This window comes from Hyla sarda, chromosome 10 (genome assembly GCF_029499605.1).
Source record: "Hyla sarda isolate aHylSar1 chromosome 10, aHylSar1.hap1, whole genome shotgun sequence".
Taxonomy (NCBI): domain Eukaryota; kingdom Metazoa; phylum Chordata; class Amphibia; order Anura; family Hylidae; genus Hyla; species Hyla sarda.
In genome coordinates this window covers 117,130,854-117,202,942 of record NC_079198.1, presented here as the reverse complement: position 1 = coordinate 117,202,942, position 72,089 = coordinate 117,130,854, and the positions used below count along the sequence as shown (strand labels likewise).

The 72,089-nt window shown below is 45.2% G+C and overlaps 1 protein-coding gene and 1 pseudogene across 6 annotated transcripts; both read left to right on the top strand.

Annotated features, from left to right (window-relative positions):
- The first annotated feature begins 23,009 nt into the window (after positions 1–23,009).
- Positions 23,010–58,111, top strand: LOC130293813 (claudin-16-like). 6 transcript variants are annotated; one of them, XM_056542944.1, is made up of 6 exons: positions 23,010–23,107; positions 27,232–27,351; positions 54,049–54,184; positions 54,260–54,424; positions 55,304–55,368; positions 57,231–58,111. In XM_056542944.1, the coding sequence occupies exons 2-6, from the start codon at positions 27,232–27,234 to the stop codon at positions 57,423–57,425; spliced, it is 681 nt and encodes a 226-aa protein (XP_056398919.1). In that variant the 5' UTR covers positions 23,010–23,107; the 3' UTR covers positions 57,426–58,111. The 6 variants fall into 6 exon arrangements, with proteins under 6 accessions (XP_056398919.1, XP_056398921.1, XP_056398918.1 ...); XM_056542946.1 differs by lacking the exon at positions 23,010–23,107 and adding an exon at positions 23,124–23,199; XM_056542943.1 differs by lacking the exon at positions 23,010–23,107 and adding an exon at positions 24,497–24,607.
- Positions 58,112–63,959: 5,848 nt separating this feature from the next.
- On the top strand, positions 63,960–64,105 carry LOC130294692 (U2 spliceosomal RNA; annotated as a pseudogene).
- The last annotated feature ends 7,984 nt before the right edge of the window (positions 64,106–72,089 follow it).

Sequence of the window (72,089 nt, the reverse complement as noted above, 5' to 3'; positions counted from 1 at the left end):
TTATACATATCTCTATCTTATATGAAGGATAGCCTTATACCTATCCCTATCTTATATGAAGGATAGCCTTATACATATCTCTATCTTATATGAAGGATAGCCTTATACCTATCCCTATCTTATATGAAGGATAGCCTTATACCTATCCCTATCTTATATGATGGATAGCCTTATACATATCTCTATCTTATATGAAGGATAGCCTTATACATATCTCTATCTTATATGAAGGATAGCCTTATACATATCTCTATCTTATATGAAGGATAACCTTATGCCTACCTCTATCTTTTATGAAGGATAGCCTTATACCTATCCCTAGCTTATATGAAGGATAGCCTTATACCTATCCCTATCTTATATGAAGGATAGCCTTATGCCTATCCCATGCTTATATGAAGGATAGCCTTATACCTAGCTCTATCTTACTGTATATGAAGGATAGCCTTATGCTTATCCCATGCCTGCTTTAACTCCTTTACTGTATTTGCAGTGACCACTTCTGCAGGAAGGCTATTCCATGCATCCACTACTCTCTCAGTAAAGTAATACTTCCTGATATTACTGCACAAACCTTTCCCCTCTTATATAAAACTATGTCCTCTTGTGGTGGTTTTTCTTATTTTAAATATGCTCTCCTCCTTTACCGTGTTGATTCCCTTTATGTATTTAAAAGTTTCTATTATATCCCCTCTGTCTTGTCTTTCTTCCAATCTATACATGTTTAGGTCCTTAAAAACCTTTCCTGGTAACTGCTGTACAGAAGCATGAGTACTTCCCTCTCCTGCTTATACTTCTCCCTTTACACTCATGAGCACTTCTCCCTCTATAGCTTATACCTTTCCCTATACACTCATGAACACTTCCCCTCTACTGCTAATACCTCTTCCTATACATCCATGAGTACTCCCCCCTCTACTTATAATACCTCTTCCTATACACTCATGAGCACTTCCCTCTCTACTGCTAATACCTCTCACTACACACCCATGAGCACTCCCCCTCTACTGCTAATACCTCTTCCTATACACCCATGAGTACTCCCCCCTCTACTGCTAATACCTCTTCCTATACACCCATGAGTACTCCCCCCTCTACTGCTAATACCTCTTCCTATACACTCATGAGCACTTCCCTCTCTACTGCTAATACCTCTCACTACACACCCATGAGCACTCCCCCTCTACTGCTAATACCTCTTCCTATACACCCATGAGCACTCCCACTCTACTACTAATACCTCTTCCTATACACTCATGAGCACTTCCCTCTCTACTGCTAATGCCTCTCACTACACACCCATGAGAACTTTGTATTACTGCTAATATATCTCCCTATACACCCATGAGCACTCCCCTCTCTACTTAGAGTTGAAGTTTTAAAACATCTGGAGGCAGACAGAATTCTGTGAAAATTCCGGATCCCAGACTCCGCAGAAAGAATTATCATGTTTATTCTTTTGACAGAATCTGCTCAAAAATGCATTGCTGTCTATGGAGACCGTGTATGTCCAAGTGGTCCTGGTTCTGACTTGTACTGCCAGCGCCTGCTACAGATGGAGTCCCTGCCCGGAATATCTCAGGGTGGAGATTCCGTAGTATGAAGGAGCCTTAGGCTGGGTTCACACCACGTTTTTCAAATACGGTAACCTTATACGGTTTTCCGCAAAAAAAACGTATCCGACCGTATCCGAAACCGTATGCATAGAGAATGCATTGTAAACCGTATTCCAAATGTTGTGTACGGTGGCATCCGTTTTGTCTCGGATACGGTTTTGCCGATTTTTCAACCGTAGGCAAAAACGCTGTCGACCACGTTTTTGCCTCCGGTTGGAAAACCATATGCCGTTCTTTTAACATTGTTGTCTATGAGAACCGTACACAGAATTTCAGAATACGGTTGCACACGGTTTTTCTAATCCGTTTTTAGAGTTGACACATGCGCAGATTAGAATTTCAATAGAACAATAGTAACTTTATTAAATTGCTGGAAAACTAATTCCAACAAAATACTAAAACCGTAGGCAAAAACTGATGCAAACGGATAGAACCGTACGGGGAAAAACCCTATACGTTTTAATTTGGAGTCATACGGTTGCATACGGTTTTTGCCATACGTTTTTTTTTTTGCGGAAAACCGTATACGGTAACCGTATTTGAAAAACGTGGTGTGAAACCAGCCTTACTCTACACGTGGATAGCTTTAATGTGACCCTGCGGATGGCTATAATTTCCCCCATACACAGTCATGATCACTTCTTGTAATTTCAGTGGTAGAGGGAAGACTACTTTAGAGGTGACTTATCTTCCTTGGAATCAAAAGGGTCTGGCACAATGAAATCCAAATGTCATCTCTTACTTCACCCCAGAGGGTTGCCATTGGCAAACTTCGGGGGCGTCCATACACATTATAAAAACAAAGCTACTTTGGGGGGTTTTGTTTTTACACAGTGCACTTCATGGTAAAGTGGGTATATCACCTTTATTCTGTTGGTCAATTAAGATAAAATAATACCCATGTTTTCATTTTTTGTGAGTCTAGGTTCACACTAGGGAATTTCCCAGCTGGAAAAGTTCTGGTTAGAGATTCCGAGTGTGGCCTGCGCCAACTGAATCAGTCGGCGCTAGGACCACACGTGCATTGCTGTCCCCATAGATGGAAATGTATTCCAGGCGGATTCATTCGAGAGAATAAGCAAGATAATTCTTTCAGCGCCGTAATGTCTGTCACTGGAATTCCGTAGTGTGCACTGTGTGGTGGAATCCCATTGCCAGCAGTGGGATTCTACTGCATTGGAATTACCAAGTGGAATTTTACGCTTTTTAAGTCCCTATAGGGGACTATTATAAACAATCTTTAGATTGCATGTACTGTTCTGTTCTATGTAAAAGCAGCCTGCATTGACCTTCATCATAAGCATAACAGCAATATAAAAATAGCCTAACTCCCTGTTACTGTATTATGGCAATTTGTGCTATGCTGTATCAGACCTTATCTCCTGACCACAGTTGGGTGTAATGGTCCATCCAGTTGGCCACAGAAACTACATACATTAGATGCAGCCTACATTTTGCTACAATGGCTAAAATCGGAGATGCAGTGGGGCAAAAAGTATTTCGTTAGCCACCAATTATGCAAGTTCTTCCACTTATAAAGATGAGAGGATTGTCATTTTGATCATAGGTACAACCTCAACTATGAGAGACATAATGAGAAAAAAAAATCCATAAAATCAAATTGTCTGATTTTTTAAAGAATTTATTTGTAAATTAATGGTGAAAAATAAGTATTTGGTCAATAACAAAAGTGCATCTCAATACTTTGTTATATACCCTTTGTTGGCAATGACACAGGTCAAAACTGTAAGTCTTCACAAGGTTTTCACACACTGTTGCTGGTATTTTGGCCCATTCCTCCATGCAGATCTCCTCTAGAGCAGTGATGTTTTGGGGCTGTCGCTGGGCAACATGGACTTTCAACTCCCTCAAAAGGTTTTCCATGGGGTTAAGATCTGTAGACTGGCTAGGCCACTCCAGGACCTTAAAATGTTTCTTACGAAGCCACTCCTTTGTTGCCCGGGCGGTGTGTTTGGGATCATTGTCATGCTAAAAGACCCAGCCACATTTCATCTTCAATGCCCTTGCTGATGGAAGGAGGTTTTCACTCAAAATCTCACCATACATGGCCCCATTCATTCTTTCCTTTATACGAATCAGTTGTCCTGGTCCCTTAGCAGAAAAACAGCCCCAAAGCATGATGTTTCCACTCAGCATTCTTTTTCCTCCAAACACGACAAGTTGAGTTTTTACCAAAAAGTTCTACCTTGGTTTCATATGACCATAAACACCAAAATATCAGAGACCAAAGTATAAATTTAGAAAAGCAGATATAACTTTATTGAAACAACATAATATATATGGAGAATAGGAAGAGGAGAGGAGCTCCGGAGCCCCGAGGACAGGTAAGAGACCATCACCGGAGCACACGGGGAACCGTAAACGGCTATCCGGTGGCAGCTGAAGCAGTCAGCACTGCCGGATAGCCGTTTATGCGATGGCCCCGACATACAAAAGCATCGTATGTTGATGCTGCCTTCAACATGCGATGGCCTCTGAGAGGCCATCGCATGTTGAAATTATCGTATGTCGGGGCCATCGTAGGTCGGGGGGGTCACTGTATCATGTTGTTTCAATAAAGTTTTATCTGCTTTTCTAAATTTATACTTTGGTGTTTATTATTGTAAGTGACCAGAGTACGAATATACTCGTAGCTTACTGTTGGTAACCCTTTCATCTGACCATATGACATTCTCCCAATACTCTTCTGGATCATCCAAATGCCCTCTAGCAAACCTCAGAGGGGCCTGGACATGTACTGGCTTAACCTCTTAAGGACCAAGGACATACCGGTACGTCCTGAGTCCTTTCCCTTTCTATAACGCGGGGCCACGACGTGGCCCCGCGTCATAGTGGGTCGGGCCTGGCCTCTTACAATGGCCGGGACCCGTGGCTAATAGCGCACGGCAATGATTGCGGTGCCGCGCGCTATTTACCCTTTAGACACGGCGTTCAAATTTGAACGCCGCGTCTAAAGTGAAAGTAAATAACTGCTGGTTAGCTCAGGGGGCTGTTCGGGATGTCCGCTGCAAAATTGCGGCATCCCGAACAGCTCTGGGACACGAGGAGAATCTCCTACCTTGCCTCCTGGTGTCCGATCGCCGAATGACTGCTCAGTGCCTGAGCTCCAGGCATGAGCAGTCAAGTGGCAGAATCATTGATCACTGGTTTCTTATGAGAAACCAGTGATCAATGTAAAAGATCAGTGTGCGCAGTGTTATAGCCCCCTATGGGAGCTATAACATTGCAAAACAAAAGTGAATAAAGATCATTTAACCCCCTCCCCTAATAAAAGTTTTTATTTTCCAATTTAAAAAAAAAAACTGTCAATAAAAATAAACATATATGGTATCGCAGTGTGCGGAAATGTCCAAATTATAAAAACATATCATTAATTAAAGCACACAGTCAATGGCGTACGTGCAAAAAAATTCCAAAGTCCAAAAAAGTGTATTTTTGGTCACTTTCTACATCCTGAAAAAATGAATAAAAAGCGATCAACAAGTCCGATCAATACAAAATACAAAATTTCCATAGGTAACAAGAAAACTGTCACGATGCCGGCTGGCAGGTAGTGGACCCTCTGTGCCAGAGAGGGATTGGCGTGGACCGTGCTAGTGGACCGGTTCTAAGCCACTACTGGTTTTCACCAGAGCCCGCCGCAAAGCGGGATGGTCTTGCTGCGGCGGTAGTGACCAGGTCGTATCCACTAGCAACGGCTCACCTCTCTGGCTGCTGAAGATAGGCGCGGTACAAGGGAGTAGGCAGAAGCAAGGTCGGACGTAGCAGAAGGTCGGGGCAGGCAGCAAGGATCGTAGTCAGGGGCAACGGCAGAAGGTCTGGAAACACAGGCAAGGAACACACAAGGAACGCTTTCACTGGCACTAAGGCAACAAGATCCGGCAAGGGAGTGCAAGGGAAGTGAGGTAATATAGGGAAGTGCACAGGTGAAAACCCTAATTGGAACCACTGCGCCAATCAGCGGCGCAGTGGCCCTTTAAATCGCAGAGACCCGGCGCGCGCGCGCCCTAGGGAGCGGGGCCGCGCGCGCCGGGACAGAACAGACGGGGAGCGAGTCAGGTAGGGGAGCCGGGGTGCGCATCGCGAGCGGGCGCTACCCGCATCGCGAATCGCATCCCGGCTGGCAGCAGGATCGCAGCGCCCCGGGTCAGAGGACGTGACCGGAGCGCTGCAGCGGAGGGAGTGAAGCGAGCGCTCCGGGGAGGAGCGGGGACCCGGAGCGCTCGGCGTAACAGTACCCCCCCCCTTGGGTCTCCCCCTCTTCTTGGAGCCTGAGAACCTGAGGAGCAGACTTTTGTCAAGGATGTTGTCCTCAGGTTCCCAGGATCTCTCTTCAGGACCACAACCCTCCCAGTCTACTAAAAAAAAATTTTTCCCTCTGACCTTTTTGGCAGCCAAAATTTCCTTGACCGAGAAGACGTCCGAGGAGCCGGAAACAGGAGTGGGAGGAACAGATTTGGGAGAAAAACGGTTGAGGATGAGTGGTTTGAGAAGAGAGACGTGAAAGGCATTAGGGATACGAAGAGAAGGAGGAAGAAGAAGTTTATAAGAGACAGGATTAATTTGACACAAAATTTTGAAAGGACCAAGATAGCGTGGTCCCAACTTGTAGCTAGGGACACGGAAGCGGACATATTTAGCGGAGAGCCATACCTTGTCTCCAGGGGAAAAAACGGGGGGAGCTCTTCTTTTCTTATCCGCGAACCTCTTCATGCGTGAAGAAGCCTGTAAGAGAGAATTTTGGGTCTCTCTCCATATAATGGAAAGGTCACGAGAAATTTCATCCACAGCGGGCAGACCAGAGGGCAAGGGGGTAGGGAGGGGGGGAAGAGGGTGACGGCCGTACACCACGAAAAATGGGGATTTGGAGGAAGATTCAGAGACCCTGAAGTTATACGAAAATTCGGCCCATGGAAGGAGATCTGCCCAGTCATCCTGGCGGGAGGAAACAAAATGTCGCAAATAATCACCCAGGATCTGGTTAATTCTTTCTACTTGTCCATTGGACTGGGGATGATATGCAGAGGAAAAATTTAATTTAATCTTGAGTTGTTTACAGAGAGCCCTCCAGAATTTAGACACGAATTGGACCCCTCTATCCGAGACAATCTGCGTAGGCAACCCGTGAAGACGAAAAATGTGTACAAAAAATTGTTTAGCCAACTGAGGCGCAGAAGGAAGACCAGGAAGAGGGATGAAATGTGCCATTTTGGAGAATCGATCAACGACCACCCAAATAACGGTGTTGCCACGGGAAGGGGGTAAATCAGTAATAAAATCCATACCAATCAGAGACCAAGGCTGTTCGGGGACAGGCAGAGGATGAAGAAAACCAGCGGGCTTCTGGCGAGGAGTCTTATCCCGGGCACAGATAGTGCAGGCTCGCACAAAGTCCCCAACATCCGTCTCCAGAGTCGGCCACCAATAGAAGCGGGAGATGAGTTGCACAGATTTCTTGATGCCCGCATGACCTGCGAGATGGGAGGAGTGACCCCATTTGAGGATTCCGAGGCGTTGGCGTGGAGAAACAAAGGTCTTTCCTGGAGGAGTCTGCCTGATGGAGGCAGGAGAAGTGGAGATCAGGCAGTCAGGTGGAATGATGTGTTGCGGAGGGAGATCAACTTCTGAGGCATCCGAGGAACGAGAGAGAGCATCGGCCCTAATGTTCTTATCGGCAGGACGAAAGTGAATCTCAAAATTAAATCGGGCAAAGAACAGAGACCACCGGGCCTGGCGAGGATTCAGCCGTTGGGCCGACTGGAGGTAGGAGAGGTTCTTGTGGTCGGTGTAGATAATAACAGGAAATCTTGATCCCTCCAGCAGATGCCTCCATTCCTCAAGTGCTAATTTAATGGCTAGAAGCTCTCGATCCCCGATGGAGTAGTTCCTCTCCGCTGGAGAGAAGGTCCTAGAGAAAAAACCACAAGTGACAGCATGCCCGGAAGGATTTTTTTGTAGAAGAACAGCTCCAGCTCCCACTGAGGAGGCATCAACCTCCAATAGGAAGGGTTTGGAAGGGTCAGGTCTGGAGAGCACGGGAGCCGAAGAAAAGGCAGACTTGAGTCGTTTAAAGGAGTCTTCTGCTTGAGGAGGCCAGGACTTGGGATCAGCATTTTTCTTGGTTAAAGCCACGATAGGAGCCACAATGGTAGAAAAATGTGGAATAAATTGCCTGTAATAATTGGCGAACCCCAAAAAGCGTTGGATAGCACGGAGTCCGGAGGGGCGTGGCCAATTTAAGACGGCAGAGAGTTTGTCTGGATCCATCTGTAGTCCCTGGCCAGAGACCAAATATCCTAGAAAAGGAAGAGATTGGCATTCAAACAGACATTTCTCAATTTTGGCATAGAGTTGGTTGTCACGAAGTCTCTGAAGAACCATACGGACATGCTGGCGGTGTTCTTCTAGATTGGCAGAAAAAATTAGGATATCGTCCAGATATACCACAACACAGGAGTATAACAGATCACGAAAAATTTCATTGACAAAGTCTTGGAAGACGGCAGGGGCATTGCACAGTCCAAAGGGCATGACCAGATACTCAAAGTGTCCATCTCTGGTGTTAAATGCCGTTTTCCACTCGTCCCCCTCTCTGATGCGGATGAGGTTATAGGCGCCTCTTAAGTCCAATTTAGTGAAGATGTGGGCACCTTGGAGGCGATCAAAGAGTTCAGAGATGAGGGGTAAGGGGTAGCGGTTCTTAACCGTGATTTTATTAAGACCGCGGTAGTCAATGCAAGGACGTAGGGAGCCATCTTTTTTGGACACAAAGAAAAATCCGGCTCCGGCAGGAGAGGAGGATTTACGGATAAAGCCCTTTTTTAGATTCTCCTGGACGTATTCGGACATGGCAAGAGTCTCTGGGGCAGAGAGAGGATAAATTCTGCCCCGGGGTGGAGTAGTACCCGGGAGGAGGTCGATAGGGCAATCATAAGGCCTGTGAGGAGGTAGAGTCTCAGCTTGTTTTTTGCAGAAAACATCCGCGAAGTCCATATAGGCCTTAGGGAGACCGGTTACTGGAGGAACCACAGAGTTACGGCAAGGGTTACTGGGAACCGGTTTTAGACAGTTCTTGGAACAAGAGGACCCCCAACTCTTGATCTCCCCAGTGGACCAATCCAGGGTTGGGGAATGAAGTTGAAGCCAGGGAAGTCCAAGGAGAATCTCCGAGGTGCAATTGGGGAGGACCAAAAGTTCAATCCTCTCATGATGAGATCCGATGCTCATAAGAAGGGGCTCCGTGCGGAAACGTATGGTACAGTCCAATCTTTCATTATTTACACAATTGATGTAGAGGGGTCTGGCGAGACTGGTCACTGGGATGTTGAACCTGTTGACGAGAGAGGCCAAAATAAAATTTCCTGCAGATCCAGAGTCCAAGAAGGCCACTGTAGAGAAGGAGAAGGCAGAGGCAGACATCCGCACAGGCACAGTAAGACGTGGAGAAGCAGAGTAGACATCAAGGACTGTCCCACCTTTGTGCGGAGTCAGCGTACGTCTTTCCAGGCGGGGAGGACGGATAGGACAATCCCTCAGGAAGTGTTCGGTACCGGCACAGTACAGGCAGAGATTCTCCATACGGCGTCGTGTCCTCTCTTGAGGTGTCAGGCGAGACCGGTCGACCTGCATAGCCTCCACGGCGGGAGGCACAGGAACAGATTGCAGGGGACCAGAGGAGAGAGGAGCCGAGGAGACGAAACGCCTCGTGCGAACAGAGTCCATATCTTGGCGGAGTTCCTGACGCCTTTCAGAAAAACGCATGTCAATGCGAGTGGCTAGGTGAATAAGTTCATGTAGATTAGCAGGAATTTCTCGTGCGGCCAGAACATCTTTAATGTTGCTGGATAGGCCTTTTTTGAAGGTCGCGCAGAGGGCCTCATTATTCCAGGACAATTCTGAAGCAAGTGTACGGAATTGTACGGCATACTCGCCAACGGAAGAATTACCCTGGACCAGGTTCAACAGGGCAGTCTCAGCAGAAGAGGCTCGGGCAGGTTCCTCAAAGACACTTCGGATTTCCGAGAAGAAGGAGTGTACAGAGGCAGTGACGGGGTCATTGCGGTCCCAGAGCGGTGTGGCCCATGACAGGGCTTTTCCGGACAGAAGACTGACTACGAAAGCCACCTTAGACCTTTCAGTGGGAAACAGGTCCGACATCATCTCCAGATGCAGGGAACATTGGGAAAGAAAGCCACGGCAAAACTTAGAGTCCCCATCAAATTTATCCGGCAAGGATAAGCGTATCCCAGGAGCGGCCACTCGCTGCGGAGGAGGTGCAGGAGCTGGCGGAGGAGATGACTGCTGAAGCTGTGGTAGCAACTGTTGTAGCATAACGGTCAGTTGAGACAGCTGTTGGCCTTGTTGCGCTATCTGTTGTGACTGCTGGGCGACCACCGTGGTGAGGTCAGCGACAACTGGCAGAGGAACTTCAGCGGGATCCATGGCCGGATCTACTGTCACGATGCCGGCTGGCAGGTAGTGGACCCTCTGTGCCAGAGAGGGATTGGCGTGGACCGTGCTAGTGGACCGGTTCTAAGCCACTACTGGTTTTCACCAGAGCCCGCCGCAAAGCGGGATGGTCTTGCTGCGGCGGTAGTGACCAGGTCGTATCCACTAGCAACGGCTCACCTCTCTGGCTGCTGAAGATAGGCGCGGTACAAGGGAGTAGGCAGAAGCAAGGTCGGACGTAGCAGAAGGTCGGGGCAGGCAGCAAGGATCGTAGTCAGGGGCAACGGCAGAAGGTCTGGAAACACAGGCAAGGAACACACAAGGAACGCTTTCACTGGCACTAAGGCAACAAGATCCGGCAAGGGAGTGCAAGGGAAGTGAGGTAATATAGGGAAGTGCACAGGTGAAAACCCTAATTGGAACCACTGCGCCAATCAGCGGCGCAGTGGCCCTTTAAATCGCAGAGACCCGGCGCGCGCGCGCCCTAGGGAGCGGGGCCGCGCGCGCCGGGACAGAACAGACGGGGAGCGAGTCAGGTAGGGGAGCCGGGGTGCGCATCGCGAGCGGGCGCTACCCGCATCGCGAATCGCATCCCGGCTGGCAGCAGGATCGCAGCGCCCCGGGTCAGAGGACGTGACCGGAGCGCTGCAGCGGAGGGAGTGAAGCGAGCGCTCCGGGGAGGAGCGGGGACCCGGAGCGCTCGGCGTAACAAAAACTTTTTAGGTACACAGGTGTATAGGTTACAGGTGTAGACAACCAAACATGCTGTATGTAACAGTGACCAATGAGTGTACAGGCTAGTTCATATAAGGTCCTGCATAACTGAAATATCCCTCTTTCTTTGTGTAATAATAATAAAGTTCTAAGAAGAGTCAATAAGTAAAATTCGGTGAATCCATCTGGAAACAGGATGAAGTCGGTCATAGTCTGAGGCTTTCAGGAATGAAGATATCCCATTAGTGTCGAGATACATGTTCATCTGTATAAGCGAAGAAAAACTTGACAGGAAGTTAAGATCAAACAGGGAAAGAACTGGAAGAGGATCCATATTCCAGGAAAATGAGTATGATGAAAAATAGAATATAAATAATTAGAGGGATTGGTAAAGGGAGGGATAATGCTCACCTCCTGTCTTTCATAAAATCCATATTTTCCATCACCAAGGGTAGGGAAATCTCCAATTTTATATCAAGACAGGAGGCATTCGCATTATGCAAGTTCAAAGCTGTGGATTATAATAATAGGTTAATGCCATAATAGTTATATAAACAAGCAATAATAAATTAATAATAAAATTCATATTAAAGAATAGACATAGAGTTCAGGTCTAAAGTAGAAGGATTTGAAAGTAGAATCAGAAGACCAATTGGCTGCTTTGAGTAGATCGGAAAGAGAACCTCCTGATAGGATGATTTTGGTAGAAACAGCACCTCTAGTGGAATGGGCGCCAAAGATAAAAATATCAATATTAAAGACATGGCAAACCTGATCCATCTGGCAAGAGTGGCAGAGGAGGCACGAAGGTGAGGTTTATAGTATGAAATGAGAAGTTGAGAGGAAGATGGGTGCCTTAAGGATTGGGTTTTTGATTCATAGGATTTTAAGCAACGGACAACACAGAGTTTATCGTAAAGAGGAAAAGGATAGAATACCTCCGTCTATGAATATAAAAAGAACTCCATGAGGTGAATATTGTCTACGAGAAATGTCTAAGGAATGAACATCAGAGACTCTCTTTATGGATATTAAACAGAGAAGAGTAGTTAGATTAATAGATAAAAGTTTCAAGGATAAAGAATCATTACCTTCCCATGATGAAAAAAGTTCTAGTAAGAGATTAACATCCCAAGTAGATGTATATTTAGGTAAAGGCAGTCTCTGAAAACAAATGCCTTTAAAGGGGTTCTCCGGTGCTTACACATCTTATCCCTATCCAAAGGATAGGGGATAAGATGCCTGATAGCGGGTGTCCCGCAGCTGGGGATGCCCGTGATCATGCATGCGGCACCCCGTTTGTAATCAGTCCCCGGAGCGTGTTCGCTCCGGGTCTGATTACGGGCGACCACCGGGCCGGCGGCGTGAGACGTCACGCTCCGCCCCTCAATGCAAGCCTACGGGAGGGGGCGTGATAGCTATCATGCCACCTCCCATAGGCTTGCATTGAGGGGTGGAGACGTGACGTCACACGCCGGTTGTGACAGTGGGTGAATGAGAACTGTCAAATAAGCATCTTTGAGATCTATTTTTATTAAAATAAAAGATCTCTTAGGAGATGAATATCTTCCATCTTGAAATGGCGATAGTGTAGTGAAATGGTCTGTGACCGCCATCTTTCTTTTTGACCAGGAAGAGATTGCTTATGAAACCTGGTGAATCCAATTGAACTTGAATAATGGGATTTTTGGAACATAGTTCCATGATTTCTGAATTTATCAAAGAATCCTCTTTGGATAATTGGATAGGATTTGAATTGGAGGACAAATAAAATCCATTTGGTAACCCCTGACTATATTTAGTATCCAGTGATCAGGTGATATCGTTACCCAGTTTGGGAAAAATGAAGGATCCTTCCACCCACTGGCAGATGGAAAGAAGGAAGAGGAGGATAACTTACCTATAGGTGGTCTTGAATGGGATGAAGTACGTTGTCCGCGTGTACTCCAAGGGCATCCTCGGTAGGGAAAGAAGGGTGGAGGTTGGGCGGTGGGACCTGGAAACGATACCCTCTCATATTGAGGAGGGGCTCTATAATGGGACTTGAAGTTGTTACGCCTAGCGCTCCGGGTCCCCGCTCCTCCCCGGAGCGCTCACGGCGTCTTTCTCCCTGCAGCTCCCCGGTCAGCGCTGACCGGGAGCGCTGCTCTGCCATGGCCGTTGGGGATGCGATTCGCACAGCGGGACGAGCCCGCTCGCGAATCGCATCCCAGGTCACTTACCCGTTCCCGTCTCCTGCGGTCATGTGCTGGCGCGCGCGGCTCCGCTCTCTAGGGCGCGCGCGCGCCAGCTCCCTGAGACTTAAAGGGCCAGTGCACCAATGATTGGTGCCTGGCCCAATTAGCTTAATTGGTTCCCACCTGTTCCCTGGTTATATCTAGTCTCCTCCCTTGCACTCCCTTGCCGGATCTTGTTGCCTTAGTGCCAGTGAAAGCGTTCTTTGTGTGTTTATACCCTGTGTACCAGAACTTCTGCTATCTCCCCTGACTACGAACCTTGCCGCCTGCCCCCGACCTTCTGCTACGTCCGACTTTGCTTCTGCCTACTCCCTTGTACCTCGCCTATCTTCAGCAGCCAGAGAGGTGTGCCGTTGCTAGTGGATACGACCTGGTCACTACCGCCGCAGCAAGACCATCCCGCTTTGCGGCGGGCTCTGGTGAAAACCTGTAGTGTCTTAGAACCGGTCCACTAGCACGGTCCTCGCTATCCCTCTCTGGCACAGAGGATCCACCTCCTGCCAGCCGGCATCGTGACAGTAGATCCGGCCATGGATCCCGCTGAGGTTCCCCTGCCAGTTGCCTCTGATATCACCACGGTGGTCGCCCAGCAAGCCCGACAGATCGCCCATCTAACCCACCAGATGTCGGAAATGTCCACCATTGTGCACCAACTTCAGTCGCAACTTCATCAGCAATCATCTCCTCCGCCAGCTCCTGCACCTCCTCCGCAGCGAGTGGCCACTCCTAGCCTCCGCCTGTCCTTGCCGGACAAATTTAATGGGGACTCTAAGTTTTGCCGTGGCTTTCTTTCGCAATGTTCCCTGCACTTGGAGATGATGTCGGACCAGTTTCCTACTGAAAGGTCTAAGGTGGCTTTCGTAGTCAGCCTTCTGTCTGGAAAAGCCCTGTCATGGGCCACACCGCTCTGGGACCGCAATGACCCCGTCACTGCCTCTGTACACTCCTTCTTCTCGGAAATTCGAAGTGTCTTTGAGGAACCTGCCCGAGCCTCTTCTGCTGAGACTGCCCTGCTGAACCTGGTCCAGGGTAATTCCTCCGTTGGCGAGTACGCCATACAATTCCGTACTCTTGCTTCTGAACTATCCTGGAATAATGAGGCTCTCTGCGCGACCTTTAAAAAAGGCCTATCCAGCAACATTAAAGATGTTCTGGCCGCACGAGAGACTCCTGCTAACCTGCATGAACTCATTCATCTAGCCACTCGCATTGACATGCGTTTTTCTGAGAGGCATCAAGAGCTCCGCCAGGAAAAAGACTTAGATCTCTGGACACCTCTCCCACAGTCTCCACTGCAATCTGCGCCTAGGCCTCCCGCCGAGGAGGCCATGCAAGTGGATCGGTCTCGCCTGACCCTGGAAGAGAGGAATCGCCGTAAGGAAGAGAATCTTTGTCTGTACTGTGCCAGTACTGAACATTTTTTGGTGGATTGCCCAATCCGTCCTCCACGTCTGGGAAACGCACGCTCGCACTCAGCTCTCGTGGGTGTGGCGTCTCTTGATGCCAAGTCTTCTTCTCCACGTCTCACGGTACCTGTTCGGATTTCCACTTCAGCCAGCTCTCCCCTCTCAGCCGTGGCCTGTCTGGACTCTGGAGCTTCTGGGAATTTTATTCGGGAGTCCTTTGTGAATAAATTCCATATTCCGGTGACCCGTCTTGTCAAGCCACTCCACATTTCCGCGGTCAACGGAGCCAGGTTGGACTGTACCATACGTTTCCGCACGGAGCCCCTTCTTATGAGCATCGGATCTCATCACGAGAGGATTGAACTTTTGGTCCTCCCCAATTGCACCTCGGAAATTCTCCTTGGACTTCCCTGGCTTCAACTTCATTCCCCAACCCTGGATTGGTCCACTGGGGAGATCAAGAGTTGGGGGTCCTCTTGTGCCAAGAACTGTCTAAAACCGGTTCCCAGTAACCCTTGCCGTAACTCTGTGGTTCCTCCTGTATCCGTTCCCCCTAAGGTCATTAAGGACTCTGCCTGCCACAGGAAATGCCCCTCCCCCCCTCCCAGTTCCATCAGGCAAGCTTCTGTGTCCCCTCATGGCCCTCGTCCTGGTGTCACACTGCCCCGTGCCAGGTCTCGCCCTCTGCCCTCTCTCCCCATTCCTACTCCTGCGGTTCTGCCTGCCGTTGAGGAATCCCTCCATCCTTTCCCGGTGTCCTCATCCCAGGGGAGGCAGTTACCCGATAAAGAGAAGGGGAGACCTAAGGGGGGGGGTACTGTTACGCCTAGCGCTCCGGGTCCCCGCTCCTCCCCGGAGCGCTCACGGCGTCTTTCTCCCTGCAGCTCCCCGGTCAGCGCTGACCGGGAGCGCTGCTCTGCCATGGCCGTTGGGGATGCGATTCGCACAGCGGGACGAGCCCGCTCGCGAATCGCATCCCAGGTCACTTACCCGTTCCCGTCTCCTGCGGTCATGTGCTGGCGCGCGCGGCTCCGCTCTCTAGGGCGCGCGCGCGCCAGCTCCCTGAGACTTAAAGGGCCAGTGCACCAATGATTGGTGCCTGGCCCAATTAGCTTAATTGGTTCCCACCTGTTCCCTGGTTATATCTAGTCTCCTCCCTTGCACTCCCTTGCCGGATCTTGTTGCCTTAGTGCCAGTGAAAGCGTTCTTTGTGTGTTTATACCCTGTGTACCAGAACTTCTGCTATCTCCCCTGACTACGAACCTTGCCGCCTGCCCCCGACCTTCTGCTACGTCCGACTTTGCTTCTGCCTACTCCCTTGTACCTCGCCTATCTTCAGCAGCCAGAGAGGTGTGCCGTTGCTAGTGGATACGACCTGGTCACTACCGCCGCAGCAAGACCATCCCGCTTTGCGGCGGGCTCTGGTGAAAACCTGTAGTGTCTTAGAACCGGTCCACTAGCACGGTCCTCGCTATCCCTCTCTGGCACAGAGGATCCACCTCCTGCCAGCCGGCATCGTGACAGAAGTGAGGGACTCGGCTGGGAAATGGTCCCCGGCTTTTCTCTGCTTTCCCAAAAATTTTGTTGGAGAAAACATTTTTGAGAGAAGTTTGCGCTTTGTCAAGCGTTGAAAATAAACCTACGTATTTAGATTTTTGCTTAATAATTAATTGGTCGCCAAAAAGGAGACCATTGGTGGAATCTGTAGGTTCATTTGGAGCCAGATGTGTCAGTTGTGGGTCCAGATTCATGAGGATTGACCTGCGTCGTTCAGTGCAAGTGGCTTAATTTGCATTACCAAAAATGCATAGTTGCCCTTTGGGACCAACCCCTAAGGGTGTGTATATTGATAGGATTGCCAGATTCAATGGCTTCCTCAGACAATTCTAAAATTTTTGTTAAGGGACCCAGGAGGTCCAGAACCTTGTCCTGGCACGCCCGAAAGGTACGATCGATTACTTTTTTAGGGATTTTCCCTGACTTTTGTAAATATTTAGTCAAGACAGGATCTAATTCCGGCATTTGGGCTGCATTTCCGGTTAAAGTAGCCATAGGGCATTCCACCCTTAATTTATTGTGGGCCTTTCTGTCTAGCCCTTTCTTAATCCAGTGGCAAATAAATTGATCAACTTGAGAGGATGGTAACCATTCCCCAGAGCGGGGGTGTCTAATGTGAGCAGGATCAAAAAATGGTAGGCCTGCAGAATCTAAAATAGAAGACTCCTCATTTGGTTCTTTATAAAAAGAGTCACTATCCTCTGAATTGTAAGGGTCAAAAGATGGGTCATTAGAGTCGGAGTTATCCAATTCCTCTACAGACGCCTCATCTGTTGTTCTTCAAAAGAATTAGGTTTGCATCTTTTAGAGGATTTATGATCCCGTTTTTTGTGTACTTCCTCCCGGGTAGAGGGTAATGCGTGCGAATTTGAGGCACGTCAAATATGGCTGCAAGAGGGGTGCGAGCCTAAATCTTTTTCCTGACCCACCTCCATATTATCAGTCTTTCTTTGTTTGGAGGGATTAGGGTCGTCAGAAATGTTAATCCTCTTTTTAGCATGACCCTGAAGGCGTTCTTGGGAATGTAATTTAGCGGAGGAGTGTGACATAGCCATGAAGACTGACTTAGTAATAGAGTCTTGCATTGTCGTCATGACATTAGAGGTGGCAGATTGTACCGATCTAGTTACAGAACGGTCAACTAAATCTTGAATCTTAAGTATAGATAAGTGTAGCTCACAGAATAAATACGCAAGGTTAACTGAGATATTCTCACACCCAAAAAGAGAATTACTGAAAAAAATGGATATACAAAAATTGATTCCTCATTCCTCAGCTGTATCACTCAAAAAAGAAATGTAGGATGGATAAATGGTTCAATTGGGAAAGAATAATGGACTTCCAGACCAAAGTATTGATAATATACAATTTAATATCAAGAAAAATAAATTCAAATAAGAAACAGTATAATAAAACAGTATAATATAAAGTATAGCAATGTGACTGTATGTCTACTAGCAACTTTGCCGTTTTTAAACCTGTATATAAAAAAGTAGCAAAAAGAAAGCAAAAAATCAAAAAATGTTTGTTGCCCTTAGTGATATCAGCGTCCGTCCTGAAAAGAGGTGCAAAGGAAAATAGTCAGAATGAGCAATGGAAGTCCTGTCACAGAGGCAAGATGGTAACAAGCGTATATCAAATAGTTCTGTGCGGGGGAATAGTGGACTCCTATTATGGGAATGAGAGCTGGGAGCCCGGCTGAAAAGGACCTGTGTGCCGATGTAATTCCTATAAGGAGAAGACACAGGGACTTGCGTCCCACTCACCCACTCCGCGCTGGACCCGTAACCGGAGGTTTTCTTGCTTTAGCTAAAAATCGGCAGGAGCACCGGCAAGTGCAACCGCCGCCGCCACGAGCTCCCGGCGTCTGACGTAGCGGGTGGATGGTCACATGTCTGGCAATCAGCTGGTCAGATGGATGCAGCCTGCTTCATGCTGGTACAATGATAGCAGAATACTTGAATGCTTATGTGAATAGCGGCAAATGGAATGTCCTCCGCCCAGACAGATCCCTGTGATACGGTACCGTCTAAGGCTAGGTTTCCACTTGTTTTTTTTTCTGGCAGTTTTTGGAAAACTGCCACTGCAGTTTTTGAGCCAAAGTCAGAAGTGGATCCATAAAGGAGGAGAAGTGTAAGTCCTTCCTTTATATGTCCTATTCCTTTTGAATACACTTCTGGCTTTGGCTCAAAAACTGCACTGACAGTATTCCAAAAACTGCCAGAAAAAAACCCAAGTGGAAACTCGGCCTCATAGAAGGGTAAATCCTATAATCCGGTATAGCCAATATGCAATATTCCTAAGGATTACATGTAGTTCCCAGATTGGTTTTAAATGAATAAAAGTCTCTCCACCTTAGATGGAGGTACTGACATGATACTTTCCCCGCGTGCAGGAGGCAGCCTGTGCCGCAGCAGGGCGGGACCTGTATTGCGATCACCACATGCGGGGGAAACCACTCCTACTTGTGGCGTTAAAGGGGTACTCCGGTGGAAAACTTTTTTTTTTAAACAACTGGTGCCAGAAAATAAAACAGATTTGTAAATTACTTTTATTTAAAAAATCTTAATCCTTCCAGTACTTATCAGCTGCTGTATACTACAGAGGAAGTTATTTTCTTTTTGAATTTCCTTTCTGCCTGACCACAAGTGCTCTCTGCCGACACCTCGGTCCATGTCAGGAACTGTCCAGAGCAGGAGAGGTTTTCTATGGGAATTTGCTCCTACTCTGGACAGTTCCTGATATGGACAGAGGTGTCAGCAGAGAGCACTTGTGGTCAGACGGAAAAGAAATTAAAAAAAGAAAAGAACTTCCTCTGGAACCTACAGCAGCTGATAAGTACTGGAAGGGTTAAGATTTTTTATATAGAGGTAATTTACAAATCTGTTTAACTTTCTGGCACCAGTTAATAAAAAAATAATAATAATAGTTTCCCACCAGAGTACCCCTTTAACCCCTTAAGGACGCAGGACGTACTCAAACGGCCCCTTTTTCGAGTCCTTAAGGACTCAGGACGTTTGAGTATGTCCTGTCAAATCCCGGCCCCCCGCCGCTAGCTGGAGGGGAGCCGGTGCCCGATGCCTGCTGAAATCGTTCAGCAGGCATCAGGGCATATCGCCCAGGGGGGTCATTATGCCCCCCCATGTCGGCGATAGCCGCAGATCGCTGGACAATTCAGTCCAGCGATCTGCGGCAGATTCCGGGTCAATCGGGTCTCCAGTGACCCGGTGACCCGGAATTACAGGCTGTTCGGGGCCGTCTCCGACGGCCCCGAACAGCCAGAGCCTGCAGGGGTGAGGTGGCACTGGTGCCACCTCACGATCGCCCTGATTCGTCGGCCGGATTACCGGCTGACCAATCAGGGCGCCTGCTGCGGGTGTCACTCCCGCAACGCGCTCCGCCCCTCTTCCGGAGGACGTGAGCGGGTGCGGGACGTGCACCCCGGGTGCTGGGGACCCCGATCCCCGGCATCAATGTTGGGATCGGGGCCCCAGGAGCGACGGCCGGGGCAGCGACGACGAGGGACTGACCTGTGCGGCGAGGATCATTGGAGGTGAGTGACAGCCTCCTGCTGTTGCTTAGCAACAGCTCCCAGCATGCAAAAAGGGCATGCTGGGAGCTGTAGTTATGCAACAGCAGGAGGCAGACCACCACAACTCCCAGCATGCCCTTATGGGCATGCTGGGACTTGTAGTTTTGCAACAGCTGGAGGCACATTTTTTCTATGGAAAAGTGTACCTTCAGCTGTTGTGTAACTACAACTCCCAGCTTGCACCAACAGCTAAAATGCATGCTGGGAGTTGTAGTAGTGCATCTGCTGGTTGCATAACTACAACTCCCAGCATGCCCGTTGGCTGTCGGTGACTGCTGGGAGTTGTAGTTTTGCAACAGCTGAAGGCACACTGAGTTATGTAGCAAACCAGTGTGTCTCCAGCTGTTGCATAACTACAGTCCCCAGCATCCCCAGCCAAAGTAGTATGCCTCCAGCTGTTGCATAACTACAAGACCCAGCATGCCCTTCCGCTGTCCGTACATGCTGGGGGTTGTAGCTTTTGCAACAGCTGAAGGCACACTGGTTGCAAAACACTGAGTTTGTTACCAAACTCTGTGTTTCACAACCAGTGTGCCTCCAGCTGTTGCAAAACTACAACTCCCAGCATGCACTGATAGACCGTACATGCTGGGAGTTGTAGTTTTGCAACAGCTGGATGTCCCCCCCCCCCCCCCCACAATGTGAACGTACAGGGTACACTCACATGGGCGGAGGATTACAGCAAGTATCCGGCTGCAAGTTTGAGCTGCGGCAAATTTTCTGCCGCAGCTCAAACTGCCAGCGAGAAACTACTGTGAACCCCCCGCCCGTGCGACTGTACGCTAAAAACACTACACTACACTAACACACAATAAAAAGTAAAAAACACTACGTATACACATACCCCTATACAACCCCCCTCCCCTCCCCAATAAAAATGAAAAACGTCTGGTACGCCACTGTTTCCAAAACGGAGCCTCCAGCGATTGCAAAACTACAACTCCCAGCATGCACTGATAGACCATACATGCTGGGAGTTGTAGTTTTGCAACAGCTGGATGTTCCCCAATGTGAACGTACAGGGTACACTCACATGGGCGGAGGATTACAGTAATTATCCGGCTGCAAGTTTGAGCTGCGGCTCAAACTGCCAGCGTGAAACTACTGTGAACCCCCGCCCGTGTGACTGTACCCTAAAAACACTACACTACACTAACACACAATAAAATAAAAAGTAAAAAACACTACATATACACATACCCCTACACAGCCCCCCTCCCCAATAAAAATGAAAAACGTCTGGTACGCCACTGTTTCCAAAACGGAGCCTCCAGCTGTTGCAAAACAACTACTCCCAGTATTGCCAGATAGCCACTGACTGTCCAGGCATGCTGGGAGTTTTAAAACAGCTGGAGGCACCCTGTTTGGGAATCACTGGCGTAGAATACCCCTATATCCACCCCTATGCAAGTCCCTAATTTAGGCCTCAAATGCGCATGGCGCTCTCACTTTGGAGCCCTGTCGAATTTCAAGGCAACAGTTTAGGGTCACATATGGGGTATCGCCGTACTCGGGAGAAATAGTGTTACAAATTTTGGGGGGTATTTTCTGCTTTTACCCTTTTTAAAAATGTAAAATTTTTGGGAAAAGAGGCATTTTAGGTAAAAAATAAATTATTTTTTTTACATATGCAAAAGTCGTGAAACACCTGTGGGGTATTAAGGTTCACTTAACCCCTTGTTACGTTCCCCGAGTGTGTTTTTTTTTTTGCTGTCCTGGCACCATAGGGGCTTCCTAAATGCGGCATGCCCCCAGAGCAAAATTTGCTTTCAAAAAGCCAAATGTGACTCCTTCTCTTCTGAGACCTGTAGTGCACCAGCAGAGCACTTTTCACCCCCATATGGGGCGTTTTCTGAATCGGGAGAAATTGGGCTTCAAATTTTGGGGGGTATTTTCTGCTTTAACCCTTTGTAAAAATGTTAATTTATTGGGAAACCAAGCATTTTAGGTAAATTATTATTTTTTTTTTTTTTACATATGCAAAAGTTGTGAAACCCCTTTGGGGTATTAAGGTTCACTTTACCCCTTTTTACGTTCCCCAAGGGGTCTAGTTTCCAAAATGGTATGCCATGTGGTTTTTTTTGCTGTCCTGGCACCATAGGGGCTTCCTAAATGCGGCATGCCCCCAGAGCAAAATTTCCTTCAAAAAAGCCAAATGTGACTCCTTCTATTCTGAGACCTGTAGTGCGTCAGCAGAGCACTTTTCACCCCCATATGGGGTGTTTTCTGAATCGGGAGAAATTGGGCTTCAAATTTTGGGGGGTATTTTCTGCTATTACCCTTTTTAAAAATGTAAAACTTTTGGGAAACCAAGCATTTTAGGGATTTTTTTTTTTTTTTTACGTATGCAAAAGTCGTGAATCACCTGTGGGGTATTAAGGTTTACTTTACCCCTTGTTACGTTCCCTGAGGGGTTTAGTTTCCAAAATGCTATGCCATGTGTTTTTTTTTTGCTGTTCTGGCACCATAGGGGCTTCCTAAATGTGACATGCCCCCCAAAAACCATTTGTCGCTCCTTCCCTTCTGAGCCCTCTACTGCTCCCGCCGAACAATTAACATAGACATATGAGGTATGTGCTTACTGAGAGAAATTGGGTTTCAAATACAAGTAAAAATTTTCTCCTTTTTACCCCTTACAAAAATTCTAAAATTGGGTCTACAAAAACATGCGAGTGTAAAAAATGAAGATTGTGAATTTTCCCCTTCACTTTGCTGCTATTCCTGTGAAACACCTAAAGGGTTAAAACTCTGACTGAATGTCATTTTGAATACTTTGGGGGGTGCAGTTTTTATAATGGGGTCTTTTATGGGGTATTTCTAATATGAAGACCCTTCAAATCCACTTCAAACCTGAACTGGTCCCTGAAAAAAAGCGAGTTTCAAAATTTTGTGAAAAATTGCAAAATTGCTGCTGAACTTTGAAGCCCTCTGGTGTCTTCCAAAAGTAAAAACTCATCAATTTTATGATGCAAATATAAAGTAGACATATTTTATATGTGAATAAAAAAAAATTATTTTGAATATCCATTTTCCTTACAAGCAGAGAGCTTCAAAGTTAGAAAAATGCAAAATTTTAAAATTTTTCATCAAATTTTGGGATTTTTCACCAAGAAAGGATGCAAGTTACCACAAAATTTTACCACTATGTTAAAGTAGAATATGTCACGAAAAAACAATCTCAGAATCAGAATGATAACTAAAAGCATTCCAGAGTTATTAATGTTTAAAGTGACAGTGGTCAGAATTGCAAAAAATGGCAAAAAGGGCTCAGTCCTTAAGGGGTTAATGTATATAACATTGGACGCTGTGGGGGAGATTTATCAAAACCTGTCCACAGGAAAAGTTGCTAAGTTGCCCATAGCAACCAATCAGATCGCTTCTTTCATTTTTCAGAGGCCTTTTTCTAAAATGAAAGAAGCGATCTGATTGGTTGCTATTGGCAACTCAGCTACTTTTCCTCTGGACGGGTTTTGATAAATCTCCCCCCTTGTCTTGTTCCTAGAACAAATCCGTAAGGTTAGATCCCCTGTGTATGATGCATTGTCCTGCTGCCATAGCTGCCATGAGGAGATGAACTTGGTCGGCCACAATACTTAGATAAATCCTAAGTAAATGTTCGGAGCGTGCCAGTGTGCACCAAGAAAATGTTCCCCGCACCGTGCCGTCTCCTTCACCAGCCTGGACTGTTCACTGATAGTAAGGGGGTCACTTACATTTGTTTGTACAGTGGTCCCTCTACATACGATGGTAATCCGTTCCAAATGGACCATCATTTGTTGAAACCATCGTATGTTGAGGGATCCGTACAAAGTTAAATAGAGGAAGGTATACTCACCTGTCCCCGCTGCTCTGGACCGTCACCGCTGCCCTGGATGTCGCCCTACATCGCTGTCGGCGCGTCCTCGTGGTGTCCCCGCCGCTCCAGACCGTCTCCGCTGCCCGGGATCGTCGCTCCTTATCGCCGTCATCACGTCGCTCCTATTGGATGACGGGGCGCCGTGATGATGACGATGGAGAGCGCCGACGATGCAGGGGATCCCGAAGAGGACGGTCCGGAGGGCCGGGGACAGGTAAGTGATCGTCACCGGACCACACGGGGCACCTTAAACGGCTATCCGGCGGCAGCTGAAGCAGTCTGCGCTGCCGGATAGCCGTTTATGCGATGGCCCCGACATACAAAAGCATCGTATGTTGATGCTGCCTCTGAGAGGCCATCGTATGTTGAAATGATCGTATGTCGGGGCCATCGTAGGTCGGGGGGGGGTCACTGTATTCACATTCATCCTAGTTGCGAGCGCAGTCTTCTTTGCTCGTGTCCGGCAGATGGTGACGGTCTCGGAGCAGTTGTCTCTCCCATGGGATCCTCAAGGTGGCATTGTTTCTCCAGACCCTGAGATGTAAACACACTGCAACAAATACCTATTTCCCAAGTTTTCGTGCTTCCAGACAGCTACTGGGGATAGACGCTTGTGTATTTTATTTGATTATTATTACTATTTTTTTTTTAATGCATATTTTATAGATCGTAATTTATCTTACCACATTCATTTCTAAATACAGTATCAGGGCCAAAAAAAAAGATAGCAATAATAAGACTTCCCACCCAAACCAAGACAACTCCGTTCCCACTAACATTCATGTCCGGAGTCGTAGCTTGTAGCTTCTGGGTCCCCATGCAAAATCTGTAACAGGGCCCCATATGCCAATTATAATACTGGTCTCTTATAGGGCCGATGTGTTATGGGGCCCCGGCGCGACCATGTGTCTTAGTGTATATCGGTGGTCTCCAAACTGTGTGGACCTCCAGATGTTGCAAAACTGCAACTCCCAGCATGCCCGGACAGCCAACGGCTGTCCGGGCATGCTGGGAGTTGCAGTTTTGCAACATCTGGAGGTCCACAGTTTGGAGACCTCCCATGTGTTTATGGATGTCTCCACCTTCAGGACCCCCATCTATATTGGATAGGGGAGAGCGACTGTTGCCGGACTTGGACATCTTCCTGAATGGCTGACCATGTAACAAAACATTTTTCCCATCATCAGATTAAAATGCCCCCCTTCCCTCATCTAACACGTGTTGATACCCCCTTAAACAAGAAGACTTGGGGGGAGATTTATCAAAACCTATGCAAAGGAAAAGTTGCCCAGTTGCCCATAGCAACCAATCAGATCGCTTCTTTCATTTTTGAAAAGGCCTGTGAAAAATGAAAGAAGCGATCTGATTGGTTGCTATGGGCAACTGGGCGACTTTTCCTCTGGACAGGTTTTGATAAATCTCCCCCTTGGTGCTTGTTTGCCCCAATCTCACCACCCAATAAAATAAGGGATTGAGACATACCGGGCTGGGTTCCTCGATAGCCCTTATATAGATAGACAGGCCCTATGGTAGGGACCCCCTTGCCTGTACACCGCATGGTCATATAGTTACAGGTATTAACTACAGTGGTCCCTGAAGTATCAATATTAAATTGTTCCTGCACTCGTCCACTTATTTATTATTTTTGTAGGTCCCTGTGCCACTTTACGTGTTTTGTTTGTACACAGGATTTGTCAGGGTGCGGTAGCCCTTCTGGGTGTCCCTCCTGGTGGTCTAGGGGAGGTGTGTGTGGCCATTCGGTTCCTCACCTCCCTGCAACCCTTGGGCATTTTGGCTTCGGTCGAGATGCCATCAGTATACGGCTCCTCGGCTGATACCTAGGTTGAGGCCAGGTTCATTTGTGGCCCCTTAGTAGCTTCGGCGGAAAAGGGCATCGAACCTGGATCCTTGCAGGTGCCTTTTGGCCCGGAGGTGAAGGGTAGGTTTGTTGGGGGCCTCTCTCCTGTTGGAGAAGGGCTTAGCGATAGGCAGCACCCTTTGTGCACATTTTAGTGTGACACGTTTGCACTTTTTCTTGCACTTTGGGTGATAGAGAGCACTTGCCTTGGCTTGAATTTTTTTTTTTTTTTTCACAATATTCAATTGTTCCAGGACGACCGTTGAATGGTGAAACCATTGTATGTAGAGAACGAAACTCTATGGAAACCTGGGAATTGGTTCTGAAGCCCCAAAATGTCATCAAAAAATAGGAAAAAGTGAGGATTAAACAAAAACAAGTAGATAATTAATATAGATAAAGCAAATCCTTACATATAAAAGTAAGAAAGATCTGCTGGGAGCTGTAATCACTGTCTATGTAGAGGACAGGAGCTTCTTCAGGGTCCTCTACAGTACACAGTGTCCTAAAAATGTAAAATGGAGTCACCCCCAACTGGTGTCCAAAGGAGCAGCCAACCCTGGCACAGGTAAAGAGTACAGAACATGTAATACCTCCCTGTACTGTAGGGGGCGCTATCAGACACCAGTCAGTGCATACACTTCAGTAATACAGGTACAGAGTACAGAACATGTAATACCTCCCTGTACTGTAGGGGACGCTACCAGACACCAGTCAGTGCATGCACTTCAGTAATACAGGTACAGAGTATAAAGAACATGTAATACCTCCCTGTACTGTAGGGGGTGCTACCAGGCACCAGTCAGTGCATACATTTCAGTAATACAGGTAATAAGTAGTACAGAACATGTAATACCTCCCTGTACTGTAGGGGGAGCTACCAGATAGCCAGTCAGTGCATGCACTTCAGTAATACAGGTAATGAGTAGTACAGAACATGTAATACCTCCCTGTACTGTAGGAGACGCTACCAGAAACCAGTCAGTGCATACACTTCAGTAATACAGGTAGAGAGTACAGAACATGTAATACCTCCCTGTACTGTAGGGGGCGCTACCAGACAGCCAGTCAGTGCATACACTTCAGTAATACAGGTAAAGAGTAGTACAGAACATGTAATACCTCCCTGTACTGTAGGGGGCACTACCAGACACCAGTCAGTGCATACACTTCAGTAATACAGGTAAAGAGTACAGAACATGTAATGCCTCCCTGTATTGTAGGGGGCGCTACCAGACACCAGTCAGTGCGTGCACTTCAGGAATACAGGTAAAGAGTACAGAACATGTAATACCTCCCTGTACTGTAGGGGGCGCTACCAGACACCAGTAAGTGCATACACTTCAGTAATACAGGTAAAGAGTACAAAACATGTAATACCTCCCTGTACTGTAGGGGGCGCTACCAGACACCAGTCAGTGGATACACTTCAGTAATACAGGTATTTTACCAGTGAATGCCCATTCTGATCGGTCAGTTCTTCCCGCCATTGACACGTTTCACAGATCTGGACTGTCTGTAGTATTGTATGTTGAGTCTGATTTCAAGTTACAATGGTTCAGAAAAGACCACTGTATGGTGAAATATTGTATGTTGAGACCGTTGTATAAAGGAACGTGAAGGTTGTACTTTCACCTAAGGGCCTGATGGAACCCAAAACCCTTCTTCTATAGATAGCTTGTGATATCTTGGGGGCCCTCTAGATTTCTCATGGCTATTCGGGAGGTTGAGGTGATGCCCCCGCTGTCCTGATTTTAGCGTCTTCTTCTAAATTCCTCAGACACATTTAATAAACTTAGACATCAACTTCTGTTAAAATCTAAGAGGTAAAGAGCAGCCAGGCACAGCGTGAATCCCCAGCTGCCCGAGTTTATGTTCCAGCTTTTTGCTCTGTTATTCTTCAGAAGGGTTTTTCTTTCCCTTTAGATGGACACGGTCAGCGAGTGGCGTAAAATGGGCAGCACATCGGTGGAGGTCCTGTGCCTCGTCCTGGTCATCCTCTCCTTCCTATCTTTTATTGTGTGCAGCGCTACGGACTGTTGGAGGGTAAGAAGTCAGAGTGGCTTTTCTATATGACAATAAGGCTCGTAGGTTTTAAAGGGGTACTCCGGTGGAAAACTTTTTTTTTTTAATATCAACTGGCTCCAGAAAGTTACACAGATTTGTAAATTACTTCTATTAAAAAATCTTAATCCTTTCAGTGCTTATGAGCTTCTGAAGATAAGGTTGTTCTTTTCTGTCTAAGTGCTCTCTGATGACACGTGTCTCGGGAACCGCCCAGTTTAGAAGCAAATCCCCTTAGTAAACCTCTTCTAACTGGGCGGTTCCCGAGACACGTGTCATCAGAGAGCACTTAGACAGAAAAGAACAACTCAACTTCAGAAGCTCATAAATACTGAAAGGAGTAAGATTTTTTAATAGAAGTAATTTACAAATCTGTTTAACTTTCTGGAGCCAGTTGATATATAAAAAAAAGTTTTTTCCTGGAATACCCCTTTAAAGGGGTACTCCGGTGGAAAACTTTTTTTTTTTTTTTTTTAATCAACTGGTAATTACTTCTATTAAAAAAAAATCTTAATCCTTCAGTAATTATTAGCTGCTGAATACTACAGAGGAAATTCTTTTCTTTTTGGAACACAGAGCTCTCTGCTGACATCGCGACCCACAGTGCTCTCTGCTGACATCTCTGTCCATTTTATGAACTGTCCAGAGCAGCATATGTTTTCTATGGGGGATTTTCTCCTGCTCTGGACAGTTCTTAAAATGGACAGAAATGTCAGCAGAGAGCACTGTGGTCATGATGTCAGCAGAGAGCTCTTGTGTTCCAAAAAGAAAAGAATTTTCTCTGTAGTATTCAGCAGCCAATAAGTACTGGAAGGATTAAGATTTTTTAATAGAAGTTATTTACAAATCCGTTTAACTTTCTGGCACCAGTTGATTTAAAAAAAAAAAGGTTTCCACCGGAGTACCCCTTTAACCTCTTAAGGACCCATGACGTATGCATACGTCATGGGTCCCGGTCCTGCGATATATCGCGGCGGGCCCGGCGTCATAGTGAAGCCGGGACCCGCCTCTAATAGCGCAAAAAAATTCCAAAGTCCAAAATAGCGCATTTTTGATAACTTTTTATACCACAAAAAAGTGAATAAAAAGTGATCAAAAAGTCTGATCAGAACAAAAATGGTACCGCTAAAAACTTCAGATGACGGCGCAAAAAGTGAGTCCTCAAAGCGCCCTGAACACAGAAAAATAAAAAAGTTATAGGGGTCAAAAGATGACCATTTTAAACGTATAAATTTTCCTGCATGTAGTTATGATTTTTTTCGGAAGTGATACAAAATCAAACCTATATAAGTAGGGTATCATTTTAACCATATGGACCTACAGAATAAAGATAAGGTATCATTTTTGACAAAAAATGTACTGCGTAAAAATAGAAGCCCCCAAAACTTACAAAATAGTGTTTTTTCATCAGTTTTGTCGCACATTGATTTTTTTTCCCGTTTCACCGTAGATTTTTGGGTAAAATGACTAATGTCATTACAAAGTAGAATTAGTGACGCAAAAATTAAGCCATTATATATAATTTTAGGTGAAAATTTTTAAGAGTTATGATTTTTTAAAGTTAAGGAGGAAAAATTGAAAATGAAAAAACGGAAAAAGCCCGGGTCCTTAAGGGGTTAAAGGGGTTATACAGGAATAGAAAAAAACAGAAGTAGTTTCTTTCAAAAACAGCTCCATGTCTGTCCCAAGGTTGGGTGTGGTATTACAACTTGGCCCCATTCATTTCAATGGAACTGAGCTGCAGAGCCACACCCAACCTAGAGACAGACAGGGAGTGGTTTTTGAAAGAAATTACCTTTGTTTTTCACTTCCTGGATATCCCCTTTAATGGGCTATAACTTGGGCCATAATGCTGATCTGACAGATTGTAGCTATGGGGGGCGGTGAGTGGTTTGTGTACATGTGTAGACTGCAGGTTCCTTTTATAGATCTTGTAGCTTGTTTATGTTTGTGGGCTTCATTGACACTAGAGATGAGCGAACTTACAGTAAATTCGATTCGTCACAAACTTCTCGGCTCGGCAGTTGATGACTTTTCCTGCATAAATTAGTTCAGCTTTCCGGTGCTCCGGTGGGCTGGAAAAGGTGAAAGAGTCTCCTAGGACTGTATCCACCTTTTCCAGCCCACGGGAGCACCTGAAAGCTGAACTAATTTATACAGGAAAAGTCATCAACTGCCGAGCCGAGAAGTTTGTGACGAATCGAATTTACTGTAAGTTCGCTCATCTCTAATTGACACCATTATTATTTTTTTTTATATGTATCTAATGATGACATATATATAGGATCTGAGAGGGTACCTCCTATGTCCCCCGCTGATGCTGATGCACGTGCACCATTCTTAATAATTTAAAATAGCATACAAATAGAACATGTCAGGATACAGAACATAATGGTGACTGACTGCATGCACAGCCCGTTTTCTGCTGCACGTAGGGGAATCAGAACCTTTAGAGCGGGGTTTCCCAACCAGGGTGCCTCCAGCTGTTGCAAAACTACAACTCCCAGCATGCTGGGAGTTGTAGTTTTGCAACAGCTGGAGGCACCCTGGTTGGGAAACACTGCTTTAGGGTACGTTGAGACGAGCGTATTTACAGCGTATGTTACGCTGCAGATCCGCCGCTGAAGGACCTCTGTATGTTGCCTTAACATGTGCCTGCTCGGAGTGGCAATACGCCGCTATGAGCAGACACACTGTGGGAGATTTATCAAAGGATTTAGACTGTTTTTTTTCCTAAATATGTGCGACTTTTCAGCGACTTTTGCTTTAGAGGATTTTTAGAACGTGATGCATTCTAGTCTATTTTAGACAGAAAAATGCATTGGTGCTGAATTTATCAAAAGCGACTTTTCAGCGACAAGTCGCATCGGCTGAAAGTACGCTGAAATGTCAGACCATGCTGGAGCAGGTTTAAATACAGTCTAAAGCATAGATCCCGAAGTCTGTGCACAGAATTTATCAAGAGCCGTGCACCTTTTGAAAAATTAGGCGCACTGGCCTAACCCTCTGTAGTTGAGGCCGCTCCCCCTGCCCAATGAGCCAGGCCGAGAGCTGCCGCGAGGTGCGAGTATACTGCACATGCGCACGGTGACTCGCACATCTCAGTGTGTCTGCTCGTAGCGGCATATTGCCGCTCCAAGCAGGCACACGTAAAGGCAGCATATAGAGGTCCTTCAGCGGCGGATCCGCAGAAAAATCCGCGTGGAAAATCCGCTCGTCTGAACGTACCATTAGGGTATGTTCACTCGGGAGAAATTCTGTATAAATTCCTGGAAAAAAAATTCAGCTCTGAAATTTTGCTACATGAAGTTAACATTGCGGTGAATGGAATTCCCGCTGTCCCCTTCACACAGCATATTTTCTGCTGCAGAATTTCCACTGCGTAAATTCTGCATTCCGGATTCCGCAAATAGAATAAACATGTCCATTCTTTTTGCGGCAGAGTAAATGGGACTCTGAATTCCATCTGAAATCTATGTGTTGAGCCCAAGAAATTCCACATATATTTAGCACAAATTCCACACACATTTTGTGTGGAATCCGCAAAACTGCAAGAAAAAAATCTGCCAGCTTGGCGGAACGGAATCTGAGGGGAAGCATGGAAATTCTGCCATGTCAACATAGCCTTACTCTAATGTGTGAGTAAAGGGCACCCATACCATAGAGGACAGACTACTACCGCCAAGTGCCCCTCTAATGAACAGCCAGACCCTACTTTTTAACAAAGTCCTTCTCTCCCTCTTTTTAAAAAGGGTATGGGTACTTAAGGGCTATTCCCATGGAAAGCTTTTTATTTTTAAATCAACTGGTGCCAGAAAGTTAAACAGATTTGTAAATTACTTCTATTAAAAAATCTTAATCGTTCCAGTACTTATTAGTGGCTGTATACTACAGAGGAAATGATTTTCTTTTTGGCTTTCTATTATGTCACGACTACAGTGCTCTCTGCTGACCTCTGCTGTCCATTTTAGGAACTGTCCAGAGCAGCATATGTTTGCTATAGGGATTTTCTCCTGCTCTGGACAGTTCATAAAATGGACAGCAGAGGTCAGCAGAGAGCACTGTGGTCGTGACATAATAGAAAAAAAAAAAAAAACGCACTTTCCCTGTAGAATACAGACCCTAAAAAGTACAGGAAGGATTAAGATTTTTTAATAGAAGTAATTTACAAATCTAATATAGAGACAATGGAGAGGCTCCTGTCTGTCTGACCGTCACTAAAGACCCGAGCAACCCAACAAACACCTATACCCACGGTGTAAAAAATAGGGACAATATGTTAAAAGTAAATGGGGCTCAAAGGTCAAAGATATCTGGTTTAAAATAATTAATATTTATTAATATAGAATGATAATAGATTAAATAGAGAATGTACAGGGCCCTTGTACTCCCCTAATTAATTTAATTAAATATAAAATATAATAATACCTTTTTTAATTTTTTTTTTTTCCTCCTGTCTGTAGCACACCTGGGGGAGGGGTTAATTGATTAACTGCACTCAGGTGTCTAAAACTAACTGGGAAACTCTGTGAGCCCTGCTCTGACTGAGTCTAGCTGAAGCTGGGTCTGTATTCTAAAGTGTGGTATTATTAAGTGTTACATTTGAGAAGTTTTATAAGCAGAAGTTTAGAAAGCAGGAGTTGTAAGCAGGACCCACTGTAACTGTAAGTATTACACTCCCTTGATAAAAGTAGTTTTTCTTAATAGTTAATAACAGCTGTTTGTCACCAAGGATATGGACAGCAGGATTGGAGGTTTTCTTCAGTGCACATTGTGCCACATGTATACATCTCTGGAGCAGCAGCTTCAGGGTGAATACCGCTGTGACAAATGTGAGCATGTTGCCCACCTGGAAGCTCGTATTAGAGATCTAGAGGAGCAAAATGCAACATTGAGGGCGATTGACAATCTTACAGAGCAAGCAGTTAGTGGGGTAGAAATGGAGGTTGGAGAAACTAGCCAGGACGCTCAAGTAGGGAGCTGGGTTAATGTAGTTAGAGGGACTGGAAAGGGGGCAAGGAAAAGGAAGGTCACTTCTGCTTCTGATCTCCCAAGTAAAATTGCCAAGTTGGGCGATGATGCGAGGGCCTCAGTATCAGAGATGGCAACCCTAGTGGATACTGGTCTCCCTAACAGCCGGGGGAACAGCTCAACTAGTAGTGTGGGGGATGGTAACGCAGGTAGGCCAAGACAGTTAGTTGTGGTAGGGGACTCTATAATCAGGAAGACGGATAGAATAATTTGTCGCCAAGACCACCTCAACCAAATGGTTTGCTGTCTCCCTGGTGCCAGGGTTCGGCATGTGGTGGAAAGGGTGGACAAATTACTAGGGGGGGCTGGGGATGACCCAGCTGTCGTGGTCCATGTGGGAACCAACGACAGAATACATGGTAGGTGGAGGTCCTTGAAGAATAATTACAAGGAACTAGGTGCCAAGCTGAAGGGAAGGACCTCTAAGGTTGTGTTCTCTGGAATACTTCCTGTGCCATGCGCATCGCAGGAAAGACAGCGGGAGCTTAGGGAGTTAAATGCATGGCTTGAGTCGTGGTGTGAGGGGGAAGGGGTTGGGTTTTTAGAGCACTGGGCTGACTTTTCATTGGGGTACAAACTCTATTCTACGGATAATTTGCACCTGAATGGAAGGGGGTCTGCTGTGCTGGGGGAGAGAATCCTGGAAGGGGTGGCTGAGTATTTAAACTAGGTGAGTGGGGGGAGGATAATAAAGCAAAGAAAGCAGACAGTGGGATGGATAGGTTAGAGAGGGGTCAGGACATAATGGCGGGTGGAGAGGAGTCCTGTGGGGGGAGGTTAAGAACAGTGGATAAGGAGATTCATGCGTTACAAACCAGCTGTAAAAATAAATGTAGCCCGAAAAATTGTAATCCCAATAATTAAAAAAATTCCATTAGCCCCAATAACTCAATAACTACAATAAGCCCCATTAACTCAAAAAATACCATTAGCCCCAATAACTTAAATAACAACGTTAGACGCAATAACGCAAAAAATCCCATTAGCCCCAATAACTTAAATAATAACGTTAGACCCAATAACTCAAAAAATCCCATTAGCCCCAGTAACTTAAATAGTACAATTAGCCCTTATAACTCAAAAAATGACATTAACCCCAATAACTCTGAAAATCCCATTAGTGAGACTATATGTGTAAAACTTAATGGAAATGTAAAGTGTATGTTCACAAATGCCAGAAGCCAAGCAAATAAAATGGGGGAGCTTGAGGCCTTGATACTGGAGGAACATATTGATATAGTTGGGGTCACTGAGACATGGCTGGACTCCTCGCATGACTGGGCTGTTAATCTGCAGGGGTTTACATTGTTTCGCAAGGATAGAATGAACAGAAAAGGTGGTGGAGTCTGTCTGTATGTAAGAAGTGGTATGAAAGTCAATGTGAACGATGCCATAGTGTGTGATGATTCTGAGGAGGTGGAATCACTGTGGGTAGAATTACAAAAGGAGGGAAATACTGAAATAATAATATTTGGTGTAATCTACAGACCCCCTAATATCACTGAAGAGATAGAAGGTCGGCTGTATAAACAAATAGAGAGGGCCGCCCGGGCAGGTACAGTGGTAATAATGGGAGATTTTAACTATCCAGATATAGATTGGGGTCCGGGGCTGGCTAAAACTACAAAGGGGCGACAATTCCTAAATTTATTGCAGGATAATTTTATGGGCCAGTTTGTGGAGGACCCAACAAGAAGTGATGCCTTGTTGGATCTGATCATTTCCAACAACGCAGAGCTGGTTGGTAATGTAACTGTGCGGGAAAACCTTGGTAATAGTGACCACAATATAGTTACTTTTGACTTAAAATGTAGAAAACAAAGACAGATGGGGAAGGCAAAAACATATAACTTTAAAAAGGTAAATTTCCCTGGGCTGAGGGCTGCACTACAGGACATAGACTGGGGGGAGGTGTTCTCAAATACTGATACAGAAGGGAAATGGGACATCTTTAAATCAACTCTAAATAACTATACAGCTAAATATATACCAAAGGGGAACAAATATAAACGATTAAAACTAAATCCTACATGGCTGACAAATGAGGTTAAAAGAGCAATAAACCACAAAAAATTAGCCTTCAAAAAATACAAATCTGATGGGTCAGCTATAACATTTAAACAGTACAAAGAGCTTAATAAAATATGTAAAAATGTAATAAAAACTGCAAAAATTCTAAATGAGAGACAAGTGGCCAAAGAAAGCAAAAGTAATCCTAAATATTTTTTTAGATATATAAATACAAAAAAAACAAGGACAGAGCATGTAGGACCCCTTAATAATGATAATGGGGAGGTTGTCACGGGCGATCAAGAGAAGGCGGAGCTACTGAATGGGTTCTTTAGTTCTGTATATACTATGGAAGAAGGAGCTGACATTGGCCAGGTCAGTGCTGGTAACACATCATGTAATGTACTGAACTGGCTTAATGTAGAGATGGTACAAGGTAAGTTAAGTAAAGTAAATGTAAGCAAATCTCCAGGGCCGGATGGACTACACCCAAGAGTTCTTAGAGAGGTAAGTTCAGTAATATCTGTACCCTTGTTCATGATATTTAGAGATTCTCTGGTGTCTGGTATTGTGCCAAGGGACTGGCGCAAGGCTAATGTGGTACCAATCTTCAAGAAGGGCTCTAGGTCTTCGCCAGGCAATTATAGACCGGTAAGTCTAACGTGCATTGTGGGTAAATTGTTTGAAGGACTTATAAGGGATTACATACAGGAATACATAGGGGATAATTGTATTATAAGTGATAGCCAGCATGGGTTTACTAAGGATAGAAGTTGTCAAACCAATCTATTTTGCTTTTATGAAGAGGTGAGTAGAAGCCTTGACAGAGGAATGGCTGTGGATATAGAGGGGGGCTGTGTATATAGAGGGGGGCTCTGTATATAGAAGAATGGCTGTGGATATAGTGTTTCTGGATTTTGCCAAAGCATTTGATACTGTCCCTCACAGACATCTGACAGGTAAGTTAAGGTCCTTGGGCTTGGAAACTTTAGTTTGTAACTGGATTGAACACTGGCTCATAGATCGTACCCAGAGAGTGGTGGTAAATGATTCGTACTCTGATTGGTCCCCGGTTATTAGTGGTGTACCCCAAGGTTCAGTACTGGGCCCGCTGCTGTTTAATTTATTTATCAATGATATAGAGGATGGCATTAACAGCTCTGTTTCTATCTTTGCAGATGACACCAAGCTTTGTAGCACGGTACAGTCTATAGAGGATGTGCATAAGTTACAAGATGACTTGGATAGACTAAGTGTCTGGGCATCCACTTGGCAAATGAGGTTCAATGTGGATAAATGTAAAGTTATGCATCTGGGTACTAATAACCTGCATGCGTCGTATGTCTTAGGGAGGATTAAACTGTCAGAGTCACTGGTAGAGAAGGATCTGGGTGTACTTGTAGATCACAGACTACAAAATAGCATGCAATGTCAGGCTGCTGCTTCCAAAGCCGGCAGGATATTGTCATGTATAAAAAGAGGCATGGACTCGAGGGGCAGGGACATAATACTCCCCCTTTATAAAGCATTGGTACAGCCTCACCTGGAATATGCTGTTCAGTTTTGGTCGCCTGTTCATAAAAGGGACACTGCGGAGTTGGAAAGGGTGCAGAGACGCGCGACTAAACTAATATGGGGCATGGAACATCTTAGCTATGAGGAGCGATTAAAGGAGTTACAATTGTTTAGTCTTGAGAAGAGACGTTTAAGGGGGGATATGATAAACGTATATAAGTATATAAATGGCCCATACAAAAAATATGGAGAAAAACTGTTCCAGGTTAAACCCCCCCAAAGGACGAGGGGGCACTCCCTCCGTCTGGAGAAGAAAAGGTTTAGTCTAAAGGGGCGGCACGCCTTCTTTACCGTGAGGACTGTGAATTTATGGAACGGTCTACCTCAGGAACTGGTCACAGCAGGAACAATTAACAGCTTTAAAGCAGGGTTAGATACATTCCTGGAACAAAATAACATTAATGCTTATGCAGAATTATAAAACTACATCCCTTTCCCTTATCCCCTTACATCCTTCCCTTCAATCCCCTGGTTGGACTTGATGGACGTATGTCTTTTTTCAACCATACTAACTATGTAACTATGTAACTATAAAAATAATCTGCGACTTGAGCCTGTAATATCAATATAGCAATCTAATAATCCTGTGGAACAACACAATGCAAATGTTCATTCAATTGATCCTATTCTCAGAGATCTTCAATATAAAGCAGATAAAATGTAGCAGCTACAGATATACAGTTAGTCAATTGATGCAATGGTACCGTATCTGTCCAGACAGTGGCAACTCGATCCCACCGATACAATGTAGTGCTTGGTGAACAGTGAACAGTCACTAAAGATCACTCCTTATACATCTCTGTGTATACCACACATCAAAATGTCATATCAAATCAGCCAGTTGGCAATAAGCTCCGTACAATGCTCACCACTCCGGGGTGTCACGGATCTCCCTTCAGTGTTGTCCTGTGTGCCGGCTGTATAGAGTCTTTCGCCCGGTGACTAGCCTCAGTCAGGGATCGCACTGCTGGAGTCTCGGCCAACTCCTAAGAACGCAGCACTTGGTGGTGGGCACCGTTTGGGGGGGACTGCAGCGCTGTTAAGCGGAGTCCCTTAGTCGGACCAGCTGGGAATGGTGGCGGTCAGCAAGCATAAAGTCCTTATTGTGGATAGCCCGATTGGCTTTTTACTTGCAATTAATATAACGGCTGGATGCGGTATAAGGGTGAATAACCCGGCGGCGTTCCTCGTGCACAGGTCGCGCGCTCTGGAGATGGCGCACTGTAATAGATGCCTTGGATCTGTCGGATGATCGCTATTAAGGTCAGGCAAGTGTTCTATATTGTCAGGCTCAATATCGCATATTTAAAATCGCTGGACGCGTTTCAAAACCATCCTCGGTTTTTTCTTCAGCAGCGGAACGTGTGAACTATAAAATAATAGTGGTTTATATACCTTAAATCACGCCCCTTCATAATGACCTAAACTATGACCTCACATCCTGGGCAAAGAAATTCATTAATTTACATTTCAAAAACACACTACCTAATTACAAAGAACTCTAGTTATGCTTGTCTGTGGACATATCAACACTTATATACAAATTATAAAAAACCATATAAAAAGCATATAACATTATGAACAATATGCAATTGTAATAGTAACTTGAGGCATATGAGAATGAATCTCAATCACATGCTAAGAATATTAGTACTATTAGATGTCAGTAAAATAATAAAAATATATAACTGTATAACTGATAAAAATAAAAAATAAAAATAGTGTAGTGTGATATCTGATATTATACTATTCAAAAATTGTAGAATATGGGGGAAAAACTCTGGGAAAATAACAAATAAAAAATAGAAAATAAATAAAAATAAATATAAATAAAAATAAATATAAATATATATATTTATTTTTATTTTTATTTATTTTCTATTTTTTATTTGTTATTTTCCCAGAGTTTTTCCCCCATATTCTACAATTTTTGAATAGTATAATATCAGATATCACACTACACTATTTTTATTTTTTATTTTTATCAGTTATACAGTTATATATTTTTATTATTTTACTGACATCTAATAGTACTAATATTCTTAGCATGTGATTGAGATTCATTCTCATATGCCTCAAGTTACTATTACAATTGCATATTGTTCATAATGTTATATGCTTTTTATATGGTTTTTTATAATTTGTATATAAGTGTTGATATGTCCACAGACAAGCATAACTAGAGTTCTTTGTAATTAGGTAGTGTGTTTTTGAAATGTAAATTAATGAATTTCTTTGCCCAGGATGTGAGGTCATAGTTTAGGTCATTATGAAGGGGCGTGATTTAAGGTATATAAACCACTATTATTTTATAGTTCACACGTTCCACTGCTGAAGAAAAAACCGAGGATGGTTTTGAAACGCGTCCAGCGATTTTAAATATGCGATATTGAGCCTGACAATATAGAACACTTGCCTGACATTAATAGCGATCATCCGACAGATCCAAGGCATCTATTACAGTGCGCCATCTCCCGAGCGCGCGACCTGTGCACGAGGAACGCCGCCGGGTTATTCACCCTTATACCGCATCCAGCTGTTATATTAATTGCAAGTGAAAAGCCAATCGGGCTATCCACAATAAGGACTTTATGCTTGCTGACCGCCACCATTCCCAGCTGGTCCGACCAAGGGACTCCACTTGACAGCGCTGCAGTCCCCCCAAACGGTGCCCACCACCAAGTGCTGCGTTCTTAGGAGTTGGCCGAGACTCCAGCAGTGCGATCCCTGACTGAGGCTAGTCACTGGGCGAAAGACTCTATACAGCCGGCACACAGGACAACACTGAAGGGAGATCCGTGACACCCCGGAGTGGTGAGCATTGTACGGAGCTTATTGCCAACTGGCTGATTTGATATGACATTTTGATGTGTGGTATACACAGAGATGTATAAGGAGTGATCTTTAGTGACTGTTCACTGTTCACCAAGCACTACATTGTATCGGTGGGATCGAGTTGCCACTGTCTGGACAGATACGGTACCATTGCATCAATTGACTAACTGTATATCTGTAGCTGCTACATTGTATCTGCTTTATATTGAAGATCTCTGAGAATAGGATCAATTGAATGAACATTTGCATTGTGTTGTTCCACAGGATTATTAGATTGCTATATTGATATTACAGGCTCAAGTCGCAGATTATTTTTTATAGTTGTTATTGGTATTATTATATTTTATTATTGTGTATTTTATTACATTAATTAGGGGAGTACAAGGGCCCTGTACATTCTCTATTTAATCTATCATTCTATATTAATAAATATTAATTATTTTAAACCAGATGTCTTTGACCTTTGAGCCCCATTTACTTTTAACATAATTTACAAATCTGTTTAACTTTCTGAGACCAGTTGATTAAAAAAAATTGTTTTCCATGGGAGTACCCCTTTAACAGAGGCCATTACCATGAGCATCATGATACCTCTAAAATGGCGCTTTGGTGCACCGCTTGTCTGTTAATATCAGTTTTATTGATCTCCAAATGAGGCTGTTCAGTGCATTGGGGGCATTTATTTACCCCTTGGTGCTCCTCAAGCAATGCCTCCGCATGAATACTGAGCCACCTGCAAAACGAAAGGAAAGATCGGTAAATATGTCTGCACCCCTTAAAGAAGGGCACCAGGAAAGTATTCTCCTCTAATATTGTGCTTTATGTGTGTATGCATCGTACAGGGGCACATGGAATATGCGCCATTCTGATGTATACATGAACCCCTAAAGCCTTTCTTTATCTGCATCTCTCAAAATGCTGCGTTAACATGTAAGAATATTACAAATAATTTAAGGAAACCTGTCATATTGAAAATAAAACCCAATCTTCAGTTATTATGTTATAGAGCAGGAGGAGCTGAGCAGATGATATATACATTATAGTACAATCTGAAGGTATCATGATATAGAGCAGAAGGAGCTGAGTAGATGATATATACAATACAGTACAATCTGCAGGTATCATGTTATAGAGCAGGAGGAGCTGAGCAGATGATATATGCAATACAGTACAATCTGCAGGTATCATGTTATAGAGCAGGAGGAGCTGAGCAGATGATATATACAATACAGTACAATCTGCAGGTATCATGTTATAGAGCAGGAGGAGCTGAGCAGATGATATATACAATACAATACAATCTACAGGTATCAGGTTATAGAGCAGGAGGAGCTGAGCAGATGATATATACAATACAGTACAATCTGAAGGTATTATGTTATAGAGCAGGAGGAGCTGAGCAAATGGTATATACAATACAGTACAATATGCAGTTATCATGTTATAGAGCAGGAGGAGCTGAGCAGATGATATATACAATACAGTACAATCTGCAGGTATCATGTTATAGAGCAGGAGGAACTGAGCAGATTATATATACAATACAGTACAATATGCAGGTATTGTGTTATAGAGCAGGAGGAACTGAGCAGATGATACATACAATACAGTACAATCTGCAGGTATCATGTTATCATGTTATAGAGCAGGAGGAGCTGAGCAGATGATATATACAATACAGTACAATCAACAGGTATCATGTTATAGAGCAGGAGGAGCTGAGCAGATGATATATACAATACAGTACAATCTGCAGGTATCATGTTATAGAGCAGGAGGAGCTGAGCAGATGATATATACAATACAATACAATCTACAGGTATCAGGTTATAGAGCAGGAGGAGCTGAGCAGATGATATATACAATACAGTACAATCTGAAGGTATTATGTTATAGAGCAGGAGGAGCTGAGCAGATGGTATATACAATACAGTACAATATGCAGTTATCATGTTATAGAGCAGGAGGAGCTGAGCAGATGATATATACAATACAGTACAATCTGCAGGTATCATGTTATAGAGCAGGAGGAACTGAGCAGATGATATATACAATACAGTACAATCTGCAGGTATTGTGTTATAGAGCAGGAGGAGCTGAGCAGATGATATATACAATACAGTACAATCTGCAGGTATTGTGTTATAGAGCAGGAGGAACTGAGCAGATGATACATACAATACAGTACAATCTGCAGGTAACATGTTATAGAGCAGGAGGAGTTAAGGAGATGATATATACAATACAGTACAATCTACAGGTATCATGTTATATATAGAGCAGGAGGAGCTGAGCAGATGATATATACAATACAGTACAATCTGCAGGTATAATGTTATAGAGCAGGAGGAGTTGAGCAGATGATATATACAATACAGTACAATCTGCAGGTATCATGTTATAGAGCAGGAGGAGCTGAGCAGATGATATATACAATACAATACAATCTGCAGGTTACATGTTATAGAGCAGGAGGAGCTGAGCAGAGGATATATACAATACAGTACAATCTGCAGGTATCATGTTATAGAGCAGGAGAACCTATAACATGATACCTGCAGATTGTACTGTAATATATATATATATAAATATATATATGTATATATAATTTGCTCAGCTCCTCCTGCTCTATAACAGGATAACTGCAGATTGTACTGTATTGTAGATATCATCTTCTCAGCTCCTCCTGCTCTATAACATGACACCTGCAGATTGTACTGTATTGTATATATCATCTGCTCAGCTCCTCCTGCTCTATAACATGATACCTGCAGATTGTACTGTATTGTATATATCATCTGCTCAGCTCCTCCTGCTCTATAACATGATACCTGCAGATTGTACTGTATTGTATACATCATCTGCTCAGCTCCTCCTGCTCTATAACATGATACCTGCAGATTGTACTGTATTGTATACATCATCTGCTCAGCTCCTCCTGCTCTATAACATGATACCTGCAGATGGTACTGTATTGTGTATATCATCTGCTCAGCTCTTCCTGTTCTATAACATGACACCTGCAGATTGTACTGTATTGTATATATCATCTGCTCAGCTCCTCCTGCTCTATAACATGATACCTGCAGATTGTACTGTATTGTATATATCATCTGCTCAGCTCCTCCTGCTCTACAACATGATTCCTGCAGATTGTACTGTATTGTATATATCATCTGCTCAGCTCCTCCTGGTCTATAACCTGAGATGTAACCTTATTGGAAGTTCATGGTGTGTAATTTGCACTAAGAGACCTATATCCCCTATATCCCCCTAAATTTAATTCTGCACATCCCATACTCCTCGACTTTTCAGATGTTTAAAGAAGGATATCTATGTGAAAGAAACAAAAACGTAGAAACTGTCTTTCTAGGAGAGGGAGGTATAAGAGCCCATCTTGTATTTGCACCGTATTTGCATTCTGTTTGAGCTTTTCTCGCTGTAACAAATCAGTAAGCACTGACTGGGAAGACTGGGAATAAGAATGCTGCTTATTGCTGTGTAAATGTCAGATTTCCCACTGCGAAATAATTTCATATCTGAACTCCGTGCAGTTTACGTGGCACACCGAATTGTTAACCCCCTGAGAGCCATAACCATATGGGTAAAACAGTGTTTCCCAACGAGGGTGTCTCCAGCTGTTGCAAAACCCCAACTTCCAGCATGCCCGGACAGCCTTCGGCTGTCCGGGCATGCTGGGAGTTGTAGTTTTGCAACAGCTGGAGGCATCCTCTTTGGAAAACACTGGTGTAAAGTTTCCATCTCTGTATCCTCTATTGTGCCGATCAAAAGTGGAGTGTGTAAGTAGCCGAGTTAATGGACTTTGAAATTATTTTTTTCTACATTTACGGGATAATTAACATTATATGTTAATACTTCAGACATTTCTGCACGCGGCAATACAAAAAAAAAAATGTTCAAAAAATAAATAAATACATTTATAAGTAAAATGGTAAAAGAGGGTGATTTCAAATTTTATTAGGGGAGGGGCTTATTTGTATTTTTATCCCTAGAGCACGTGACATGCATGCACACGGTCACATATATGTACAGTATGTGGTTTTCGGGATGACCGCACCTCCTGGCACAGTGATCATGTAGATGTGTGCATTTAAAGGGGTACTCCCTTGCTAGACATCTTAGGGGATGTCAGATCGTGATGTCACGCCACGCCCCTCCATTCATGTCTATGTGAGGGGGTGTGTCTGCCCACACGCCCCCTCCTGTAGACGTGAATGGAGGGGGCGTAGCGTGACATCACGAGGGGGTGTGGCTGTGACGTCACGATCACGGCCTACAGCTCCGAGCATTCTGAACACGATGTTCAGAACACTCGAGCACCGGAGAACCCCTTTAACTCTGTGAAGCTTAGGGGAAATTGCGAGTCAAGATGGCCGCCGAAGGTCTTCTTTTCTTCTCTGTGGCACTCCAAAGGATAGGGGATAAGCGACTGATCGTGGGTGGTCCAGTGCCTCCTGCATGGCACCCTGGCAGTCCACAGGAACTGAGCTTACTAACTCTCACATGAAGCGGCGGTCAACACGCCCCCCTCCATGGATGGATCTCTATGGGAGAACCAGAGATACCTGAACACTGTAGAGATAGAGATACAAAGAAGGGGCGCGACTGTCACGGCTTAGTGCAGAGGTCAACACGCTCAATTCCTGGAGACTGCCGAGGTGCCGTGCAGGAGATTGCTGGGGGCCCCAGCGGTCGGACTCCCCCGCAATCATATACTTATCCCCTAAACGTTTTACCTGCATTAGAGTACTCCTTTAAGACAAAGAAAAGTTTGTGAGGCTTGTTTTTGTGCATATGTTTAAAGGGGTACTCCCGTGGAAAACTTCTTTTTTTTTTAAATCAATTGGTGCCAGAAAGTTAAACAGATTTGTAAATTAATAGAAGTGAGGAAAGGTGGAGCCAGCACCGCATAAAAATGTTCTTAATTGATTCCAAGTTAAAATTCCATGGCTGGCAAGAAGTGCAAAACATGGACAAAATTGCAAGAAGGCATAGTTTGTGATTCTCAAACGCCGACGCGTTTCAGGCCTAAGGCCCTTAGTCATGGCAAACATGTGTATACTTCAGCACAATCTTTTATACTGACATAGTCCAGGTGTACACCGCCCACAAGGGGAGGGTACACCGGAACTGTTCTCCTAGGACAAGCAACTTTATTGTCCAATGTGCATAAAAACATATATATAAAAAAAAATATATATAGAGAGAAACAATGCAAATGCAAACAAGAAACTTAATCCTGAATGTCTGTACCAAGAGGTTGACTGAATTTATACTGCAAAACTGAAATTCAATATATCAAATTGGAAAGGATTTTTTTTTTATATTTATAATATTTTTAAAGATATTTAACATTATTATTTCATTTGTTATATTGATTTTATCTTTATTTTTTTATTTTTTTAGATTTAACTGATAAGTTAAAGGTAACGTGTATATTACTTCATTTTTTAATTCTTTTAATATTTATCAATACTGAAAACCACAAAAAGACCCAACTTTCCACATGAATCTAAATGATCAATAGTGGAGGATGAAATCAGTTCTATTGTTAAGACCATGGGGATAAATACTATTAACCAAATAAATCCACATAGCTTCTCTATTGTGTTGTAGTCGAATATTGTCCCCCCCTCTCTTACTGGGTATCATTTTTTCAAGAGCACAAAAAGTAAAACTAGAAACATCACAATTATGAACCGAAAAAAAGTGTTTGGATACATTAGACATAGCACCACTGAGGGGAGCACCAGAATGCCCAATATGTTCCTGAATGCGTTTCTCAAGTGGACGTTTAGTACTACCAATATAAATCAAGGCACATGCTTCACATGTCATTTTATATATCACTAGTTTAGAATAACAGTTGATAAAATATTAATTAATAATTTTAATATTCATGATAATTACATGTGAAGCATGTGCCTTGATTTATATTGGTAGTACTAAACGCCACTTAAAGGGTACCTCTTACCAAAAAAACTTTTGATATATTATAGATTAATGTATGCAGAATAACTTCACAATTGCATGTTATTAAAAAATATTCTTCTTTCTATTTAATTTTCCACTTTGAAGAAATGACCACTAGGGGTCTCCCTACCAGTCCTGGCAGCAAGCATTTCAGACTCATGCTGGAGTCCTAAACACTACGAGCTGCCAGTCTGCTTTGTTCACAAAGGAGAACACTCAGAGCTGCCAGCCTGCTTTGTTCACAGCCTGTTTGGCTGTGAACAAAGCAGGCTGGCAGCTCTGAGTGTTTAGGACTCCAGCATGAGTCAGAAATGCTTGCTGACAGGACTGATCGGGAAAAATACAATAGAAAGAAGCATATTTTTAATTAACATGCTATTGGAAAGTTATTCAACGTTCATTAATCTAAAATATATCAAAAGTTTATTTGATGAGAGGTACCCTTTAAGAAACGCATTCAGGAACATATTGGGCATTCTGGTGGTCCCCTCAGTGGTGCTATGTCTAATGTATCCAAACACTTTTTTTTCGGTTCATAATGGTGATGTTTCTAGTTTTACTTTTTGTGCTCTTGAAAAAATGATACCCAGTAAGAGAGGGGGGGGCGGGGGGGGGGGGGGGGGGGTTACACAATATTCGACTACTACACAATAGAGAAGCTATGTGGATTTATTTGGTTAATAGTATTTATCCCCATGGTCTTAACAATAGAACTGATTTGATCCTCCACTATTGATCATTTAGATTCATGTGGAAAGTTGGGTCTTTTTGTGGTTTTCAGTATTGATAAATATTAAAAGAATTAAAAAATGAAGTTATATACACTGTCACGATGCCGGCTGGCAGGTAGTGGATCCTCTGTGCCGGAGAGGGATTGGCGTGGTCCGTGCTAGTGGATCGGTTCTAAGTCACTACTGGTTTTCACCAGAGCCCGCCGCAAAGCGTGATGGTCTTGCTGCGGCGGTAGTGACCAGGTCGTATCCACTAGCAACGGCTCACCTCTCTGGCTGCTGAAGATAGGCGCGGTACAAGGGAGTAGACAGAAGCAAGGTCGGACGTAGCAGAAGGTCGGGGCAGGCAGCAAGGATCGTAGTCAGGGGCAACGGCAGGAGGTCTGGAACACAGGCTAGGAACACACAAGGAAACGCTTTCACTGGCACGATGGCAACAAGATCCGGCAAGGAAGTGCAGGGGAAGTGAGGTGATATAGGGAAGTGCACAGGTGATCAGACTAATTGGAACCACTGCGCCAATCAGCGGCGCAGTGGCCCTTTAAATCGCAAAGACCCGGCGCGCGCGCGCCCTAAGGAGCGGGGCCGCGCGCGCCGGGACAGGACCGACGGAGAGCGAGTCAGGTACGGGAGCCGGGGTGCGCATCGCGAGCGGGCGCTACCCGCATCGCGAATCGCATCCCGGCTGGAGGCGGTATCGCAGCGCCCCGGGTCAGTGGATCTGACCGGAGCGCTGCAGTGAGGAGAGTGTAGCGAGCGCTCCGGGGAGGAGCGGGGACCCGGAGCGCTCGGCGTAACAGTACCCCCCCCCTTGGGTCTCCCCCTCTTCTTAGAGCCTGAGAACCTGAGGAGCAGACTTTTGTCTAGGATATTGTCCTCAGGTTCCCAGGATCTCTCTTCTGGACCACAACCCTCCCAATCCACTAAAAAAAAGGTTTTCCCTCTGACCTTTTTGGATGCCAGAATCTCTTTGACGGAGAAGATGTCCGAGGAGCCGGAAACAGGAGTGGGAGGAACAGATTTGGGAGAGAAACGGTTGATGATGAGTGGTTTAAGAAGAGAAACGTGAAAGGCATTAGGAATACGAAGAGAAGGAGGAAGAAGAAGTTTGTAAGAGACAGGATTAATCTGGCACAAAATTTTGAAAGGACCAAGATAGCGTGGTCCCAACTTGTAGCTAGGGACACGGAAGCGGACATATTTAGCGGAGAGCCATACCTTGTCTCCAGGGGAAAAAATGGGAGGAGCTCTTCTTTTCTTATCCGCGAACTTCTTCATGCGTGATGAAGCCTGTAAGAGAGAATTTTGGGTCTCTCTCCATATGATGGAAAGGTCACGAGAAATTTCATCCACAGCGGGCAGACCAGAGGGCAAGGGGGTAGGGAGGGGGGGAAGAGGGTGACGGCCGTACACCACGAAAAATGGGGATTTGGAGGAAGATTCAGAGACTCTGAAGTTATACGAGAATTCGGCCCATGGAAGGAGATCTGCCCAATCATCCTGGCGGGAGGAAACAAAATGTCGTAAATAATCACCCAAGACCTGGTTAATTCTTTCTACTTGTCCATTGGATTGAGGATGATATGCAGAAGAAAAATTTAATTTAATCTTGAGTTGTTTACAGAGAGCCCTCCAGAATTTAGACACGAATTGGACGCCTCTATCCGAGACGATCTGCGTAGGCAACCCGTGAAGACGAAAAATGTGTACAAAAAATTGTTTAGCCAACTGAGGCGCTGAAGGAAGACCAGGAAGAGGGATGAAATGTGCCATTTTGGAGAATCGATCAACGACCACCCAAATAACAGTGTTGCCACGGGAAGGGGGTAAATCAGTAATAAAATCCATACCAATCAGAGACCAAGGCTGTTCGGGGACAGGCAGGGGATGAAGAAAACCAGCGGGCTTCTGGCGAGGAGTCTTATCCCGGGCACAGATAGTGCAGGCTCGCACAAAGTCCACAACATCCGTCTCCAGAGTCGGCCACCAATAGAAGCGAGAGATGAGTTGCACAGATTTCTTGATGCCCACATGACCTGCGAGATGGGAGGAGTGACCCCATTTGAGGATTCCGAGGCGTTGGCGTGGAGAAACAAAGGTCTTTCCTGGAGGAGTTTGCCTGATGGAGGCTGGAGAAGTGGAAATCAGGCAGTCAGGAGGAATGATGTGTTGCGGAGAGAGTTCAACTTCCGAAGCATCCGAGGAACGAGAGAGAGCATCGGCCCTAATGTTCTTATCGGCAGGCCGAAAGTGAATTTCAAAATTAAATCGGGCAAAGAACAGAGACCACCGGGCCTGGCGAGGATTCAGCCGTTGGGCAGACTGGAGGTAGGAGAGGTTCTTGTGATCGGTGTAAATAATAACTGGAAATCTTGATCCCTCCAGCAGATGCCTCCATTCCTCAAGTGCTAATTTGATGGCTAGAAGCTCTCGATCCCCGATGGAGTAGTTCCTCTCCGCCGGAGAGAAGGTCCTAGAAAAAAAACCCACAAGTGACAGCATGCCCGGAAGAATTTTTTTGTAGAAGAACAGCTCCAGCTCCCACTGAGGAGGCATCAACCTCCAATAGGAAGGGTTTGGAAGGGTCAGGTCTGGAGAGCACGGGAGCCGAAGAAAAGGCAGACTTGAGCCGTTTAAAGGCGTCTTCCGCTTGAGGAGGCCAAGACTTGGGATCGGCATTTTTTTTGGTTAAAGCCACGATAGGAGCCACAACGGTAGAAAAATGTGGAATAAATTGCCTGTAATAATTGGCGAACCCCAAAAAGCGTTGGATAGCACGGAGTCCGGAGGGGCGTGGCCAATCTAAGACGGCAGAGAGTTTGTCTGGATCCATTTGTAGTCCCTGGCCAGAGACCAAGTATCCTAGAAAAGGAAGAGATTGGCATTCAAACAGACATTTCTCAATTTTGGCATAGAGTTGATTGTCACGAAGTCTCTGAAGAACCATACGGACATGCTGGCGGTGTTCTTCTAGATTGGCAGAAAAAATCAGGATATCGTCCAGATATACAACAACACAGGAGTATAAAAGATCACGAAAAATTTCATTAACAAAGTCTTGGAAGACGGCAGGGGCGTTGCACAGGCCAAAGGGCATGACCAGATACTCAAAGTGTCCATCTCTGGTGTTAAATGCCGTTTTCCATTCATCCCCCTCTCTGATGCGGATGAGATTATAAGCACCTCTTAAGTCCAGTTTGGTAAAGATGTGGGCACCTTGGAGGCGATCAAAGAGTTCAGAGATGAGGGGTAGGGGGTAGCGGTTCTTAACCGTGATTTTATTAAGACCGCGGTAGTCAATGCAAGGACGTAGGGAGCCATCTTTTTTGGACACAAAGAAAAATCCGGCTCCGGCAGGAGAGGAGGATTTACGGATAAAGCCCTTTTTTAAATTTTCCTGGACGTATTCAGACATGGCAAGAGTCTCTGGGGCGGACAGAGGATAAATTCTGCCCCGGGGTGGAGTAGTGCCCGGGAGGAGGTCGATAGGACAATCATAAGGCCTGTGAGGAGGTAGAGTCTCAGCTTGTTTTTTGCAAAAAACATCCGCAAAGTCCATATAGGCCTTAGGGAGACCGGTTACTGGAGGAACCACAGAGTCACGGCAAGGGTTACTGGGAACCGGTTTTAGACAGTCCTTGGAACAAGAGGGCCCCCAACTCTTGATCTCCCCAGTGGACCAATCCAGGGTTGGGGAATGAAGTTGAAGCCAGGGAAGTCCAAGGAGGATTTCAGAAGTGCAATTGGGGAGGACCAAAAGTTCAATCCTCTCGTGATGAGATCCGATGCACATTAGAAGGGGCTCCGTGCGGAAACGTATGGTACAGTCCAATCTTTCATTGTTTACACAATTGATGTAGAGGGGTCTGGCGAGACTGGTCACTGGGATGTTGAACCTGTTGACGAGAGAGGCCAAAATAAAATTTCCTGCAGATCCAGAGTCCAAGAAGGCCATAGTAGAGAAGGAGAAGGCAGAGGCAGACATCCGCACAGGCACAGTAAGACGTGGAGAAGCAGAGTAGACATCAAGGACTGTCTCACCTTTGTGCGGAGTCAGCGTACGTCTTTCCAGGCGGGGAGGACGGATAGGACAATCCCTCAGGAAGTGTTCGGTACTAGCACAGTACAGGCAGAGATTCTCCATGCGGCGTCGTGTCCTCTCTTGAGGTGTCAGGCGAGACCGGTCGACCTGCATAGCCTCCACGGCGGGAGGCACAGGAACGGATTGCAGGGGACCAGAGGAGAGAGGAGCCGAGGAGAAGAAACGCCTCGTGCGAACAGAGTCCATATCTTGGCGGAGCTCCTGACGCCTTTCGGAAAAACGCATGTCAATGCGAGTGGCTAGGTGAATGAGTTCATGTAGATTAGCAGGGATTTCTCGTGCGGCCAGAACATCTTTTATGTTGCTGGATAGGCCTTTTTTAAAGGTCGCGCAGAGGGCCTCATTATTCCAGGATAATTCTGAAGCAAGAGTACGGAATTGTACGGCATACTCGCCAACGGAAGAATTACCCTGGACCAGGTTCAACAGGGCAGTCTCAGCAGAAGAGGCTCGGGCAGGTTCCTCAAAGACACTTCGGATTTCCGAGAAGAAGGAGTGTACAGAGGCAGTGACGGGGTCATTGCGGTCCCAGAGCGGTGTGGCCCAAGACAGGGCTTTTCCAGACAGAAGGCTGACTACGAAAGCCACCTTAGACCTTTCAGTGGGAAACTGGTCCGACATCATCTCCAAGTGCAGGGAACATTGGGAAAGAAAGCCACGGCAAAACTTAGAGTCCCCATCAAATTTATCCGGCAAGGATAGGCGTAGACCAGAAGCGGCCACTCGCTGCGGAGGAGGTGCAGGAGCTGGCGGAGGAGATGATTGCTGAAGCTGTGGTAGTAACTGCTGTAGCATAAGGGTCAGTTGAGACAGCTGTTGGCCTTGTTGCGCTATCTGTTGTGACTGCTGGGCGACCACCGTGGTGAGGTCAGCGACAACTGGCAGAGGAACTTCAGCGGGATCCATGGCCGGATCTACTGTCACGATGCCGGCTGGCAGGTAGTGGATCCTCTGTGCCGGAGAGGGATTGGCGTGGACCGTGCTAGTGGATCGGTTCTAAGTCACTACTGGTTTTCACCAGAGCCCGCCGCAAAGCGGGATGGTCTTGCTGCGGCGGTAGTGACCAGGTCGTATCCACTAGCAACGGCTCACCTCTCTGGCTGCTGAAGATAGGCGCGGTACAAGGGAGTAGACAGAAGCAAGGTCGGACGTAGCAGAAGGTCGGGGCAGGCAGCAAGGATCGTAGTCAGGGGCAACGGCAGGAGGTCTGGAACACAGGCTAGGAACACACAAGGAAACGCTTTCACTGGCACGATGGCAACAAGATCCGGCAAGGAAGTGCAGGGGAAGTGAGGTGATATAGGGAAGTGCACAGGTGATCAGACTAATTGGAACCACTGCGCCAATCAGCGGCGCAGTGGCCCTTTAAATCGCAAAGACCCGGCGCGCGCGCGCCCTAAGGAGCGGGGCCGCGCGCGCCGGGACAGGACCGACGGAGAGCGAGTCAGGTACGGGAGCCGGGGTGCGCATCGCGAGCGGGCGCTACCCGCATCGCGAATCGCATCCCGGCTGGAGGCGGTATCGCAGCGCCCCGGGTCAGTGGATCTGACCGGAGCGCTGCAGTGAGGAGAGTGTAGCGAGCGCTCCGGGGAGGAGCGGGGACCCGGAGCGCTCGGCGTAACATACACGTTACCTTTAACTTATCAGTTAAATCTAAAAAGTAAAAAAATAAAAATAAAATCAATATAACAAATGAAATAATAATGTAAAATATCTTAAAAGATATTATAAATATAAAAAAAAAATCCTTTCCAATTTGATATATTGAATTTCAGTTTTGCAGTATAAATTCAGTCAACCTCTTGGTACAGACATTCAGGATTAAGTTTCTTGTTTGCATTTGCATTGTTTCTCTCTATATATATTTTTTATATATGTTTTTATGCACATTGGACAATAAAGTTGCTTGTCCTAGGTGAACAGTTCCGGTGTACCCTCCCCTTGTGGGCGGTGTACACCTGGACTATGTCAGTATAAAAGATTGTGCTGAAGTATACACATGAATGCCATGACTAAGGGCCTTATGGCCTGAAACGTGTCGGCGTTTGAGAATCACAAACTATGCCTTCTTGCTATTTTGTCCTTGTTTTGCACTTCTTGCCAGCCATAGAATTTTAACTTGGAATCAATAAAGAACATTTTATGCAGTGCTGGCTCCACCTTTCCTCACTTCTATTGCTTTAAAGAGGCTGGCCGTGCACGTGTGGGATCAGGTGAGCTGAAACCTACCTTTCTATTACCAGATTTGTAAATGACTTCTATTAAAAAATCTTACTCCTTCCAGTACTTTTAAGGGGCTGTATACTACAGAGGAAATGCTATTATTTTGGGATTTCTCTGATGTCATGACCACAGTGCTCTCTGCTGACACCTCTGTCCATTTTAGGAACTGTCCAGAGTAGGAGAAAATCCCCATAGCAAACCTATCCTGCTCTGGACAGTTCCTAAAATAGACAGCAGAGGTCAGCAGAGAACATTGTGGTCATGACATCAGAGAAATCTAAAAAGGAAATAATTTCCTCTGTATTATACAGCCCCTAAAAAGTACTGGAAGGATTACTATTTTTTAATAGAAGTGATTTACAAATCTGTTTAACTTTCTGGCACCAGTTCATTTAAAATGTTTTCCACGGGAGTACCCCTTTAACAACGCTCAGGCCACCTCTGATCTCCACTTCCTGGTGCCCGCCATAACAAGGAGATGCCCGCTCATCGGATCACTGATGGAGGCGGGTCACCACTGCAACAACTCTAGTTCTTTGAGCTCTTTTGTCATGCTGCGCACCTTATTCATTGCATTAGACATATTTGTTTTTCTGAAGTGTGTTTTGGTTGTATTTTTTCCACTTTGGTTTAAATGTGGATTCTCTCTCTCTCTGCTCTATTTTCTGTTGCCGAAAACCTTTACACGTTGTCTTGGTAGAGATTTGAAGAGATGCCCAATGACATTAAACTTTTATATTTACATAGGAATTGATCAGTGTATAACCTGACTGCTATGCCAGGGATCACACTTCTCTCATGCTGATGTCATACTTCATATATGCACATTCATTTTGGTGAAGAGCCTATATGTGACTCACAGATTTTTACCCTCTGTTTCACTTTAACCCCATCCTAATGCGTGTGTGTATATGCATTATATATATATATATATATATATATATATATATATATGATACTAGTTTATACCAAAAATGATGACAAGTATTCTTTCAAGAGTACCTGTCATATCCCACAAAAAAGCCTAAATATAAGTGTCTAGCACTTATAGTTCTTTTACAAATACCTTTTATCTGTTGCTCACTTGGTTTGCTGTGCATTGGAAGGGCAGTGTCCTCACTTTGAATGACTCATCTTCCTGCCTGAGTCTGCTGTGATGTGCCGGGTCTCTTCACCCAATCACTTCAGGCTGCTTTGTAACCCCTTCCTCTCTGTTTTTATGCTGCAGTCTGATAGGACAAGAGTGAGCACAAAGGAGTTATAGTTCTGCCCTCACTTACTGGACTCTGTCCCTCCCTGTGCTTTTGCTGTGACAAAGATGATGTTGCAGTCGGACAGGATTATGTTCTGGATGGTATTGGGAACCCTAGGGGTCCTTTTTTTTATTTTTATAAGCCATGATTTCTTTAAAAAGGAAATAACATTTTCTTATAAAGTAAATAAGTATATTAGAAAAGTATACAAAAGTGTACAACTATCCTCTGAGCTCCCACAATACCCTGCTCTCTAGTGACAGGAATAAGTAGGTAGATGTGTGACATAACCCTTTTCTTGACATTAAATGGGCACTGTCAGATACAAAAACTTTTGATATGTTGTAAAGCATGTATAACCAATAATAGGTTTTGCAATTGCTTTCATTAGAAAATTTTCAGTATTTCACACTGAAAAAGCCAGTCACACAACTGCCCCCCCCCCCCCGCCTGCTTGGACACATACTAGTCCTGCTGTGTCCATGCGTCATCACCTATGTCATGGACACACTTCCTTGATTGACAGCTGTGAGCGCAGGGCTCACGGCTGGAGGAAAAATCCTCCCACTGTCATCTTGTGTCCCGCTACTGTCAGTGAGGACAAGCTGGGAGTTGTAGTTTTGCTAATGCTAGGGGAGATGTGAGCAGACAGTATACTGAGGGAGGGGGCGGAGACCTGCACAGTGAGGCCACGCCCCCTCCCTTTGAGAGGAATTCAGACTAGTGAGCTACATTAAAAGTGTAATTAAAAAATGAATAAAGGAGCTAGACACATAAAAATTACATGTACATGGTCAGGATTAGGTACTGAGTGATATATTAAAAATAAATGTTTTTTTTGTTGGATCTGACTGGTACACTTTAAGTGACTAATGGAAGCAATGTGTCCCTCAATAACTAAAATGACGTGCAATTTGTGATCTAGGAAGATGCAAAGGATCCTTACTCCTCCGTAGGGTTGAGCTCTCGGTGCCGTGGCCTGTGGAGCGAGTGCGTTTATGATAATATGGCCAATGTTTGGACGTGTGATATTCCCATCTCCTTTCTCAGTGAACACGCAGGTGAGTACACAAATGTCTTACTATGAAGATAGATCATCTAAACTCATGGTTTAGTCTTTGCTCTTATCCCTACAGTGGTACTTGTGGTCACCCGTGCATTGGTCATCGTAAATGGCATCCTTAGCATTGCTGTTACACCAGTGCTGATCCTGGGAATGAAGTGCACCAATATTGTCCATTGGGGAGGTGACCACAAGACAAGGCTCTGTAAAGCTGCCGGCATAATGCTGCTTTTGGGTGGTAAGTTCTACCTGTCCTAGTTATAGCCTATAAAATGACATAATACTTTCATACCCTTCATGGTTACCCTCATATATATCTAATACAAATGGAAGGAGAGCTCCATAGTGTAATATAGTCTGACACGGGGGAGATCACTGTTAAAGGGGTATTCCGGGTTTACACACCTTTCCCCTATCCAAAGGATAGGGGATAAGATGTATGATCGCTGGGGTCCTGCTGCTGGGGACCCCCGTGATCTCTGTGCAGCCCCCTGGCATTCTGTCCGGGCGCTGCTTCTGAGACGGGGATGTAAAGTCACGGTCACACTTCCTAGTGAAGTCATGCCATGCCCCCTCCATTCATGTCTATGGGAGGGGGCGTGAAGGCCATCACGCCCCCTCCCATAGACATGAAGGGAGGAGGCGTGGCAATACGCGTTGCATGCTGGTCCATTAAATGGGTACTCCGCTGGAAAACACTTTTTTTTTGTTTTATCAACTGGTGCCCGAAAGTTAAAAAGATTTGTAAATTACTTCTATTAGTTCCTGACATGGACAGAGGTGTCAGCAGAGAGCACTGTGGACAAGACAAAAAGAAATTCAAAAAGCAAAGAATTTCCTCTGTAGCATACAGCTGCTAATAAGTACTGGAAGGATAAAGATTTTTTTAATAGAAGTAATTTACAAATCTGGCACCAGTTCATAAAAAAAAAAAGTTTTCCACCGGAGTACCCCTTTAAAGTTCTCCTTTTTACCTTTTACTGTGGTTTAATCCTCTTGGCACCTGTCACCCCGCCTACCTCCATTGAAGCTGTTTTACGTCATATATATCGAAGCATACAGGACGGATGCCATGTTCCTTTTACATCCCATAATTTCGTATTTGCTCTTTCGCCAGGTGTTTCTGGAGGAATTGCTGTTTTCTGGTATGCTATAGACACTGCACTAAAATACAGAACGGAGGTAAGCTGTTGCTAGGTTTTACATAATTTGTGACACATTTTTTTAAATTGTAAGGACAATGCTACAAAAGGTTTTTCATTAAAGGCTCGTCATTAAAGTGGAACAATCATCAGGAAAACAGGTGTAAATAAACACGTGGCTAGACAGGGCTAGTCATCAGGATTCTGGACATACCTTTTTTATTGCAATAGTCTGTTCCAATGCAGAGCTATAAGCCTTTTTGTTGAAATGCAAATGAGGCTCAAGTGCCCAGAGGGCGTTTCCCAGCATGGCAAGAGCCCAGGTAAGTCCAGCCCATCTCCATTTTATCTAGTGGCTTTCAGTAAAACAGGGTGGGCGGGTGCAAGCAGGGTATAAAGAGGAGATGGGTTTCACTTACCTGGGCTCTTGTAAAAGGGTTACTCTGCTCCCCAGCATCTGGAACATTGAGTTCCAAACCCTGGGTGCGGGCTTCTGTGTTCACGGCCGCCCCCCCTCGTGACATCACGCCCTGTCCTGTGTTGTCACGCCCCCCCTTGCCCCTTCACTTGCATTGAGGGGGCAGGACTTAACATCATGGGGCGGGGCATGGCGTCATGAGGGGGCGGGCGTGAACATGGAAGCCCACACCCAGTGTTCGGAACTCAATGTTCTGGATGCTGGGGAGCAGAGTAACCCTTTAAGCAGGGGAACACCCCCTGGGTACTTGAGCCTTCTTTGCATCTTAAAAATAGGCTTATATTTCAGCATTGGAAACAACGATAAAATAAAATAGTTATGCCGGAAATCATGATGACTAGCCCCACCTAGCCATAGGCTTATTTACACCCATGTGATTCTGCTGAAAGGTCTTCTTTAGCGGTATATATTTTTAGGGGTTATATATATATATATATATTAAGGAGTACCCTTATTGCTGCATCTTGAAGCACAAAATCGGTATATTAATCATTTTAAAGGGGTACTCCACCCTTAGACATCTTATCCCCTATCCAAAGGATAGGGGATAAGATGTCAGATCGCGGGTGTCCCGCCGATGGGGACCCCTGCGATCTCGGCTGCTTCACCCCAGACATCCGGTGCACAGAGCAGACTTCACTCCATGCCCGATGACTGGCGATGCGGGGTGGATGCTCGTGATGTCATGGCTATGCCCCCTCAACGCAAGTCTATGGGAGGGGGTGAAGCCGTGACGTCACAAGCCTCCTGCGCTGCACTCGATGCTCTAAACGAACGCCAGGTGCAGCAGTGAGATCCCAGGGGGTCCCAGTGGCAGGACTTCCGCGGTCAGACAACTTATCTCCTGTACTTTGGATAGGGGATAAGATGTCTAGGGGCGGAGTACCCCTTTAAGGGAAAAATTGTAGAACTGTGAAATAATACTATTCCAAGAATGCATATGTAAATAATTCCAAATATATATCTACTGGTTGATATAGGACAAGGTGATTAAAGTAATGGCGTCCAGTCTTAATTGATATAGTTTGAGAAGTATATTATTGAGTCTCACAAGAAAGGCATTGGCCCCATTTTGGAATACCCTTTTACCCTATTCTAAGTTCGCAGCAATGTGTTTCTCCTTTATAACCATTAGTTGGATTAGAAAGCCGCTACAAAGAGCATTTCTTGATGTTGAGGACCCAGCATGTCCATGCATTGTGAAAGATAACCTATCGATCTCAAAATACATCATGTAATACTTAATTTCCCCCGTGGAGGCACTGTAGGGTAATAGATTACTTTCCTCCAGCTTCTTGGTAGAGAAAAGATTATTTCAGATCCAGATAAGACGCCACCATGTGATCCAGCTCAGCCATTATTCTTGTATACATCACATGTAGTTACCAGATAAATAACATATGCAGTGTTTTTCTTGCCTATAGGTGATTCTGGCTGTTCCAGGGATAACATATGAACTTGGATACTCCTATTGGTTTGCTGCTTCTTCAGCCCTATTCACCACTATTCCTGCTCTACTTATTGTTTGTTTACACTGTAGAACCATGAACAGGAGGGGATCAACATGGAGAAATGCCAACGTATGTAGGAGCCCCAACAATGCTATGACCTATCTATAACTATAGACCCATCTGCTGGCTATATACTCTATCCATGTGCTGGATACTGTCATATACAAAGAAATGGATGAAATATGTGTTAAAAGAGAGAGCGACACTGGCACAATGACAGAGCTATATAACTTTACTGCCCAGCGCTGGAGGAAATATTTTGATTTTATCATGATAATTTCATTAAAGGAATACTCCGCCCCTAGACATGTTATCCTGTGATCACGGGGATCCTGCTGCTGGGGACCCCTGGAATCTCTCCTGCAGCACCCCTGTTCGTTAGCTGCACGGAGAGAAGATCGCTCCTTGGCTGATGACGGGCGATACAGGGGCCGGAGTATTGTGATGTCACGGCCCCACCCCCTCGGGATGTCACGCCCAACCCCCTCAATGCAAGCCTATGGGAGGGGGCGTCACTGCCTCCACACCCCCTCCCATAGACTTGCATTGAGGTGGCAGGGTGTGAGGTCACGAGGGGGGGACCCCTGCGATCAGACATCTTATCCCCTATCCTTTGGATAGGAGATAAGATGTCTAGGGGTGGAGTACCCCTTTAAGTATTATTATTTATTTCACAACAAATTCCATGAAAAAAAAAATAGAATAAAACTCTTCTATATAGTCACCTTCCTTTGGGATGCCAGACACGATCTATTACTACTCCTTCCGCCTTCACCATTTTCAATAAAAATATAAAAGCACTAAAACTTTTTGAACATTATTGATATATATATATATATATATATATATATATATATATATTTCTATACTTATAGGTGTAATGTATAAAATAAACATTGACTAGAATTTGGCCCACTTGGTTGTACACCCCTCATACTTGAAGGGGAGAAACCAGTCAAAATAATCAAGTAATACATCAAAGATAATAAGGCATGATAAAAAGATGATGAAGAAGGTTGGTTTTCCACTGGTTTTCCAAACAAAAGTATCCTAAATTAATTAAAGGGGGTGTCCAGAGAAATGTTTTTATGTTTAAAAGTGCTGAAAAAGTTTTGATCAGTCGGGGTCTTAGTGCTGAGACCTCACAATCTCTTCATATAGCCGAGCGTGAAAACACTCTATTCTCTGAACGGCCTCCAGTCGCTTCCTCTATAATGCAGAAGTGCTATTAGTGCTGTCTGCATGACTCCACTCTGGCCAGGCCTAACTAGAAGAGGGCAGAGCACAGGATCAGTGCGGGACCTGGGATAGGGGAACATTCTCAGGTGAACAGCAGAACTACAGCTCCTATCATGATGCATAATGGGAGTTGTTGTAGGCAAAAGCTGCAGAGCCACAGGTTGGGAAACAATGATTTAAATGCACAGTACATTAGGGGGCACAGTGGCATCATTCATTGTTTGAGTGGGAACAGAGCTACTGTTTATTGTTTTAATGGGGCGCAGTGACATAATTATTCTGTTTAGGGTACAGTGTGGGGCAGTATTATATTCAGGGGCACAGTTTGCAGCAGTGTTATATTCAGGGGCACAGTGTGTGTCAGTGTTATATTCAGGGGATACAGTGGGTGGCAGTATTATATTCAGGGGATACACTGTGTGTCAGTATTATATTCAGGGGTGCAGTTTGTGGCAGTATTATATTCAGGGGTGCAATTTGTGGCAGTGTTATATTCAGGGACACAGTTTATGACTATTATATTCAGGGGCACAGTTTGTGGCAGTGTTATATTCAGGGACACAGTTTATGACTATTATATTCGGGGGCACAGTTTGTGGCAGCGTTATACTCAGGGACACAGTTTATGACTGTTATATTCAGGGGCACAGTTTGTGGCAGTGTTATATTCAGGGGCACAGTTTGTGGCAGTATTATATTCAGGGGTGCAGTTTGTGGCAGCGTTATACTCGGACACAGTTTATGACTGTTATATTCAGGGGCACAGTTTGTGGCAGTGTTATATTCAGGGGCACAGTTTGTGGCAGTATTATATTCAGGGGCATAGTTTGTGGCATTGTTATATTCAGGGGCACGGTGTGTGGCAGTGTTATATTCAGGGGCACAGTTTGTGGCATTGTTATATTCAGGGGCACAGTTTGTGGCAGTATTATATTCAGGGGTGCAGTTTGTGGCAGTGTTATATTGAGGGACACAGTTTATGACTGTTATATTCAGGGGCACAGTTTGTGGCATTGTTATATTCAGGGGTGCAGTTTGTGGCAGTGTTATATTGAGGGACACAGTTTATGACTGTTATATTCAGGGGCACAGTTTGTGGCAGTGTTATAATTAGGGGCACGGTGTGTGGCAGTATTATATTCAGGGGCACAGTTTGTGGCATTGTTATATTCAGGGGCACAGTTTGTGGCATTGTTATATTCAGGGGCACAGTTTGTGGCAGTATTATATTCAGGGGCACAGTTTGTGGCATTGTTATATTCAGGGGCACAGTTTGTGGCATTGTTATATTCAGGGGCACAGTTTGTGGCATTGTTATATTCAGGGGTACAGTTTGTGGTGCTGTTATATTCAGGGACACAGTTTGTGGCATTGTTATATTCAGGGGCACAGTTTGTGGCAGTGTTATATTCAGGAGCACGGTTTGTGGCAGGATTATATTCAGGGGCACAGTGTGTGGCAGTATTATATTCAGGGGTACAATGTGTGGCAGTATTATATTCAGGGGCACAGTTTGTGGCAGTATTATATTCAGGGGCACAGTTTATGGCAGTATTATATTCAGGGGCACAGTTTGTGGCAGTATTATATTCAGGGGCACAGTTTGTGGCATTGTTATATTCAGGGGCACAGTTTGTGGCATTGTTATATTCAGGGGCACAGTTTGTGGCATTGTTATATTCAGGGGCACAGTTTGTGGCATTGTTATATTCAGGGGCACAGTTTGTGGCATTGTTATATTCAGGGGCACAGTTTTGCGCATTGTTATATTTAGGGGCACAGTTTGTGGCAGCGTTATATTCAGGGGTACGGTGTGTGGAAGTGTTATATTCAGGGGTACAGTGTGTGGCAGTATTATATTCAGGGGCACAGTTTGTGGCAGTTTTATATTCAGGGGCACAGTTTGTGGCAGTATTATATTCAGGGGCACGGTGTGTGGCAGTGTTATATTCAGGGGCACGGTGTGTGGCAGTATTATATTCAGGGGCACGGTGTGTGGCAGTATTAGATCCATGGGCATGGTGTGCGGCAGTTTTATACTTAGGTAAACAGTGTGCTGCAGTATAATATGTGACCTATTATTGGGGTAGTAATAATGTCTTTCTTCTATGGCCGCTAGGTGTGAACCAGGTTTTAGTGTTTAGTTTGGACCCTTACTAAAAGTAGTTGAGTATTCCTTCCCTAGCACAAATGTAGAATACGTATGATTTATTAAATATAAACACTTTACTAAACACAAACATTCAAAAGGGATTTAAAACAATTAAACATGGCCACAGTAAAATAAGCCGCAGGCCTCTCCACACAAGCACAATCCCCATAATAGGTTATGGTCAGTAATACAAACCAGTATAAACAAATAAACCAAGTACAAACAGCTCAGCTGAGAATCACATTTAAGTCACCTGTGGATATAATAATGCATATAATAAAGGGCTTGGGAAAGGAAACCCTACTCGTATCATCACCAAATGGTCATTGCATCTGCTAGGCTGATATATCCTAGCCCAGTGTTTCCCAACCAGGGTGCCTCCAATGATTGTAGTTTTGCAACACCTGTAGGCACAATGGTTGGGAAACACTGTCGTAGCCCCTTGGGGTTACTAACTATGGGAGAACCAGGCTGCATCTTCCTACCTGCAGAGAGTACATTGTGGATGTAGGATTTCCCCATGAGACCCTCATCGGGTACCATCATTCAGTAGCAGGGGGTTAAAGGGGTATTCCGGGCAAAAAATATTTTATCCCCTATCCAAAGGATGTCTGATCGCGGGGATCCCACCGCTGGAGACCCCCGTGATCTCGACTGCGGCACCGCAGACATCCGCACGCCAGTTGATTGGCGATGCGGGGCAGAGGCTCGTGACGTCACGGCCATACCCTCTCAATGCAAGTCTATGGGAGGGGGCGTGACAGCCGTCACGCCCCCTCCCATAGACTTGCATTGAGGGAGCATGGCCATGACGTCATGAGCGGGGCGCGGCCGTGACGTCACAAGCCTCCAACGCTGAACGCGATGCTCTAAAGGAACGCCGGGTGCAACACGGAGATCGCTGGGGTCCCCAGTGACGGGACCCCTATGATCAAACATCTTTTCCCCTATCCTTTGGATAAGAGATAAGGTGTCTAGGGGCGGAGAACCCCTTTAAGGACATTCACAGAGTTGCCCTAAGCCGCTCCTGTGTTGTCTTGGCTGTTTGCTTAGGGTCATTGCCTTGTTGGTAGGTGAACCTTTAGTCCAGTCTGAGGTCCGGAGCACTATGGATCAGATTTAGCTAAGAATATCTTATGTACTTTGCTCTATTTAGCTTTTCCTCAACCCTGACCAGTCTCCCTGTACCAACCACTGAAAAACACCCCCACAGCATGATGTTGGCCCCACCATACTTCACTGTAGGGATGGTATTGAGCAGGGCCTGGTTTCCTCCAGACATAATGCTTAGAATTTAGGCCAAAAAGTTCAATCTTGGCTTCATCAGACCAGAAAATCTTGTTTCTCACAGCCTTTTATGTGTCTTTAACTGAGGAGAGGCTTCTTCTGACTCCTCATAATGCTCAGATTGTTGAGTCTGCAGTAATGGTTGACCTTTTGGACGTTTCTCTCATCTATACACAAGATCTTTGGAGCTCAGCCTGAGGAACCATTGGTTCTTGGTCACCTCTCTTACCTAGGTCCTTCTTCCCTGATTACTTAGTTTGGTGGGGCGGCAGCTCAAAGTAGAGTCCTGGTTGTCCCAAACTTTTCATGAATTTTGGAAGTCACTGTGCACCCTTCTCCAATTCCGTGCCTCCACACAATCCTGTCTATAAGCTCTACGGGGAGTTCTTCCCTCCTCATGGCTTGGTGTTTGCTCTGACATACATTGTCAGCTGTGAGACCTTATATAGACAGGGCTGTGTCTTCAGCTGAATTTACCCCAGGTGACTCCAACCAAGGTGGAGAAACATCTCAGAGATGATCAGGAGAAAAGGGAGGAGCCAGAGATAAATAACAAGTGTCATAGCAAAGGGCAATTTGCAAAAATTAAAATTAAAAAAATTAATTAAAATTTTGTGTTTACATTTTACATTATGGGGTAGTAAACCCTGAAATTTAGGGGAAAAACTAAACTTAAAATTTTAGCGCAAGGCTGCTACACTACAACATGTGAAACAGGCAAATGGGTCTGAAGACTTTACGAATGTATTGCATCAAATTTAAAGGAATACTGTAGTGCAAAATAACTTATCCCCTATCCAAAATTTTTTATTTGTCTGTTCCCTTTATAGACTTCAAAGATGTTAAAAAAAGAGTTACAGAATTTAAAGGAATACTGTAGTGCAAAATAACTTATCCCCTATCCTTCGGATAGGGGATAAGTTATTTTGCACTACAGTATTCCTTTAAATTCAGTTTTTTTTAACATCTTTGAAGTCTATAAAGGGAACAGATGAATTAGAAATTTGGGATGACAGGAACACATTTTGAGTTTCTGGGAAGACAATGACTCCAGATTAGCGGCTGATCACCATGCTGGGAATAAATGGATGTATTTGTAATTGCAGCCATCTTCCTGCTGGGAGCTGTCAGGCTGGATCTGGCAGATTCCTGGCGTTCTCCATAATCAGGAGATTAAGTAACAATTAGTCCGTGCACTTAGGGCTTTTATAGCTTTATTACTTTGTAGCCAAAATTATTCGGATCAAAGTAGCAGTATATTTCACACCAAATCTCCCTTATTTAAGATGAATGGAGCACTCGAGTCAGTGCTGTCCCTGGATATGGCCAATGCCAATTTAGAGCAGTATTCTGTAACAAAGGGACCTGGACGTATAACCATATCATCAGCGGAGTAACTGGGTCCCAATTCAAAATCGGTCAGAGTCACCTTCACCAATCACATAGGACAGAAGATCTTATGGGCCATCTCATGACCCAGGTGTGAATGCAATATTTGCTTCCCTAATATTTATTTACCTGTAGGGCACGTCAAGTTACATGTTTATGATAATACATTGATTTAACCAAACCTTCCTCCTTCTCCTGATATTTCTGCTCCTTTCCTCCCCTTGTTGACAGCTTGTTGTAACCATGACTATGAGGAAAGGAGCAGGAATATCAGAAGGAAGAACATTTGCTAAATGAATGTATTTGAAAAAAAAATCAGCAAAAATGTTTTACTTCACAAGCAAAGATGCTACGTGTAATAGCACATTCACTGGTATTCCTTTGGACTCACAGGAGTTTTTTCTGATCGGAGCCACTCTCTTTCATTTTCTATTCCATTTGTCCCAGGCCGCCATGTCTTCCAGCCATCACTCTTCTCTGCAAAATTGCCAGACAAACATTTCGGCTCCCTAATTTCCAGCACCCTCCGTACCTCTATATAAACTCCTAATTTACCTTACAGCTATACTCTCCTCATCGCTTCTCGGCCTTTTGGCTAAGATCAAGTGTAGTATTTGTTCTTGTGTTCTTGTCAGTTCATGCCGGTATTGGGCTGGTGGGGATGGGTGTTCCCGGCTGGTTCTGAGGAATCAGCTTGACGGCTGCCCCAATGTCACCTATTCCCTCCCGGTCTCGCCATGAGGTTGGGAGGGTCTAGAGCCAAGGTACTTTAGTTCCTCAGGGAGTGGTGACCCCGAGGTGCCAAAACTCACTGGGTGTACTGGCTCACTGAGTTGAAGCACTGGCACCATGAAATCTTCACCTTGTGGCACTCACCTCTTCCCGGCCTTCTTTTTTTTTTTTTTTTTCAACTGTTATATTTATTAAAAGTTTTTTCAAAAACATAGATCCAGAAACAAGAAAAAAAAACAAAAAAAAAAACAATGGCATAATAATACTGGGGCTGTAGCCCAACACAAACAGGATTCCCGGCCTTCTGGCCAAGATCAGAGAAATTTTTATGGATCCGTCCGGATGTCCGGGCAGTATACCTGCGCACATTCACTTATTTATTTTTGTCACTGTGTCACTTTTTGCTTATTGTGTGTCCACAGGACTGTTAGGAGGCAGTAGCCCTTCTGGGTGTCCCTCCTGGCAGTCTAGGGGAGGTGTGTGTGGCCATTAGGTTCCGCACCTCCCTGCAAAAACCCTGGGTACTCCTGCATTGGCAGGGTACAGACCGTTTACGGCTCGGCAGGCAGATACCTTGGCTAACGCCAAGGGAGATGCCGGAAGCATTTGTGGTCCCTTAGTAGCTTTGGCGTAAAGGGACATTGAACCCGGAACCTCGCAGGTACCTTTTGGTTTATTGGGGGGCCTCTTTCCTGCAGGAGAAGGACTTGCAATAGACCGCATCCTTTGTGCACGTTTTTTTTTAAGTATAAGACGTTTTGCACTTTTTCTTGCACTTTGGGTGATTCGAGAGCACGTTCCTCAGCTCTTATACTCACCTCATTCATGCATGCCCATGGCGTGGCCTGTGCAAAACCAGGTGGTGCCCCTATATGGAGGAAACATCTATGCAAGTCCTTTGGCAAGTCCATTTGGTGATTTATGGACTGTTTCCTGGGGTTTACAACATGGAGGCCATCCGGGAAGCCTGGCGCCTTATGAACTGTTTTAAGGACGCTACATGGCTGGCCAGGAACCGCCTCATCTACAACAGGGAGGACATGTCTGTCCAGGACTGCCGCAAGCTGATTCACAGCCTGTTTAGAGACTATTCCATCTTGGACAGTCTCGATGAAGAAGAGGATTAACACCCCTCTACTTCCCCTACCTCCACATGCTGTGATCTAGGAATTAGATTGGGGCCATGCTGGGGAACAGAAATAAGTAGAGAAGCCATGGGACCAGGACTCAGATGGAAAACCATGCTGGGTACTAGTGTTGCTCGCAAATATTCGCAATTCGAATATTATTCGCGAATATCGCATATTCGCGAATTCGCGAATTTCGCAAATATAGCGCTATATATTCGTAATTACGAATATTCGTTTTTTTATTTTATTTTTTTCACAGTACACATCACAGTGATCACCCCTCTCTGCTTCCAGCTTGTGTGGTGTAAAGAAGGCTCTAATACTACTGTGTGAGACTGGCGTGCGAATTTTCGCATATGCGAACATTTGCATATGCTAATTTTCACATATGCAAATTTTCTCTTATGTTAATTTTAGTATATGCTAATTTTCGCATATGCTAATTTTCTCTTATGTTAATTTTAGTATATGCTAATTTTCGCATATGTACATTTTCGCATATGCGAATGTTTCGCATTTGCGAAAATAAAACGAGAATATTACGAATATGCGAATATTCGCGAATATATGACGAATATTCGTCCATATATTCGCGAATATTCGCGAATTCGAATATGGCCTATGCCGCTCAACACTACTGGGTACCAGGTCTGTGATGGGAAACCATACTGTAGACTAGGAATAAGATGGGGAGGCATGCTGTGGAGTTGAGAAGGAATTTTTACCTCTAGTATGAGGGTTTTTTGCCTCATTAAGGATATAGGTTGAACTTGATGGACTCTGGTTTTTTTTCAACCTTATGAACTATGTTACTATGTATTAAGTTGTGTCTATGAAGACCTGAAGACCTTGATTATTACTGTATGGGCAGTGGTATATTTTGGGTATTGATGTTTTTGAATTTTGGTGTCTGAGATGAGCGTGGAGAACAATAGTGGGAAAACCAGTAAACCAGCGCTATTCATACACTTAACATACACATTATCAGGCCCACGCCCTTTGTTATTCTATACATATGATGAAAGGGCCTGGATTAATTATAACAATACAAAGAGAATGACCAACAGGGATAGACACAATCATGGAGATCATGAGGACATCTGGGGACACAGCAAAAAGTCAGCAGGTATCGGTATAGTCATATGGCCTTGCACGGGGAACAATAAATGGTCTTTTGCTTGTTGGATGCAGGTGAAGAATTGTTAGCTTCAGATCTTCTACACATATCGTTACACCAAGGAACAGGGTTGTTACTAATACGGTGGTCCCTCAACATACGATGGTAATCCGTTCCAAATGGACCATCGTTTGTTGAAACCATCGTATGTTGAGGGATCCGTGCAATGTAAAGTATAGGACAGTGGTCTCCAACCTGCGGACCTCCAGATGTTGCAAAACTACAACACCAGCATGCCCGGACACCCATACAGCGCAGCGATCCTTCTCTCCGGGCGCCCTGTGAGTGACGTCACTGACGGAGGGACGTCAGGCCAGCGCAACCGAAGACGTGGGAGCGGAGGCCGGCACAGTGCAGGTGAAGGCCGGGGGGCTGGGGGGAGTAGAGGGGTGCTGGTGGGGGCGGAGGCCGGGAACAGTGCAGGTGAAGGCCGGTTGGGGGGGGGTTACGAACGGGCACAGCGCAGGTGAAGGCCAGTGGGGGGGGGGAGGCGCGGGGGGGGGGGGTGCTGACGGACCCCCCCTGACGGACTCCTATATCCCCTAATGTTATGTCACTATTCCGGTCATGTCCTGTGATTGGCTGCTGGTCCTGGCCAATCACAGGACCCAGCGGAAAATGTGAAATGACAGCAGGGGATTTTGGAGTCTGCGGCGCCGGTATATGTTATAAGGAGCCCGGGCTGACGTTACAGTGCAGCCGCCCGGGCTCCTCATACGGCCTCCCCGCAACCCTCACTTAATAATGATGGGGACACTGATATACATCCCCCCCTTGTCTACAAGACTACAACTCCCAGCGTGTCCTCACTGTAAGGGCATGCTGGGACTTGTAGTCTTGCCACAGTTAGCAGACAGATGGGAGTTGTGTGGCGCTGGCAGGTGAGAGGGGGGGATGTAAATCACTGCAGTGTCCCGGTAGCGCAGTGAGGGTAGCGGGGAGAAAGTATGTCGGAGCCCGGGCGGCAGTAGCTTTTCCTGCTCCATGTTGGAGCTGGAGTAAATTTAGTCAATTTTTACGGCCGTTGCAACATTTTATTGCGCAGCTGCGACTGTCGCAGTTAATAAATACCTGACTAAATCAAGTAAAGTTTTCAAACCCGTGTACCGTAGTCAAAAAAACAAAACTTGCTCTTCTTGCTCGCATAGATGATTGTCGCACGAAAAGTCACGGTGTCGCAGTAGCGACTTTTTTGGGACAAATTTACACAGAAAAACTCGGGTAAAAGGGTTGATAAATGCCCCTCAATATGAGGTTCTTCCCTCAGGAGCTTCATAGTGATTCCGAGCACCAATACGAACAGTGCAAAATCGGCCAGGATATCGGCCGGGATCATAAGGGCTCGTGTAAGGACTTCACTGCGGTGTAAAATAACGTTGTTTTAATACAATATAAAGGAATATATTGGACTGTGAAGCATATAATAAGGTAGTAAAAAATGATTGATGACATTTATTGTATATATGGAGGTTTAAGATGTTTGGTGAGAATTCTGCTCATACATATCACCACTACCATCGTATACCGTATATACTCGAGTATAAGCCGAGTTTTTTCAGCACGATTTTTCATGCTGAAAACACCCCCCTCGGCTTATACTCGAGTGAACTCTCCGCCCTCAGTGGTCTTCAACCTACGGACCTCCAGATGTTCCAAAACTACAACTCCCAGCATGCCCGGACAGCCGTTGGCTGTCCGGGCATGCTGGGAGTTGTAGTTTTGAAACATCTGGAGGTCCGCAGGTTGAAGACCACTGCAGCCTTCGTCATCATCCAGATTTCCCCCCCCCTCCTTTTTGTACTCACCTCCGCTCGGCGGGATGTTAGGGTGAGCTGCTCCGGGCCATCTGTGCTGCAGGGACCGTCCGGTGGGGAGGGATAGTCGTTCAGGGCTGTCCATCTTCACTGGGGGGGCCTCTTCTCCGCGCTTCGGGCCCGGCCCTGAAATAGTGACGTTGCCTTGACGACGACGCACAGACATTCATGAGCAACGTCCCTGTGCGTCGTCATCAAGGCATCGTCTCTATTCCTGGCCCGAAGCGCGGAGAAGAGGGCCCCCCCCCGGTGAAGATGGACAGCCCAGAACGACTATACCTCCCCACCAGACGGTCCCTGCAGCACAGCTGGCCCGGAGCAGCTCACCCTAACGTCCAGCCAAACGGAGGTAAGTACAAAACTAAAGGGAGGGGGGGGGGGGGGGGGGGGTCTGGATGATGTCCAAGGCAAATCAGACATTGACAAGCAGTGATGATGAAGGGAGGGGCGGTCTGATGACAGGTGGTGATGATGAAGGGGGGGTGGGATGATGACAAGGGGATGATGACAGGTGGTGATGATGAAGGGGGGGTGGGATGATGACAAGGGGATGATGACAGGTGGTGATGATGAAGGGGGGGTGGCATGATGACAGGCAGTGATGATGAAGGGGGGGTGGGATGATGACAGGCAGTGATGATGAAGGGGGGGGTGGAATGATGACAGGCGGTGATGATGAAGGGGGGGCGTGTGGGATGATGACAGGGGGATGATGACAGGCGGTGATGATGAAGGGGGGTGTGTGGGATGATGATAGGGGGATGATGTATTTCCCACCCTAGGCTTATAGTCGAGTCAATAACTTTTCCTGGGTTTTTGGGGTGAAATTAGGGGCCTCGACTTATATTCGGGTCGGCTTATACTCGAGTATATACGGTACTCTTTTTGCTTAAAGTCATGACTGCTATGGTATTGATCTGCTCAATAAATTGTACAGATTACCAGTGAATACAGATCTCTTAGGCAGCCCAGAAAAGGCCTAATATAGTGGGCACCAAGCTGTCAATGGCCCCATACACTTTTCTTTGGGTATGATAAGTCTGCAGTCATGACTAAGTCATGGAGCTCTGATCTACAAGAAAAAAAAAGATCAGGGAGGACAACAAACCTGGTGCAAATAAGTCTGGTCCCACATAGGTGGAATGTGACTGCATTTTTGGGTCCGTATGATGGTTGCAAGTCTAATGACCCAGAATGACAGCTGTCATTTGGGGGTAATCAAAAAATATAGTTGGGCCAGGACTTGTGATCACATTCGGGTAAAAATAGCCCAAGGGTGGGTGGCATGATCCAACATAAGAAATGGGGCCTCTTTACAATGGGGATATTATATACGCAAGTTGCTAATTGGTAGTTTCAAATTTTCCCTAATCATCATTGTGATCATGAGAACCATGAGGTCCATCAAAATGTTACAGATGTTCATAAAAAAAATGATATAACTATCAGTACTCATACGGATGTTCTGCCAATATGGAGTCAGTTGAGTTGGTAGGCAGCCAGCATGCACCCATGATGCCACTTGGATGGACATCCAGTTATGAAATTGATCCCACCTAAATTAGCAATAGCCTCCAGAGCCTCAATATTGTACAGTTCCTGTAAGGCTGTGAAGCTTTGTTAGTGTAAAGCACGTTATTTTAGGCTCGCACAAATTTTTCTCCCACTACTCGCTGCTAAAAAATAACGGGTCCGTTGGGACCCATCATAGTGAATGGGGTCCTTCGGGACTGTTTTCGGCCAAAAATAAAATAAAATAGAGCCTGACGGACCCATTAATGAGGGGTCCTGACAGCAGTGTGAAAGCAGCCTAACTCTGCCTCAAGCCACCTTGTCCCTGATCCTTATGCTTGGCCGGGTTCCCGTTGTCTGGTTCCTGCTCCTGTGTTCATGGTTCTGCTCATGGATTCTGCCTTACCTCATTCTCCTTCTTCTGGTCTAGCTCCATACGCCCATGCTCCTGTACTGTGATCATACTCCATTCCTTCCAGAAAGAAAAAAACTAAAAAAGGGGGACATCCAGAGTGGAGAGAAAAAAACGCTGCCAAAGAATATAATCAAATGGCGTTTATCAGTAAAATTGCAACTTAGTTGTTTTGAACCTGAACCGGGTTCTTCGTCAGGCAGTGAATAGTACAAGTCCAGAGCGTGCCAGCTTAAATCCACATTTGCCGAACTCCTGCCTCCATCACGCCTCCTCCCATAGACATGAATGGAGGGGGCATGGCGGCTGTAGTTGCCAATCATCCGGCATGGAGCAGAGTTCGCGGCACACATAACATTCTGTTAGAGCCAGGTCAAGCAATAACAAAATGATATAATGTCTTTTAACTGTGGTATGGCCAGCAGTTTAGCTAAAAACATCTTTGCATCTGTTCTTTTTCTTGGCAAAATACATATGGAGGGAACACAGACCGCTGCCCCGTACACCAATACATAAACATAACACAACTTTAGGCAGTGACACCATATGAATTGGCCTAGAAAACTTGACCTCTGGGCTGCCCTTTGGGCTGGTAACATACACCCTTGAAGATAGGAATGGAAACATCCTTTGACATTTTTAACGTTTTTTTGGTTTTGTTTTCTGATGTAATGTGACTTTTTAATTTCCTGATATCTTGGAGGAAAAATATCCACAATGACATCAATCATTCCCATAGTAATTGATTATAAGAATACAAGTGAAGAGGAAATGGGATGCGTGTCACGTAGAATACGACCTCATGGAATAGCGGCAGATAATGAGTATTTCCAATAGAAGGAAATGACCGGATTTTGTCAGTAGAGTTATGAGCTGTGATTTATGCGGTCGTAAGAATCACTGCCAAGAAAGTACATCATTACACTAGTTGTCCTCGGAGTGCCATTCTGCTATGTGGGCATTGCCAGGAAGGTGGAAGTCAATTTAATTGCTAGTGCTGACTGGACCAAAACCAGATACTACGGTTGTACCATGAGGAATAACGTCTCTGACATCAATCCTTAGATCTTTATAGTGACTACTATGGCAGGTTTATCTTTTAGTTCTATCTTTTTTTATTGGATTCTAGGAAAAAATATCCTATTAGAAAGAATTTTCTCTAAAATTAGTGTTCCTTGTAAACATCATTGAGGGTCGAAATGGTCCACCGCAGTACCAGTAGATGTCTAATGGCCCATCAGAGATCCCTTGGAACTATAATGGACCAATCTTGTGGGCCTATAATAAGTAGGGCTTTCCATCGCCTGGGGCAAAGGTTCTGTTGGTTTCCTTAAAGGGGTGCTCCGCTGCCCAAGTGTTCGGAACATTTTGTTCCAAAGAGTTGGAGCTGGCATCAGGGGTCGTGATGTCACGCCCCCTCCCATAGACTTGCATTGAGGGGACATGGTGTGATGTCACGCCCCCTCCCATAGACTTGCATTGAGGGGGCATGGTGTGACGTCACGACCGCCGCCGCCGACACCCAGCGCTTTAAATGAACGCCGGGTGCTGCACAGAGATCGCGGGGGTCCGAGCTGCAGGACCCTAGCGATCAGACATCTTATTCCTTATCCTTTGGATAGGGAATAAAATGTCTAGGGGTGGAGTACCCCTTTAAATACCCTGGCCATGGCAGAGTTGTTGGTCTTGTTCTTGCCATTCAAAGGGAAACATATACAACCAGTACTATACTCCAGCAGAATGCAACCCCATTTGGAGATGACTTGGGAGTCAATGGGCCTCATTTACTAGGCTGAAACCGACCAGTTTTTGTTGGGGTTTTTTTGGCACGGAGTGTCTGAGACATGTCTGCACCAGTCTGCGAAAGTGTGTGCCAGGAAAATCCAAATAAACCCAACATTGCACTGTGAAAAGCCGAAAAAGGGCGT

Coding starts and splice junctions, on each gene's coding strand:
- LOC130293813 (XM_056542943.1), top strand. Junction 27,352..54,048: donor GCGCTACGGACTGTTGGAGG/GTAAGAAGTCAG, acceptor TTTGTGATCTAG/GAAGATGCAAAGGATCCTTA. Junction 54,425..55,303: donor CATAATGCTGCTTTTGGGTG/GTAAGTTCTACC, acceptor CTCTTTCGCCAG/GTGTTTCTGGAGGAATTGCT.